This window comes from Onychostruthus taczanowskii, unplaced genomic scaffold (genome assembly GCF_017590055.1).
Source record: "Onychostruthus taczanowskii isolate IOZ18803 unplaced genomic scaffold, ASM1759005v1 scaffold30, whole genome shotgun sequence".
NCBI classification, from domain to species: Eukaryota; Metazoa; Chordata; class Aves; order Passeriformes; family Passeridae; genus Onychostruthus; species Onychostruthus taczanowskii.
The window spans coordinates 2,330,832-2,397,243 of NW_024500350.1; the positions used below are offsets into that span (position 1 = coordinate 2,330,832).

At 46.4% G+C, this 66,412-nt stretch overlaps 6 protein-coding genes across 8 annotated transcripts; 3 read left to right on the top strand and 3 right to left on the bottom strand.

Annotated features, from left to right (window-relative positions):
* Positions 1-1,631: 1,631 nt before the first annotated feature.
* SUMO2 (small ubiquitin like modifier 2) lies at positions 1,632-8,513 on the top strand. The gene is made up of 4 exons (XM_041409214.1): positions 1,632-1,840; positions 3,131-3,262; positions 6,227-6,298; positions 7,821-8,513. Exons 1-4 carry the CDS (start codon positions 1,820-1,822, stop codon positions 7,881-7,883), a joined length of 288 nt encoding a protein of 95 aa, XP_041265148.1. The 5' UTR covers positions 1,632-1,819; the 3' UTR covers positions 7,884-8,513.
* Positions 8,514-15,485: 6,972 nt separating this feature from the next.
* Positions 15,486-26,186, top strand: JPT1 (Jupiter microtubule associated homolog 1). 2 transcript variants are annotated; one of them, XM_041409168.1, is made up of 5 exons: positions 15,486-15,637; positions 18,198-18,340; positions 18,975-19,072; positions 20,957-20,984; positions 25,220-26,186. In XM_041409168.1, exons 1-5 carry the CDS (start codon positions 15,582-15,584, stop codon positions 25,366-25,368), a joined length of 474 nt encoding a protein of 157 aa, XP_041265102.1. In that variant the 5' UTR covers positions 15,486-15,581; the 3' UTR covers positions 25,369-26,186. The 2 variants fall into 2 exon arrangements, with proteins under 2 accessions (XP_041265102.1, XP_041265103.1); XM_041409169.1 differs by lacking the exon at positions 15,486-15,637 and adding an exon at positions 18,040-18,061.
* A 604-nt stretch (positions 26,187-26,790) lies between these two features.
* NT5C (5', 3'-nucleotidase, cytosolic) lies at positions 26,791-33,722 on the top strand. Its single transcript, XM_041409167.1, has 5 exons — positions 26,791-27,254; positions 32,153-32,253; positions 32,338-32,398; positions 33,162-33,276; positions 33,358-33,722. Exons 1-5 carry the CDS (start codon positions 27,036-27,038, stop codon positions 33,498-33,500), a joined length of 639 nt encoding a protein of 212 aa, XP_041265101.1. The 5' UTR covers positions 26,791-27,035; the 3' UTR covers positions 33,501-33,722.
* A 769-nt stretch (positions 33,723-34,491) lies between these two features.
* Positions 34,492-36,292, bottom strand: ARMC7 (armadillo repeat containing 7). Of its 2 annotated transcripts, none has more exons than XM_041409188.1 (3): positions 36,115-36,292; positions 35,874-36,017; positions 34,492-35,014 (listed from the first exon to the last, which is right to left on the bottom strand). In XM_041409188.1, the coding sequence occupies exons 2-3, from the start codon at positions 35,914-35,916 to the stop codon at positions 34,677-34,679; spliced, it is 381 nt and encodes a 126-aa protein (XP_041265122.1). In that variant the 5' UTR covers positions 35,917-36,017; positions 36,115-36,292; the 3' UTR covers positions 34,492-34,676. The 2 variants fall into 2 exon arrangements, with proteins under 2 accessions (XP_041265122.1, XP_041265121.1); XM_041409187.1 differs by having other exon boundaries at positions 36,099-36,292.
* A 5,010-nt stretch (positions 36,293-41,302) lies between these two features.
* On the bottom strand, positions 41,303-48,510 carry SLC16A5 (solute carrier family 16 member 5). Its single transcript, XM_041409318.1, has 4 exons — positions 48,291-48,510; positions 45,004-45,147; positions 43,146-44,012; positions 41,303-41,544 (listed from the first exon to the last, which is right to left on the bottom strand). The coding sequence occupies exons 1-4, from the start codon at positions 48,508-48,510 to the stop codon at positions 41,303-41,305; spliced, it is 1,473 nt and encodes a 490-aa protein (XP_041265252.1).
* Positions 48,511-57,190: 8,680 nt separating this feature from the next.
* On the bottom strand, positions 57,191-66,408 carry KCTD2 (potassium channel tetramerization domain containing 2; the record flags this gene model as incomplete). The annotated part of the gene is made up of 6 exons (XM_041409374.1): positions 57,191-60,518; positions 61,215-61,340; positions 63,047-63,142; positions 63,785-63,876; positions 64,853-64,961; positions 66,220-66,408. Coding segments are annotated over 6 exons (642 nt in total), but the record flags the coding sequence as incomplete, so codon positions are not given.
* Positions 66,409-66,412: the final 4 nt, after the last annotated feature.

Here is a 66,412-nt window from a genome sequence, read left to right on the forward strand (position 1 = left end):
GGTGCTTCACCTCCCAGTACCTTAAACAAATAGAAAAATAATAGCATGAGTAATTAAACACAGAGAATACAGGCAGGATCAACTGATTATATTTTGATGATAAATCAAGTAAATTGACACAGGTAGGAGTGGAAAGCAGAGCTCAAAGGATGATCTGTTTGTATTGCAGTCAATTTGAAACAGCATCTGTTGCCTTCTTGGGTCAAACTCAACATGTCTGTGTCTGGGATTTTTTCAGAACTGACTCACTAAGACTCTTCAGGAGGAGTAAAATACTAAAACTAAAAGGTTCTATGAAATTTCAGGCTAAAGTTTGGACTACAAGGGATTGTAGAAGACCATTGTTCACGTTTTGTGGAAGCTCAGGTGGCTGCCTGGGACATCCTCCTGCCTCATGGCTGTGCCATTTTCTCAACTGGGGACTTGGATAAAGGTTTGGCTTCAGCGTCCTCTCCCCAGTGGGTGTTACTCTTCTGCAATTTCCAGAAAATGGCAGGAAAAATCCAATCTGTGCTCAGAAGGAGAGAGCTGGAATGTTAGGTAACATGACAAAGGCACAGCAGGAGGACCACAACTGAGTGCAAAGCAAGTCTGCAGCTCTGCCTGTAAGTGAAGTTTCTCTTCAATCAATATTTCACTATGTGAGCAGTTTATTCTGGACAAGGAGCATCTCTGAAATGGTGCAGAAAGTTTTGTCCTGCCAGGAGCAGGGGGTATGTGACCACACGGCCACCTTGGTGTCACGACTCAGAATGCTCCCACACGGAGCAACACCAGTGTGGAGTGCTGGAAAATCCATCCCTGGAGGATCAACAGGGATCATTTTTGTGGTGTTTCTTTTCCATCTACATGATGTAGAGAAGCATTTGACAAATGATGGTGGCAAGTGTAATGCTGATGATAAAAGGCACAGGAACCGTTTTGTGCGAACCTGTGAAATCTCTGGAGTTCTTGAGAGTTTCCTCCTCCCTTCCATTGGAATGAACTTTAAGAAATCACATCATTGCTGGCTCTGATTTATGTAGAGTAATTGTTGGGGTGCTGCAGGTGCTCAGTTCCTTCTCAGACATGGCATCTCCCCCAGGATAACCCCTCCTCACGGGGACACCCAGGGTTTTGGGGGTCTGCCACGCCATCACTGTTCTCTGCAACACAGTGAGGGGCACAAGCAGGAGGGAGACATTTGATAAGGCAGAGACAAGGGAGATCACAGAACCACAGCATCAACGAGGTCGGAAAAGGCCTCACAAATCAGCGAGTTCAACCCCAACACCACCTTGCGAACCAGACCATGGCACCGAGTGCCACATCTTCCCCTAAACGCCTCCGGGAACAGGGACTCACAACCTCGCTGGCCTGCCCGTTCGACACGGAAGGTGCATGTGCAAAGAACAGCGCGTGAGGCACTGAAGGGGCACTGAGGGGCCGTGGAAGGTGGCCCAGCGGCTTTGAGGAGATTTGAGGAGATTTAAGATGTGAGTGGGCCAAGGATGCTGGGGGTGGCTAAGGGAAGTTCTGTTCGGGAAGGGCGCGGCGCGGGGCCCGGAGCGAGGAGCGGCGCGGGGCGCTGAGGGTGGCCGGGCGGCCATTTTGCGAAGGACAATGCCCGCCGCGCGGGGCGGGGCAGGGGCGCGGAGAGCGCGGCGGGTGCGCGCACGCACAGCCGCGGGGCCGCGCCTTGCCCCGTGCGTGCGCGCTCCCGGCCCCCCCCGCCTTCCCCTCTCTCTGTGTCCCTCTCTCTCCCTCTCTCCGCCGCGCTCGGCCGGCTCTGCCCCCCCTTTGTGCGCGCTCCGAGCCGCCCCCGCATCGCCGACTCGCCATGGCCGACGAGAAGCCCAAGGTGAGGCCGGCGCGCTCCGCAGCTCCCGCCGCCGCGCTCGGCCCCTCAGGCGGCGGCCCCGGCCCGCAGCCCCCGCGCCGCCTTTGCGCGCCATTTTCCTGCGCGGGTGGGGGGGGCCGAGGCCGCGGCTCCCGGGGCGGGCGGGGGATCCCCGGGGAGAGGGGGAGCGAGCCCGGGCCGCCTTCCCGCCCTCCGCGGGGAGAGAGGCAGGTCTGGAGGCGGTTGCTGCTGCCTTCCTCCTCCTCCTCCTCCTCCTCCTCCTCCGCGGCCGCAGCATCCCCGCCGGCTACCTCGGCAGCCGCTGCCCTCACGGTCCCCGCACGGCTCCGGCCCCTTTGTGCCGCCTCTGGCCCCGCTCGGGGCCGGGGGGGCCGCGGGGGCTCCGCTCCGCACGGCAGGAATTAACAGAGGCCACCGCCGGGGGGGTTGGCTTTTTTTTTTTTTTTTTTCCTCCCCCACACTATTTTCAAACCGAGTTGGAAGCGGCGGAGGGCGCGGGGCCGCGCGCGGGCTGACACATGGCGGGACCCGGCTCCCAGAAAAGAGGGAAAACAAAGCTGGAATTGGGGGTGCCGGACAGCCCCGATCCCCGTCCCTGTGCCTGAGGCCCGGCCACAACACGAGGGACGGAGCTGGAAGTTGATCCTCCGCAGTTTTCCGCTCCGGGAGGGTCGGGCTGCTTGATGTGGAGTTTTTTTAAACATTTTCTGAAGGAGAAGAGCTGGGCTGTTTCAGGTTTTATCGCCGTTTGAAACACAGGCCTTTAAAGTATCTGGAAAGTTTTTTTTAATAACGACATCAAACGGTAGGAAAAAGTTTGAGGTGCAATGAGAAAGAGCCTTGCTGCTGGTTGGGAGCACAGTTATAACACAAATCAGCTATAACAGATCATAGTATAACATAGGTAACTTAATTCCATTCAGTGGCAACACTGGTGTTGCATATTGTTGTGCTTTTGATAGAAATAACTTCCTTTTTTTTTTTTTTTTTTTTTTTTTCTGTGTTGAATGCCTGGCCTGGTAATTCTTCATTGCTAAATTTCCAGTCTGCAGAATGACAGTTAATATCAGATTTTTTTTATTGTATGTGGCTTTTCTTCCTTTAAATTTTCAACTGAAAAGTGCTGACCTTTATTCCCTAATTCAAGGTTTCAAGTCAGCAAACAGCTTTAATATCTTTATTTCCTCCTTTTCAATAACCTGTTGCACTTTGGTGAAATGTTAACTTCTTGTTTCATACCTTTTTTAAAAAGTGTTGGTTACTTTTTTTTTTCTTTTATTTCCTCCACAGGAAGGAGTGAAGACTGAAAACAATGACCACATTAATCTGAAGGTGGCAGGGCAAGATGGGTCTGTGGTGCAGTTTAAGATTAAGAGGCACACACCACTTAGTAAACTAATGAAAGCCTATTGTGAACGACAGGTATGATCTCAGGACAACGGTGTCTGGGGGAGAGCTGCTCTCCACAGGGATAGAGGAAAACAGTTGAAGTCTTAAAACTTCAGTAAATTCACAAAATGATAGAGATGGAACAGAAACTAACTGTGCTGTGTATTGTCCTTTTGGTCTGTTACTCGGTGGACTGGAGAGGGTTGTGGCAGGAAATGGGTAAATAAAGTTGTTGTCATCTATGAAATCTGCATTTATAGGTGGAGGCCTCTGGGAGGTAACTGCTGCTCTAATGCTTAGAAATATTCGTGTGGAAAGGGTGGGTTTGGAATGAACTTAGGGGAGAGAGAGTTAAATGCTAATCAGGGATTTTTATAGCTCTGAGTGACTTCTTGGACTGGTCACTGGCTCCTGATTTTTTAGCTGAATTGTACTGCGATGAGAAGATACCTTGAGAAGGAGCTTGTACATTTAAAGATGAGCTTTGTTTTTTCTCTTGTGTCCTGGTTGACAAATGAATATTCTGAGGGACACACACCCCATGTGTTTGCTGATGTGGTGGCAGCTGCAGCCAGTCTGTGAGGATGCAAGCAGCTATTGCAAGTTTTAAAAACACCTGTTTGAGTAGAGCCATGGAACTCCTCCTTTTGAAGCTCCTGATTAGGGAAATTTTGGTATCCACAATATTTAGTGACTGCCTTCAAAAAATTCTATCTCTACAGAAGTGTTCAGAATTTGTGAATTTTTAATTTTTTTAAACATAAATACTCAAGGATACTATTGCATACAATAAAGTCAGTGTAAGATATTGCTGCAGCTATTTCATCACCAGGAAAAACCCTGTGATTCACATAAGAGAGTGGTAAAACCTCTCGTTTGCCCTGTGCCACAACAGAATGAGAGTAAAGACAGGAAAAATTAGCTCTTGCTGAACATGTGAATGTGTTCTTGTATGAGTGTTCTGTGGAGAAATTAGTGAATGTTGGAAGCTGTGAGTTTGTTTTTCCTACCTCAGTCATACAAACTCTTGCTCTATTTTTCAAATCACTGTGTTGCTTTTTCCAGTCATAGAGTGCAGTTCTATCTGTCTGTCAGGGAATTTGAGGATTGGTTATTTGTCTATAAATCCTGGCATAAAAATATTTTAAAGTATCGTTCATTTTTAGTTACTTTGAAGCAAGCAAAAGTAATCCAAATTGTCTTAGATTGTCAAAATGTTTACTCTGCTTAAAGAAAAACAAAACCAAAGCCAGCAAAAAAACAAAACAAAACAAACCCAGGTATCAGCTGGAGGAAAAACATCAGTAAATCTTGAGAATGGGAGACATTTTTTGGGATCTTAGTTTTAAGCTACTAAGTGTCCAAAGAATACTTTCCTGGATATGGATTTGTCTTTAGGTGCTTGCATCTGAAATTTTGCTGAATGTTTATGAACAAAAATCATTTGTTCTACGTGTCTCTAGAAGTTAGATTTTATTCATGTATTTATTTACCTAGCTAGGTGCACCCTAACATAAATCCCTAATTTTGGAGAGGTGACAGAGAACTTAGCAGCTATAAAGGATGATAATCATATGTTGTGTGTAGTAGATCTAAAATGGAAATAACTAAATTTGAGTGACCTGTTGAGAAAATCAAAACTATTTGTGATTAAGTGGTGAAAAAATCATCCATGAGCCATACTTGATGTTTTGTGGACGCTAAGCTCACCAAAGGACAGTTTTTCAGTATGTTTTCAGCTAACATTTATTTAGCTCATAAAGTTGTCATGAACCTGGACAAAAACAACACTCTGGGAATGGGAAATGCATGTTTCAAGAAACAGTGTCAGAGACAAGGCTCAGACCAAGTGTTGCTGTGCAGAAAGGTGTTGCTGCCATGAGACTGAGCCACACACTTCCTTAGACCAGAGCATGTTCTGAGAGAACACTGCAGTGTCTTGAGGCTGGAGAAGGCTTTTTTTTGTGAACCATAAAGTTAATAAAAAAAGTTTACTCACATTTATTAAAATATTTTTCCTGACAAATCTACTCCTCAGAAATAATTACTACATTGTTTTCTGTTGTGTGTGACATCTGCTCTTGCCAGGCTGAATGAAGGCTTCTCTTCTAACTCAGAGATGCCAAAGCACGACCCTGCAATCCATTGGATTGGCTTCAAAACCAGATTGGGCTCTTGGATAGTTAGATACTCTGGAGAGAAGGGTTAGAATTGGAAAGGAAGTTTGTATCCCCAAATGTCACTGACAAAATACCTGTAAAATACTTTGGAAAACTCACTGGTGATTTTGGATCTGATGTTATCAGAAGGATAGGTTGGTTACAAGTTACATTTTTCAGTCTGTTGGCTCAGGTGAGGATGAGAGGATATTCTTCTAGGGTTGGCAGAGGTCAGTAAAATGAGTGTTGTGTGGTAGAAATGCTTATCCAAAATACTGGCTAATTTCTGGAAGTAGAAAATTCCTTTATTTTTTCCATCTGTGCATGGAAAAAATTGATACATTGATTTCTTTAGAATAGGAATTGGAGATCAAAAAGTTCCCATTTTTTACTCTTAGCTGCTGCAGACTAATTTTGTTGTTGCATTTGTGGAAGAAATACTTGAGAATACCTTTGTTTGTGGGGAAGATGAAAAGGGAATGTTGAGTGTCATTGTTGGACATTTATTACCTAGAGTGTTGCACCTAGTTTTTAAGTGAATTACTCAAAAGCACAATAAACCTGCCTGCCTTTGGGGTGTAGCAGAAGTGGCTTTAGTTTAACTTAGTCAGTGGGGGCACTGTTGCTTCTCTTGAGTTGTTGGACACAATGCAGTGTTTAATACAAAACAGATTGCAGGGATTTGGAGTGAAATGCCTAAAAGTCAGGCCATGAGGGAAGGATGGAATCTCTGGTGGCTTTTAATGATGATGCTGCAATTCAGTGACAAGTTCAAGGGTAAACTACTGAGTACTTTACACCAGGTTTATTTCCCTTTGTGTTGTTTCTCTTTGTCCAGGGGTTGTCAATGAGGCAAATCAGATTCCGGTTCGATGGGCAGCCAATTAATGAAACAGACACACCTGCACAGGTAAACAGCACAAGCAAGACTAAAGAACTATTTGAAATTTGCTGCAGGAGTTGATGCTTCTGTTTCCTATCAAATACTTACATAATTGTATATATTACTGATAGAACTGGGTCTTTTCTACCATTATTTTGGTGTAACTACTTTAGGATGATTAGAAATGGAATCCAAGACATTTGGTGTTTTGAACAATAAATCTGTGTCACTGTTATAATAAAACAAAAAAAATTAAGTACAGTGTACAGATGGTGAGTCCTGTAAAACTTTCACTTTATTGATTCATGGCTCTGAGATAAGGATGGTAAGCTAAGAATTGAGTTTTTCTTGAAGCAATGGCATTATTTTTTATATAAAAGCTTGCCAGGATGCTATCAGAGAGATCCTGTTTGCAAGCTTGCATTTGTAATACAAAAGTAATTTCTGTTGTTTGTGATCTGAAGCTGTTTCAGTAGCATGGAATTAATGAATATGGTGAAATTTGGGTTGTCTGTAAGTATTTGAATGAAGGCATTCCAAGAACAGAATGGTTCCCTGTGGCCCTGGAGCATTTTTCTGTCCTGCTCCACGGAGCTGTGTTTAATCAGCCTGACCAAGTGATAGTTTTATCTGCTGTTCAGAACCACTTGTAATGAAATAACAGACTTTAGTTTTCAGTTCTGAATTTTCCAAGCTGTTGCTTCAAAGATTGTGCCTCTTGTGGCCCCAATCTATGGAACTTTTTAATTTACAATACTGATAATTGAGGCAACAGGATGATTTTTTCTTTTCTATCCATGTTTTGCTGAAGCTTAGACCAGTCTGTTTATAGCTGTGGTAGATAGCATAGACTAGTTTGCTTTCCTAAGCAGCAGTTGAGTCTGTTTAGAAATATAACTTGAATTAGTTACAGCAGCCCTTCAGTTTTGGTACAGATTCTGTCAGGAGGTGCCATTAATATCCCAGGAATATCAACTGTAAAACTTAGGGTGAAAAAAGAGAATTATGTTAATGAAGTATTGCTGTTCTTCACTGTCAATTGTTACATGGTTACATGCCAAGTGGTTTTAATTTTTTTGTGCTTGCTGATCCTTGGTTTTACTGCCTGGTTGGGCAGAGGCTTTAATTCCAGTCTGCTTCCCCACTGCTGTAGCCATTTTAGCAACAGCAGCCAACTGGAATTGTGGCAATGTTTTAAGGTAAACTGAGGGAGTAAATAGGAGAACAAAGGTGCAATGGCAAAGCAGGCAACAGAAATCAAATATTACCAATCTGTTTCTTGGGAGTCACGCAGTGTACCCTGAAGTTAGTACTAGAATTCATTCTAGGTCAACAGTTATCAATTGGCATTTTTTTTTCCTGTGCAATTTGCTTTTGAGTTTAGTGAGTTTTGTCAAATGTATAAAAGGGTGGTGGTGAAGGGGAGTGGGGCTTCTCTGGTTAAGTTGCATAAAAAGTAAACATAAAGTCAGGAACTGTAAGAAAACCCAGGCTGCTGTGGAGATGTGAGAAGAGTTGAAAGCCCTTTTTTCTTTTTTTTCTGCTGTAGTTGGAAATGGAGGATGAAGATACAATTGATGTGTTCCAGCAGCAAACAGGAGGAGTTTACTAAAACAAACACACAAAAAAGAACCTGCTACTTTCCTCTCCAGAACTGTGCTCCCACAGGCAACACTTCACAATTAGAAAAATGAGACTTGGTTCAGCCACATCCTGACTACTGCAGTATAGTTTTCTCTCTTCTCTCTGATTTTTTTTTCTTATTCCTTTTATTGTACATAAAGTAACTGGTGATGTGCACAAGCATAATGCATATTTTTTTTTTTAACTAAATGGCCAATGGTATGTTTTGATCAACATTTAATGGAGATGGGGTGGGAAAACAAACTGGTTCTGTGAAAATGCCCCTCTCTCCATTAGTGGCATGCTCCTTCTACTTTTACAGAATCACAGAATAAGCCGAGTTATCTTTATATTCCAGTAAGTTATTTTGCTCTCACTGTTCAAAAACAAAAACCTTGCATACCTTGTTTGATTGGATAATTTCAATGTTTTTCTTTTATCATTGTAAAACCAAGGGCAATTTTATAACTTTTTTGTACGTAGCTGTTACATGTAGAGCAATCTCTGTCTAAGTAGGGGTAAATTACTCTTTAAAAAAAAAAGGAAAAAAAAAGTCCTAGATAGTTTTCCCTTCAAGTAAAACGTCTTGTTGTTTAAATAAACTTCTTGTTTAAAATAACCAGTTTTCTTTCTTTTTCTGTGGAGTAATAGTACTCAGCACCTGTATTTCTTTCTCTGCAGCACTTTATGCTTCTCAAATCTCAGCTTTCTCTGTGGTAAGTAAGCATAATCCCCCCTATCTAGGCAGGAGACTGTTAAAAAAGGAAAGGCTTCCTTGAGGTCTGTCAGTCAGCAGTTGAACTGGAAATAGAAGTCAGTTTTCTCTTTATTTGATTTATTTTTATTTTTTTGTGAATGTTCTGCTAAGCCAAAACTGTTTGATTAGTCAAACTGCAAAATACTGAACTACTTGGTAATGCCTTTGGGTTGAGCTCTTCTTGTCAGTCTTTAATAGAAGCATCAATATTGTTGTTGCAGTAGTTTATTCAAGACTCTGTATTTGAATGCTTATTGATGTAAACATCAAGTTAAAGAGAGCAAATAATTTCATTAACCGTTCAGTTTACCGTGGTATCAAATGGGAGCTGCTTGGAAATGTAAAGCAAAAATAAAAAATTGAGTTCTGTTTTTGGGTGTATTTAGCTATGGTGATGGAGATTCCAAGCTCTGCTTTACCCCACTCTGCTGTTCTGCTTGGAAGAGGGAAAGAGGCTGGAGGTACTGAAGGGAGGTACAGTGATGGTGGTGTTTTTCACAAGTCTTTTCTACAATTCTTGAGCTCTTGGGGAACTTTTGGGGGAAGTTTTGAGGTTGGAGTGAAATCCATGGGCGTTCATGGAAGATTATATACCTGTCAAACCCACAGCAGTCTCTGATGTCCTAGGAATGTTCCAATATTTTATAGTAAGTTCATGCTTTTTTAGGTATAAATTTCTTTGAAGAGGCCACTATTTGGTAGTGTTTTTTGTAACAGTTAATTCAAGGAGTGATTGTTACATGTGGGACCTGTGCCTGCTTGAGCTGAAAGTTTTGTGGCAGAATGATGGGTGTGTGCATTTAGCTGATGAGTTGTGATCTATTTGTCTTCTGTCAGAAGTAACACACTTGATGCTCCATTAGTTTCATCTAGTGAAGATACAGGGAAAATTAACATCTGTTTTTGCAGTTGCACTTGAGTCTGTAGCTGAAGAATGTAATCTACTGTGTACCTGTGTTTTAATTCAAGGAAATGCTGTTGCCAAGCAGATTACTTCTCATTGTGGGATGTATCTTGTAGACTTCTGTGGTGTTTTGCAGGATTGAAATTCCTTCTTGTGAACAAATGTTTACATATTCAAGTCTAAAAGGTCTAGAAAAATCTACTTTGAAGAAGAGAGTGATGGGGGAATATATTTCAACATCTTTCCTAGGTTTCATGTGGAATACATTGCTCTTTGGCTTTAGAATCTCTGGCTTTTAAGCTGGCTGAACTTCTGATATTGGTGTATAAAATACTTTCAACTTGATGTCATGCCAAGACTTTTCCCAGGAGAAAGCTGTCTTTATCTTGTTTGGCCAAAAAAGGTGTTTGGACTTGCTTTAGTTTCTGAAGAAAGGGTGAGGTCTCCTTAAATACTATTTTTTTTCAGCTCAACTTAATATTGTGAAGCTCAAAGCTCCCTGTTGTATCTTGCCTTGTACTTTTTATTTCCTGAGGCAACAGACGTCAAGTGACAGATACTGAAGAGCTTTTAAAAACAATGTCTTCATTTCCTGAATTAGTTGAGTGTTACTTCATCTGTCATGAACTTATATGCAGCATTCACCTACATTCCTCCACTTTTCATCTTTTTGCTGTTAACCTGGGCTTGCTTATGTTCCTGAAATGATTCTCTGACAATGCTGAATGGTGTTATGTTAGGTGGTGACTCCAGCCAAAAAAAGTGTTAAATTGTCTTTTCTGATACAGTTTCTTGTTTTTTTAATCTAATCACAAAAACAACTTCAGTGACTTAGTTCCTCAAGAGCCTCAAATGTTGAATTTCCATTAGTGCAGCAAACGTGGGGTGATTTCTGGTTCTGATATATAACACGTTGGTGTAACAGTAATGCAGAAATACAGTCCTTTTTAAAAAAAGAAAATTAGCAGTCTTTCTGCGTGATCTTGCAAATACTCTCTTTATGTCAGAACTTGTTTTTGTCTGTACTGCTCCTCTGGTGCTACAGATTCACCTGTGGATTCCTGACTGCTGGAATCCTCTGTGGTTTTACTGTGGCTACCTCTTTTAGGGAAGCTGCTGCTGGGGGTGGTGATTTGGAAGTGCTGTGGAGTACAGGGATATGGACAATTTGAATCAACTTATTTGGGGTACACTTTGCTGCTGGGTTTGGTTTGTGGCAGTTCCTGGGTTTACACTTGTAGCCACGTGGGCTTCTGGAAGTCCAGTTGTTGGAGGATAAAGGAAAAGTGGGCAAAGAGGTTTTGTCAGGCTAGTTGGGAGGTAAGGTCTTCATGTTTTATTAAACAGCTGGGGTCTTTCAAGAGCCTGGGAAAATTACATTATTACTCACAATTTTCAAATAATGTGTTCTAAAGTGATTGCCATGCAATTTAGTTAATATTTCTCCCATGGTTTTTAAATGAAAAAGAATGGAGTAAGTTATAATTGGATGCAGTCCCCTGGTGAGTTCTGGTGGATGGCTGGACCCCTTCAGCCTGTGCTGAGGTTTTAGTCTTTCAAATGAGTCGTGAACATGACCAGTTATTTAAAAATAGGTAACCAAAATTCTGTCAGGTACCTTAAGTAAGGCATTTTTATTCATGTGCAGGGGAGATAATGTCAGATGGAAATCAGCTGGTTTGGGTGGTTGACACCTGCAAATCAATGGCTTTGTTTATCTGCACAGTGGGGATCACAGCCACCCCAGGGGGCTCCTGTGGGGGTCAGGTGCTGATTCAGAAGGATGAGGAGTGCAGGGCTGCTCTGACACGGAATCTTCCGAGCTGCCAGGCCTGTAAAGAAATACTCCAAATGGTAACATGAGAGAGATTCTTGTGCTGGCACATGGAGGTGTTTTTAACAAAGAAAAATCCCTGAAGTAACACGAAGATAATTGCTGCTTCAAGATAACTGCGATATCAGAACAGTGACAGCATCTTTGCAAGGGTTAAGGTCAAAGCAAGTTGGTTTTCCAGCAGGAATTTTCCTTTCTAGTACCTTCACTTCATTACTTCCGAGTCAGTGTAACCTAAGTGCTGTCATTTGCCTGGTGGATGCTGGTTCTATTGTGTCTCTTGCTGCAACATTAATGAAAAGGCATAATGTGACTGGCTGAAAGAGACTTCCTAGGCTTCAGCCAGCTGGAAGTAACTGAATTTCTAAGGAACAGCAATTTGTTTCCAAAGCTAAAGATGAAAAGATGCCTCCTTGGTCATCATGTGAACAATAAATCCAAGTATTTTTCTTAGAATTTTAGGTAGTGGCCTCTTTTCAGTACATATGTGTCAGCTGCTGTGATGGACTCTTGTGGAGTGTTAATCTAAAAGCATTTACATAACTTGGATTATTATTAATTATATTAACAGCATAATTAAGGCATTTAATTCTCTGGTTTATTGAGGTTTGTTCATTCTGCCTGTGATGAGTTTCCAGACAATGTGTTCTGATAGGGAATAATCAATCCTTTAGTTTGTCTTGCTTTTTCAGGATGTAGTGGCAGAAGGAATTGGTGGTCCAGCACTTGTGGGTGACTAGGATGTAGGAGTGTGAGGATAAATAGAAGATGGAATTTTAATCCCTATTCTCAGTTTTGTTTGACCTCCAAGATGTTTAATTCCAGGGGTTTCCTGGTGTCTTCCCTAGCAGCAGGGGAAGGTGATGTTACTGTAACATGGAGGTGTTGGGAGCCCCAACCAGGTGTTTATGGAATGCTTAAAGTCCCTTTAAGGGAAGAGTTTTCCCTTATCCTGGAAGGATTTCAGTTTACATGGGAGGGGTGGTGCTGTGGAAGGACTGGCTGGGTGTCAGCTGAGATCCAAGAAGGGAGGGCCAGCAGGTGCTGGAGAAGGACAAGGGATGTGTGTGAGTCACTGGAGCTGCAGTGGGAATGGGGACTGTGGGGAAGAGCTGTAGGTTTAAATAATCCCTGTGTGAGGATGACTTTGGAGTACTGGGGAAAGGCTAAGCCCAACTAGTAGAGTTTCTCCCTTGGAAAGGAATATTCTTCAGGGAAACATGGATGCAAAAGATACCATTTGTGGTGAATTTTGTGCTGGTTTTGGTGGCTTAGATCTCCCCCTTTCAGCACCCAGTACATGGATCCCATCAAGCACATCTGATTCCCTGCAAGGGCTCTTGAAGGATCACTTAAATAAGAAAACTTCACTGTTTAAGAAAACTGAAACAAAACAAGACTGGGACACTGACTTCCCCTTCCAGCAACCCTGCCTTTTCCCAGTAAGGAGGAACACTTTGGAGTGCACGACCAGGCTTGGTGGTGTTGGATGTCCAGACAAGAACAGCAGCAGGAACTGGCCACTCTGCTTTTTGTGTTGTTCAGAGCTACATCTCCACAGCTTTGAGAGGAGTCTGGGCACTCTGGTGCAATTCCCCATCCCAAACACTGACAGGCTGTTGGGAACTTTTCCTGAAGATGTAGAGAGGTACCAGAGCAACTTTCACAACTCTTGCAAACAACAGCATCAGCTCTGTGGGACAAACCATTGGATCTGTAGGATCCATGTTCCACTGAACCTCCATGCATCACTCCAGATGCAAAAATCTGACAGGGGACAATCCAGCTGTGGCAAGGATTCTTTATTAGCTGGCACTTCAGCTGGGAATGAAATGGGGCAAGAGAAAACTGAGTCAAACCCTCTTTTTTGTGCCTGGAACAAAGAAGGGATGCTCTCTGTGACAGCCATACGTAGCAGAGACTGGCATGAAGAAACCCTTGGTCACAGAAGGATGACCAAGCTGAGGCTTTTCTCAGACCACTGGTATCTCCCCTTGCCTAACCCTTGCATTTCCTGGAGTCTTGTTCAGACTTCCAGAATGCACAATACATTGTGCATTCCTTGCTGGTGGAATTTCAACAACAGGTGGAATTGTTTGGTGTCTGAGTGCTCCAGACAGCTGCTGAGAATTGTTCTGGTCAACTGTCATCATCCTGTGATGGACTGTAAGCTCAGTTTCTGTAGCCATCTTCATAAACTATCCATCTTGTAAGGGATGAATAATCAGAAAAGCAGCTTTTATTTCAGGTCACCCTGCAGGCAGGCCTGTGAGAGATCAGTGGGGCCCCTTGGAAACACTTAAGGTTTAGAATTCTAAAGCTCTGTGTGAAAACCTCTGTCATAGGGAACGGGTTTTTCCTCATCTTGTCTTTAAAAAGTGGCTCTGTGTGTGTGTCTCAGGGGTATAAATTAAAGAGTAAAATCCTGTGGGTTTGAATAAGAAGCATTTAGATGACAAAATACTTCTGCAAGTTCCTGAGAGAGCAGATGTTTACCTGTGTGCAGGTAGGTATCATTTGATTTCTTAATGCCCAAGCCTAAGGGATAATAGAATTAAAACAACATGTGTCATGTTGCTTAAAATTTCCCTTTAATCTATCTCTAAAAAAAAAATGTGATGCAACAGAGAATTCCCTGGGGATCTAATCTATCTCTAGAGCTTAAAAAAAAACAAAAAAAAACCAAAAAAACAAAAAACCAAACCAAAACAGGATTTTTTAAATGGATCCTAGATTAGAAAAGTAATGCATTGGTCCTGTTTGTGTATAAAAAAACAAAAAACCAAACCAAAACAGGATTTTTTTAATGGATCCTAGATTAGAAAAAAATAATGCATTGGTCCTGTTTGTGTACATTTAACAGTTCTTATCTTTCATGATCTGTGCTAATATTAAGGCTGGTGATTAATTCAGATGCTGGACAACTCATGTTGTGCTATAGAGGGATGTAACAGAATCCTTGTGTTCTCCATACCAAAAAACCACTTTTCTCCAGAAAGTGTTTTGTGGGTATTAAGGGCTGTTATTAGTGGAAACTGGGAGGGGTAGCTGGAAAAGATGGATTTTCTTTCCCCTTTCTCCCTCCTTTATGCAAGTGCTCATTGAAATAACATTGCTGATGCATAGGTTTTGGAGTAAAAATTGTGACGTGTGTCTGTGGAAGTTTCAGGGAGCCCCCGGTCACCAAATCGGAGGTGGATGTGACACGGGTCAGCAGCCAACACGTGGTGAGTTAAAGTCTGTCCCGTGAGTTTTCTGCTGGGGTTGGAGGGAGGTGCACGATCCAAAACGTGCAGCCTCGTGCTTTTGGCCCTGTACTCCAGCTGCCCTAGCCATGCTGGAACTCAATTTCCATGGAATAATCCAAAATAGTACATTGAATTTTTTTTTTATTCTGCCATGATTGCTGAGGTGTTGGCGCTCCCCACCAGGCCTGTGGCCCTGCAGGCCCTTGGCTGTGGCCCAGCCCTGGTCGGATCCAACATCTAAAGCCACAGCAGCCTTGTGCCAACCCCTCCCGCACCGCCACGGCCTCGCTGCCGTTCACCCCCGCACCTTGGAGCTGCTCCATGACACCTCTGAGGCTCCGGCGGGGCTCGTACGGGCCGGCCACGGCAGTGTGTGTGAGGGAGCCGGGCCTTGCGCGGCCAAGGGGGTGCCGGGGTGGGTTTGGTGGCCGCTTTGGCGGTGTGTCCTGGGCGGTGTCTGTGGGGACAGGAGCCACGCGGAGGCCGCGGAAGCGGGGACTGGACAGCCCCTCCCGGGCCCGTCACAGGGGACTTTTGTCTGGCCTCAGGTGCGGCTGAGCCAATCGCGGCTCGCCGGCGGTGAGCGACAGCTCATCCGCCAATCAGCAATAACAGCTGCCACGGCCTCCAGCCAATCACCGCAGAGCAGACGTAGTGCTTCACCAATGGGCTCTTAGCGGTGAGGCAAGGCGCCTCAGAATAGACAGGGAGGCGGGGCAAGTGGGAGAATGGCAGGGCAGTGTCTAATAAGAACTCGCGACTACGTTTGAACCGCCCAATGAGCGGGCCGGAGGTGGGCAAGGCTTGCGGTGTGTATAAAAGCTGCGGCGGTGCGGGCGGCGGCCGCAGTTGTCACCGGTAGCGGCAGGGGCAATTGGTCGGAGCGGCTCTGTCCTCGGGACCGTCAGTGTACAGAGCCCTTCCCTTGGTCCGACCGCTCCGCCATGACCACCACGGCCACGTTCTCGGGCATGGACCCCAATGGCAGGAACAGCTCCAGGTCTGGGGGGTCTCGAGGGCCGCTGGGACCCAGAGGGCGGTGGGGCTGAGGGTCCCGGGGAGGGCATGTCCGGAGCGGCTCCGCAGCGGTGCTGGGGCGCGGTGCTGGGGCGGCGGCTCCGGCCGGGCCGGGGCTGTGGGGATGCGGTTCCTCCCGGGCGGGCTGGCCGGAGGCGGGGGCGGCCGCGCCCACCCGGCTGGGCTGTGGGGGCATCCCGGGGCCGCGCCGTGCCCGGGGGAGGGAGGTGCGGGAGCTGCCGAGACCCGCCCGGGCCGCTCGCCGCGGCTCCGCCGCCGAACAAAGAAGGGAGGCGACTCCCCGCCTCGGCGCGCAGGCACGGCGCGGGGGCGGGGGGCACCGCGCCCCTCCACCCGCCCGTCTTCCCCTCATCGCCGCGGCCCCCGCGCCCCTCGGCCCCGCGAAGCCGCCGCGGGCTGGGTGGGGCCGGGCGGGCTCCATTGTCTGCGCCGCCCGGCCCCCTGCCCGCCCTGCTCCCGGGGGGGCCCGCTCGGTCCCCGAGCTGCCGGGGCTCGGGGCCGGGGCCGCCCGCTCCCCGGGGCCGCGGCCCCGCTCCCGGGGGCGAGCCGGGGCTAGAAGGGGCGGGGGCGAAGCGGAGCCCGTCTGCGAACAAAGAAAACTTGGCAGGTTGGTGTGGAGGAGATGCGCAGCGCCGGGTCGGGCACCCGCGGTCTCGGCAGTCACAGCTGGAGAGGATCGTGTCGTTTTCCGCGCTGTCGTGGCTTTTTTCTGTAAGGTTTTGGCCTGACAAAGCGGATGCTTCCTGTTCCTTTTTGGTGCTTTATAAAGCGAAAAAAAAAAATCTCTACAAAGCTCGTTTGCAAACCTTTTGCCAGAGCTCTTCCTGGAGCTGTGGGTGGATTTTCGGTGGACATCACTGGGTATCAGGTGGAATTTTAACAGCGTTTCTTCATTGCTTGAAGTGTTAAACATGGGTTTCATAAAGCAGGTTACAGCATTTTGAGGCTGTGAGAAGCTTATAATAAAATCTGTCAGCCTTTACCTGAGGTTGGTAAAAGGGAATATTATTTTTTAACAGTTTGAGTGATGGATATCTTTTCTCCCTTCAGTTGCCTATTCTGTTAATGTCATTAAGTCTGTCAGTGGAAACTGTTGTGCCCTTAAGAGAGTACTGGTTTCACTGCTGTGGAAAAAAAGAGGGGATCTAAGGTTTGGGAACAAGCCCTGCTTTCAACACACTGTTCTTCAGATTAGTGACTGCAACAGCTAGAACTACGAAAATAAACCTTCTATATGTTTCCTCAGGGAAAAAAAAAAGATAAAGGAGTAATTCAAGACCATTACACCACCTCTTGAGTCAGAAAGGAGACAAAACAAGTCACAATAAAACACTCTCCAGTCTGCTGGGATCCTCCCATTAGCAGCTGAGCATTAGTAGTTCTTAAAAAAAGAATTTTGTTAGGAAAGGTGTTTTTCTGGTTATGTAACAGTAAATATCCATGTCACACCCCTTTAGGAATCTCCCTTGCCTTTGGGGTGTTTGAGCTCTGTAGGCTGGAGAAGCGTTTTTGTGTTGCAGCTGGGATGTAGCAGGCACAAATTCTCCCAAGATGTGAGTTGTACAATTGGACATGCTCTTTGTGTTGAATTCCCAGGTTTGGAGCATTAACAAGCTGGGTACTGTTTCATGTTCTAACTTTATTAATTTATTTGTTAAGAAGCAGAAGTGTGCACCATCCTCAGTTTGTGCTGGTGTTCATTTTGGAGTCTTGGAGGGCTTGAAAGCCCAAGAAGCCCCAGGTTCTGTTTGTGTCCTCACATCTCTCTGGGAGTTTTGAAAGTTCTCACACACAGTTTTGTTCTCCTGGCTTTGTCTGGCTTCTCCAGCTACAAAAGATCTCCTGCTTGTGAAAATTAGATCAGGAGGAGTTTGTGTTTCAAGATTTATTTTGCTGCAGCTGTTCATTTTGGTTGGGTTCTGCAGGCTGGAAAGCAGACTGCAATCAAGCTCTTGAAGTACTGAGCAGGCTTCTTTTGTGTCTAAGAGCAGATTGTTAGATTTAGGTTATATATCTGGAGCTTTGTACACGTGTCTCTCCTAATAATAGTCAACTCCAAGCTGTTTAATTTCAACTTTTACTCCTAGACCAGCAGCATGCTGCAGACTTGAGGGTTTTTTTCCTGAGGAAACAAATCTAAATGAAGGCTGCAGCACCCAGCCATCAGTGGTGCAACCAGTCCTTTGGTTCAAGCTTCAGTCTTTGCTGTGCAGCCAGTTTGATGATTAAAAATGAACCTTCCCAGGGTACTCTTAAAAAAGCTGGAATTTGACCTGCCCACATAGTTATTTTTGTTTTTTATTTGGCTCAGAGTGGTGGGAGCAGCCACTGGTGCGATACTGGATGGAACAAGGGCGCAAGTAGAGCACGAGAGCATTTTATTTTTGTAAGTGCCACTGAAGAGCAGCAGAGATACAGTGCCAGGATGGAATTCTGGCAGGAGCTCACCTGGATGCTTGAAGTGATGTGCTGGGGCTGCAGCTGGGGGCTGGCACGGGGTGTGAAGCTGCCTCTCTCCACAGAGTGCTGCGTCCTCCCGGTGGCGGCTCCAACTTCTCCCTGGGCTTTGATGAGCCCAAAGAACAGCCTGTGAGGAGGAACAAAATGGCATCCAGCATCTTTGGAACTCCTGAGGAGAACCCACCTTCCTGGGCTAAAGCAGCAGGTGAGGCTGTAGTGCTTTGTTCCCACATCTGCTCACGGGCGTTGATTCTTTTTGTGGCTCAGCCTGATGCTTGCTGGTGGCTGGTGTGGAAACCAGAGTTCCCTTCCTACTTGGTACTTTGGGGTTATAAATGATGCAGACTATAAATTCTCTCCTTGCAGAGAATTGTTTATTTCTCGTTAATTTCTTTCAGAGGGGTTTGTTTTATGCAAGTGTTAGGCATGTTGCAAGCAGAGAATTGTATTTTGGATGCAGTTTCTCCAAGTTCAGTCACACAAGTGGACTTGTGCCTTACTGTTTGGAGTAGCACTGCTTGGTCTTGATTATTCAGAGGAAGTTTAGCCTCGTGTTCTCACAGCTGGATTTAAGTTTCACTTTCTGCAGAGCACTGCCTGCATGGGTGGCCTTGGGACCCCAAACTCCTTCTGTTTAAATGACACTCTCACTGCATAGGGTGCTGCTGGAAGACAATAATTTGTGAGGTATTATCTAAAGGACCAGGACTTTTTAGAATGGTAAAGCTCTAATTTCAAAGAAAAACCTCTCCCAAAGTACCCAAACCTGTGACTATTTAGGATGTGCTTTCACATTAAGTTTATCTTGCAACCTGATTAGACTCAATCTCTGGTTGTAGGGGCTAAGCCAGGTGAAACCAGAGACAGCTGTGAATCCTCTGGACCACAAAGAACAAACTCAACTGAGGCAAACTGTGGAGACTTCGTAGATCCCAAGGTCAGTACTTGGCTACAAAGAGCCTGATAATGGACAATTCACACTCTGTGTGGGATTGATTTATCAGGGATGTTGACACAGTGGGAAGCATTGTAGGATTTGGATCCTTTCTCTCAAATTTGTTTTTTCATGAAGGTTCTCTTTTCCATCTGACACTCTTCCAGTATGCTGAGAAAGGAATGGCTGCATTTTTCACAAGGACCACTTTGTAGAGCTCTTAACCCATCTGATTGCTGAGACAGTAATGAAGTGATGTGAAATCTCATTTCAGCTCTGTGTGTGACTGTGGGTTTAAACATCTCACAAACAACAGTTACTGCAGCAGACTCTGTGTGGGTCTGGCAACAAATTTGGGTTCACATCCCAGCAAATTCTTACCTCAGTAGTTTTAGTGCTTTTTTTGTTTTAATAGTACCATCAGGTGTGTTGTGTTCTATATAAACTCTTTACTTAGTAGCAATATGGAGCATAATTTATAGTGTTAATGGTGTTAAGTAAAATTTGCTAGATGTGTAATTACATTTAATGGGAAAAACAGGGTTCTTTTGAATCACAGTAAATTCAGTAAAAAACCAGTAATTTATCTGAACTTAGAGCCCTAGGAATGGAGGATAGCCTGTATTTGCATGAACAAAGAAAAAAGAAATCTCGTTTAAAACTTTCCAGCCTTAGGTTTTCTGAAAAGAACTGGGTAGATAATTGTTTGTCTTGAACGTTGTAGCAGACACCTTTTATCTTAGGTTTTATTTTGGTAATTGGCATCAGGCACCACAACCCATTTTTGTTATTAGTTGTATTAAGTCACAAAACTTTTCTTTGTTACAAAAAATGTCTTGTTTCAATTTAGCAAATATAAGTGAGTTTATTTTCTATGGTATATTTTCAGCTTTAAATTTAACTGTTTAGTCTAATTCTTTGTAAATTGTTTCAAACACTGTGGTTCTCAGCTTTGCAAACAGATTCCTCCCATGTGGAATACTTTACTTTTATGCAATAATTCAGGTGCAAACAGCCTGAGACTTAAGGTGATACATTTGTATCAGTTTCTGTGCTTTTTTTTTTTTTTTTTAATCCCAATTTCTGGAGTTTCACTGTGTAATTAGCAATGTTAAATCTATGAAAGTTGATAAACCTGATGCCATTGAAGAGCCTTGGCTGCCTCTGGGAGACTCCCTATCTTTGTGTCAAGCTGCAGCCTGCAAACAGATTCAGCATGTGAAGAATGTTAAACTGTTTATGTAGTGAAGGAAACTTTATCAGGGAAAAAAAAGCTGATCTGTGTTTCACAAATGAAGTTAAATACCCTGGAAAGAACAAATGCTCTTGGCCTTGGCAACAGATAAATGCAAAGAATTGCTCAGTAGAAAGCAGAGGATGCTCAACTCTTTCTTGTTGTTGTCAGTGTAATTTTTTTGCCCTTCCTGCTGGGCAGTGGGAATATTCTGGATCCTGCCAGTGCTGCTTGATGTGGGATGCTCTGTACAATAAAGTGTTCTTACCCACCTCTGTCCTTCACTGTGGGAATAACAAATGTGCCACATGTCATCAGGATTACTCCAATATCTGTTTCAACTTCTAGAAGTATGTTAGGCAAATAAAGAACTGGTTAAATTATAAGTCAGTCTGTAAGAAATGGTGTTTACAAACCCATGATTTCAAACTGCAGAATTATGAGTGCAGAGCCCTCTGTGCCCCTCTGGGTTCTGTCCCTCAGAGCCTGTTGCTGCTCCAAAAGTGCCTCTCTGAGCCTGTGGCTCAGAATGTGATGCCACACAGAGCAGTGTGCCCAGACACCACAGTCACACCACGAGGAGTATCCACTCCATGGAATAGGAAAATGCTTTATGAAACATGAGATGTAACGTGTTCCTCTCTCTTTTCTAGGGAGGAGATGTTGGTGGTGACATTTTTGGTGAGTAACTTCCTTGGACTCCTCCAGTAAAAGCCTGTTGCAGGTGGCTTTGCAGTAGAAGAGGATGTAGGATCTATAAATGTCATTTATTAGGAGAGAGGCAGCCTGGGGTTGTCCCTGGAACCCATCAAATCAACAAAGTGACCAACTGCTTTGCTGGGGCGTGGAGGGAAATGTGGAGTGCTGTTGCTCATCAGGGTAAAAAGGAGACCTGTCCTGTTGGTTTATTTTGCTAGCAGCTGTTGGTGTCAGGATTTGTCTAAGTACTGGAAGGTAAGGTGGAGACTCCTGCAAAGAATTCAGTGATTGAAAGGTTACACTGCTGTTAGAGTTACTTATAATTATAATTAAATTAAATATGCTTATAATTAAATAGGACACACATCAACATAATTGATTTTAGTTTAGCATTTTCCTTCTTTCCCATTGTCTTTTCACACAGCAAACTCCACATTTGCAGGAAGAATCAAACCCAGCTACTGCTTCTGCGAGTGTCTGTATTAACCAGCTCTTCCCTTCCTGTTGCTTTTTAAATGCTGATTTTTGCCAAGGAAGTTGATCTGCATACTGCAAATCTCCTGTAAACAGGCATTTCCCCTTGAAGTGCTTTTGCTAGCTTTGAGGCTGGAAATGCCTCCTTTGCAAGATTCACTTTAGGAATATCTGACTTCCTGATGACAGGAATTCATGTGTTGACTGCTGCTTTCCAAGTGCTGCTTTCAACACCTTAGAGTGGTGGGACATCCCTGAGGCCATTAGCACCTCCATGTCCTGAAAAGACACTTGCTGGGAGGGGGGAGAGCTTTTCCAGAACATTTCCACTACCTCTGAGTGGTGTCTGAGTAAAATAAGTGTTGCCTCTCTAGCAGGCTGCTTCTAATCCAACTGTACAGGCTCTAGGATTTCTTTCCCATGTCTCTCTGATCTTAATTAGCACTGTAGGCATCCAGTGTTTATGCCTTGAGTAGGAGGATGTGGTTTGCTAATAGAAGAGAACTGCTCTAAGGGCTCTGCTGCTTTTCCTGGTGCTTGTTTAAACCAGCTTCCCACAGGGCAGAGGAGATCCCACAAACAGCAGGGAGGTGAGAAGGGCTGAGATGCCAGGAAGCAGAAGTAGGGCTGCCTGGGATCAGGACAGCTGGCTGAAATTTGGTGTGCAAAGTGGTATTCCTGACTTTTTTAAAAAGTTCACATTTTCAAAGGTGTTGTATTAGTCTTTTGCTTTGTTTCTGGCAAGTGACAGTGAAGGAAGTTCTTATCAAGGGTCAGGTGAATCTATGTGGGAAGTGGTTAAAAAAACAAGTATTGTGGAAAGTAACTGGGATTGTTTCTTGTTGTGGCCATGACTGAAAATTAAATTTTTGAAGGTGGCCAAGATGAAATAAAAATGGCAGGCAGAGGTTTGAATGTTAAACTTTCACTGATGGTACTTAGGAAGGAGTAGAAATTAATGCCTCCTGGAAATGGTGTCTGTGGCAAATACCTGAACACCCTGATGGATTGTTAAATGAATTCCTACCACCACTGATTGCTTTGGGTATTGTAGTAGAGTGGAGCCCAGTCCCTCTGATCTGGCTGTCCCTCCTCCCCTGGATTTTCCTGCTGTGGGATGGCAGATTTAGGCTGCTGAACATCCCACTGGCATACCTGGGACTTTGTACTGGCCTTGTAGGGCTGTCTCTGGGTTAGGAAAGGAACAATGAACACCTGCAAGCAAAAGCTGTCTGCTGACAGGTTCACAGCACAGCCAGATTCTTAATAGGTTTCTGTCATTAAGAAATGTTTAGTCTTTTGAATGTGGAAATTATTTTCTGTATGTAACTGATTATAAAACTCCAAGTATGTGTCAGGTGGGATGTGTATGTTTATTAATCGAGCCTATCTAGGGTAAAAAACCTACTTATTTTGTAGAAGGGCTCTTGTTTCCTCTTTGGGAGCTGTAGTTCCTTTTGGGCATCAGAGTTCCCAGTGGGTTGCAGTGCACTCAGCAGGGAGCTGTTTCAGGAATTAGATCCTTTCTGAGAAGAGAGGAGCTTTAATATTTTATCTGATCCTGTTGGTTTTACCACTTCGCTCATCAGGTTGGCAAACTTACCTTGATTATGTGAGAAGTGCTAATGTATATCAGCTGCACAAGGAGCTACAGAAACTTCCCCCAAAGCCTCCTGTGCTGGTAATTCTTGTTTCTTTTGTGATTCAGGGGCAGTGTGAGCTGAATGACTGTGAGCAGCTAAGGAGAATCAGGCAGTGCCCGATGGGGTGTGAGCAGTGCAGGCTGTACGTGACCCTCAGGAAGGTGGAGCCTGGATCCTGCCCAGTGCTGGGACTGTCCCCAGGCAGGGACATTCAGCACTTGCTCAGTCAGCAGACTGGGACACACACCAGCTGCAGGAGCTTCAGGCTTAAAATGTGGTGTTAACCCAGCACAGCTGAAACAAACAGTTAGTGAGCACAGCAGAGGATCTCTAGTGGAGATTATTCCTGATTGCATGAGGACTGTGCTCAGATGCTGGAGTTCTTTGAGATTATTATAAGCATGGATATAGGGAGGTTCAGTGGGCACAAGTTGGGCTTTGGTGTTTCTGATAGAAAAATATAAACTGAGTTGACACAGGATGTGAGGAAAGCTGCTGCTGGGAGTAGGAAGAACAGGAGGCAAAGGGTAGGGCTTAGTAATTACCTTTCAGGTTGGAAAAATGAGCTATGGGAGATGTTAGGAGGTGGTTTTATTCAGTGCCTTTTTCTGTGACCTGGAAAAGGTAATGAACAGTGAAGTCTCCAGTTTTGTTGGTGATATTACCTCTTTCAAGTAGTCAAATTGTGCTGATGGTGGGAAAATCTCACTGCCAGAAGGACTCAGCTAAATGAGGCAGGATAATCCCTGTGTAAGCAAGTGTAATGAATCTGGGGGGGGGGAACCCCTAAAAACTAAACCATGGCAGCCTTGTATTCAGCTCTGTGCTGGGGATCAACCAGGATCTGCCTTGAGTCTTTCCCCTTGAAATTCTTTGAGGTGTTTGGAGGTGCCAGCAAAATACTGAATGTCTTCAGGGAGAGGATGGAAAATAACATACTGTTAACTGTAAACAATGGTAATACCCCTGTGTCTTGAATTGTCTACAGTCTTTGACACATAAAGAGCAGGGGGTTGTAGGGGAGGTCACAGGGAAGATGAAGGAGTGCAGTGGCTGCTGTGTAAGGGGAGATTGGAATAGTTGATGTCTTGAATTGTCTACAGTCTTTGACACATAAAGAGCAGGGGGTTGTAGGGGAGGTCACAGGGAAGGTGAAGGGGAAGATGAAGGAGTGCAGTGGCTGCTCTGTAAGGGGAGAAGGACATGCCTGTTCAGTTTGGAGAGAAGGCTGGGGGAGGAAAATTGATCAAGATCTACTAAATCGTGAAGCTTAAGCTGAATGTGCAGCAGTCCTTTGAATTCTCCCAACCCAGAATTAGTGAGAGGAAACAATGGGGTCTGTTGAAAACAGGTGAGGTTCATCTTTAGCACCAATGTCAGGGGCTGCTTGGTGCTGATTGGGGCCTTTGGCTCAGAACTGATCAGGCTAATCTGTAAAAATGTGAGATGCTAGTGTACTTGTTGTACTCAGTTGTCAACAATGCAAATACTTTAATTGTTTGCTCCAGTATCTAAAGTGCTTCCTGTGAAGAATTCCTTCTGTGCCCTGTCTTCACTTGTGGTTTGCTCAGAAGGATTTAAAATAAACTACCATGTGCTCTCCAGGGAGTGTACAATCAGACCTCCCCATGCATGGCTGTTCCCTGCTGTGTCCTGTGTGAAGCCTCAGAAGTGTGTCAGATCCTTTTCCCTCCAGTTAGGAAATTGGGGATGCAGTTTGAGCTCTTGCTGGTGCTGCTGTGGCTTCCAGCACCTGCTCAGACCTGAGTGACAACACCACAGTCACAACACTGACAGATTATATGCAGAAGACTTAAGCCTTAAGCTGCTTGTCATTTAAAAAAATGAATTGCTGGTGTCCCCTAATAGCAGCTGGCTGAATGTGGCTCTTGCTGAAGGCCTGAGACTGAGCTGTAAGGCCTCAGATTTGATCTGAGAAACACTTCTGAGGGCTGAGTCTGCCCTGCCAGCGGGTGACAGCATTGGAGTGTGTCTGTGCCCCTGGACAAAACTGACAGGAGCCGAGCTTCCGTCTGAGCTAGCCAAACATCTGGCTCTCATCATCCACATCAAACACTTTAAAAGCTTCTTTTCTTCTAGAAAACACTGAGGCTGATGTAGAAGCTGCCCCAGGTCAGAGTGAAGAAAAGTCCCTGCCTGCTGCACCTGTTCCTAGCCCAGTAGCACCAGCACCTGCACCCTCCAGGAGAAATCCACCCGGTGGCAAGTCCAGCCTAGTGCTCGGTTAAACCTTTCCCTTCCTGACTGTTTTGAACTCGTGTCTGTTTTCTTTCCCCCATGCTTGTGAACTGCACAACTTGAGCCTGACTGTACATCTCAAATTTCTTTCATTAAAAAGAAGCACTTTATGTACTCCATCTTTTTTTTTTTGAAATTAAGGGTTTTTTTCCACTTCTGTCCTTTGTTTCCCCCAGATCTACTGGAAGTGACATGAGTGTTTTCTAGTGATAGACTTGAGGGAAAGCTTTATGAAGTATTGTAATGTAATTCAAAGGAGAGTAGCTTGGTTCTAAGTGTGCTTAGAGGGTTTTTGTACTGAGGTTTTTTTTTTTAGAACCCCTTAGCTTTACAAGGGTCTAGAATTCTGGTTAACCAGGCCAGCAAACAATCAGCAAGAGCAGTCCCTTCCTCCACATGTGGGGTTTAGGTATCTAAAAGGCTTCATTGACTGCATGTGGTAAATGCCTTTAGCCCTGCTGTGCCATATAAATCATTAAGTGGTTAATGTACACCATGCTGCCTTTAAAAACAAAACAAATCTTGATACTGGACTACTATGACACAGGGTCTGTGCCAAATAGAGGGCTGATGACCAGAGCCACCTGGCCTAGTGCTGGGAAGGGGCTGATTCAGACTTTATTCAGTAAAGGTGGAGTGGATCATATAAATAAGAATTACAGGGCATTTTTTTTTACAACTGACTCAATGCTGTGCATGATCATGCTGGTGCTTGACCATGAGGTGAAAATCTCATCCTTTAAAGTGTGTGTTGTAATTTCACAAAGCTGGATTGTTGCTTAAAAGTAAATAATATAGAAATTTTGAAGCAGTGTTTCCTGTGTGGGTTTTATTTCACGGGTTTGGTTTTGCTTTGTTCTCAGTTGTCCTTGTGTCATCCAACCTTCCCTGCTCTAACCAGAGGAGAGTTCTTACACCTGGCTTGAGGTCACCACCATGTGCTGGCTTCCCCTGAAGAATTTGATTTATCTCTTCATTTTTGGCTTCTAGATCAGAGATCTGTGGGATATGGCTTGATATCTATTATGGTTTATCCAAAACACTGGTTTTTTTTCTCAAGAAAACTGAGACAAGTTTATTTTCTTCATTAACAAGAAAAAAAACCAGAGGACCCTAAAAACTGAGAGGGTGGAATTGAAATCAAGCCATGAAGGGCTCTGCTGCCCAAAAAACCACAGCAGAGCATCTCTATGGAGCTGCTGTGTCTGCTGGTGCATTTTCCACCCTTCTCCAGGAAGAACCGGTGCCTGAAAGCACCCTGGCTTTCCAAATCGCTGCCGCAGAAGCCCTGCCCTGGGGTGCTGACCCCACCGAACCGGCTTTGCTCTGACGTGCTCCTCTGCCCTCCCTCCGGGATGTTCCCTGCGGCTGATGTGCACCGTGCCCTGCACGGACAGCGTGGGGAATAACCATGAATTAATATTTCCTTGGCAAGCCCAGGGGAGCTCGTTAATGCTCCTTGGTGGCTGCCGAGGCTCCAGTGTGCTGCTTTCTCCTCGGGCAGCCGCGTCCCGGTCGCTGCGGGGTCCCCAGGGGTGGCATTTTTGGGCTTTTCCTCCGTCGCTGCTGGAGCCCAGCCCTGTTCCCACGCGGGGCCGCCCTCCAGGCGTTCCGCCCCGCCCCTTCATGCATATTCATATGATTCATATGCATATGCATGAGCGCTCTGCCGGAGCCGGGCTCCGTGCTCGGCATGGGCAGCGCGGCCGCGCCGCTGCGGGTGCTGCTGGACATGGACGGCGTCCTGGCCGACTTCGAGGGCGCGGTGCTGCGGGAATTCCGCCGCCGCTTCCCGGCGGAGCCGCGCGTGGAGCTGGCGGAGCGCAGGGGCTTCTCGGTGCGGGAGCAGTACCGCAGCCTGCGGGAGGAGCTGGCGGTGAGTGCGGCTGCGGGGCCAGCACGGCCTCCCCACCCCTCTGGAATCCTCTCCCTGCCCGCCGGGCTGTGCCAAGCTCAGCCTGGGACCCGAGTTTTTAAAAAAAAAAAACTCTTAAATTACCTGCGGGGGTTTTTTTTGTCCGTGTATACCTAGGTGGGATTGGTTTAAGCAATACCTGAGCAATAAGTCATGTTTGTTTCTGGAAGATAATAACCGAATTCATGGCTACTCACTATATTTACGGGTTCCTAGTTCCAGGAACTTTTGACCATCAGTAGTCATCGATCAGAGCTCTGGCAGTTTGCAGCCTGTGGAAATGCTGACTGGATTCATACTCCTGTTTATCAGCCAGTGGCAGGAGCCTGTACTTCTGTGTAGGACAGGAGGGAAATGAAATTGTCATTTCTTAGCAGTAAAAAGCCCCAGGCTCAGTACATGTTCTTAAAATGAGCAATAAACTTCTAGGGAGAGTGTTCAGCACAGCTTGGATCAGCATCTGTTCCATTTCCTTACAGAGTCCTTGGCTGTCCTGTGGTGACCAGAAGGAAGGGTGAAGTCTGGATTTACAGTATTTCTAATTTTGTCTTGCAGACCTCTCTGTTACTCATTCAGCCATTAGCAAACATTAAAAATGGCAGCAGTTTGCATGGATGGAGGGTGTTCCAACAGCTTTCTCCTGCTGTTCCTGATCTCTTACCTGCCATGCACTCGGCTTGTCAGGGCATGCAGAGGGACTGTGGATACAGGATTTCATTCTGTACAAACTCAGACAGAACATATGTAGTTCTTGTCCTGCTGTGGGGCCGTGTGAGCACGTGCAGAGCACTCAGGGAGCTTTGAGTAAGTTATTGCTCTGCTGCAAAACAAGAACAGGAACATGAGCAGGTAAAGAAGAAGATGGTTCAGTGAATGGTTTCACGGCAGAATTCCCACACACATCTGTCTGTAAAGGGCTGGCTATCCTGGAAGAAGTCACTGATTATCAGTACACAAATTAAGGCTGCATGAAACACAAAATTATAAATACTGTGAATCCAGACTTCACCCTTCCTTCTGGTCACCATGGGACAGTTGAGTTCCGTACAGGACTCTGTAAGGAAACTGCTGACCCAGGCTGTGCTGAACACTTTCCCTGAGAAGTTCATTGCTCATTTCAAGACCCTGTACTGGGCCTGGGAGTTTTTACTGCTAAGAAATAACAATTCACATTCATTTCACTCCTGTTCCATAGTGAGGTAAAGCCTCCTGCTTCAGAGTAAGGGGCAGGAGTGCTGGCTCCAGTCAGCATTTCCACAGGCTACAAACTGCTGGAGTTCAGATCGATTTACTGATGGTCAAAAGTTCCTGGAAGCAGAAACCTGTCAGTAGACATCAATTTGGCTATTACATTGCATAAACAAAAATGATTTTTTGTTTGAATGAGTATTCCTTAAACGAATCCCGTGGGGGGGAAAAAAAATGTTGCAGGTAATTCAAGGGGTCATGACTTCTTATTTTTTTCTTTTTTGGAAGAGCTACAATCTGATCTATGAGAAAATTGCCCTTTGTTCTATTTCTGGAATCCTCATTCCCTAATTTGGTTCATGCTCATCCTGTTCTTCCCCAGACCTTGGGTGTGGCAATGAAATAACCAGATAACTGGTTTGGATCCCAGCACACCAACAGTGGCAGAAAGCTCTTATCTTGCTGTTCTAGCATGACTTCTTAAGGAAATAAGCTTTGTGGAGCTGTGCTGTGTGTCTGTCTCCTTCAGTAATCTCTGGAGCTTTGGGCTGGTTTAGGTATCTTTGGCAGAACAATAAAGTTATAGTTTTAAAGATATGAGGCTCCTTTGGGTTTTACATAAATTCCATCCATTCCTTTAAAAACAGAGTCCTTGTTTGTTCTGCTATGGCACTCTACAGAGTGTCTGTGGGACAGGAGAATCCCTGTGGAAAGTCTCTCCTTGGCTCCAGCTGCAGGGAAAGCTTTGGCAGGAGCCAGCAGCCCACACAGGGCAGTTTGTGTGTCCATGCAGGGAAACGGAGCCTGCAGGTTGTCAGTGCTGGAAGAAGGGGCTCAGCTGGACACCAGGGGCTCAGCTGGACACCAGAGGGTCAGCTGGACACCAAGGGATCAGCTGGACACCAGGGGGCAGCTGGACACCAGGGGGTCAGTGGGACACCAGAGGGTCAGCTGGACACCAGGCTCTTTGTGGCAGATCAGGTGTCTGTCTATGAATTTCAGGGTGTGAGATATTCTCGTGGCAGGCCCTGGGAAGTGCTGTGATGATGATTTATGCATCACCTCTTCCTGAGTGGTGTTCATGCTTAGTTGGTGCTGAGCAGCTGCCCCTTGAAACTTGAGCTGTTGCTTTGGTTTTGTTTCTGTTTTGATTTTGCAAGTTGATCATTAATTTCACATTGTAAATCCATTTTATTTAGAAGGGCTTCTAATCTATTTTATTTTGTTGAAGATTTTTTTCACTGCACTTGCCTACCTGCCCTCCTGTGTGTGTGGCCATTTTGTTGGTGGGGATTTATCTCCGTGTTTCCTGGCCCCAGGCAGTTTCAAGAAAAGGATTCAACATCCCCACCAGTGGTAAAATTTTTTTAAATTATTTTGAAGTCCTGCAAATGGGACAGCATAGGGACAGATGTAGTCCCTCCAGTTCTGTATCCAAATTGTTATCTTACTAACGGAAGTTAAAAGGAAACGTTCAGCATTGGTGGCATGAACATGAGGAAAGAAAATGGTTTTACTTTCTTTTTCTAGTCAGTTTTTTTTATGAGAGGAAATGGCTTCTGGTTCCAAGAGTCATCAAATCAAATTTCTTTCTCCAACTTTCTCCAAAGTCAGACTTTTTTGTGATGTGGTGGAAACTTGCCAGTTTCTGTTGTCTTGCTGAAGGATAAAAGAGCTTTCAGACATGAGCCCTAAGTGTGTAATTCAGTCTCCTTGGGAAGAGCTCCAGGGAATTGTTGCTGGGATCAGGGAGGCTTTGCATGGAAAGAGAGATCTGGGCAGATCTGATTGCCATGTCTGAACGTAGACAGGCTGCTTAACCTCTTCTGATCTGCGTGTGAAATCAGGCAGTGCTTCCAACTTTCCTGCTGTTGATTTGTGAGTATTTGTAGGTGGTGATAACTGAGTGAGCTTCAGCATCTGGGAGTCTGGTTTAATGCTGACTCTTCCTCACTGCTGCTTAATTGAAATGGGTTTTTGTTGATGTTCCACGGATGCAGAGCAAGGAGACCTTCAGCTGGGGTCTAAAGAGCTGGACACTTCTGAGCAAAGGCTGCAGCCTGCCTTTGAAGAATACTAAACAAGAATTTAGTTTTCCAAACTGTTCAGTGGCATGGGAATGTATGCTTTAATGCTTGTGGAATAATGCTGCTTTGACACCTCTGAAGTTCACGATGTGACCCCAAGGAAGTTAAGATTTGTGTGTCTCAGGGTAAAGAGATATTGGAAGCTTAACCTCTCTGTCTGAAGGTGAAACTTAGGTCTGGAAGGGGCCTCAGCCCTCGGTACTGCTGTGGGTCCTTTGCCAGGATGAGATGTGGGATAAGGAAGGGGAGAACCCATCAGCTGTGACCTGCTGTGAAACACTCATTTAACACAGGCCACTGAATAGTAACCAGGGAGCAATTCTTAAAATTAACTAACCAGAGCTGGATTCAAACCAGTAAATTTCCTAATAATAAAAGACGTGAAAATGTCTTACCTGTAAATTAAGAAGAAAAAGGACTGGAAGGACAGTCTTACCTGGAAATTGCCCTGGAGATACTGCTCTTCCTTTCAGAGATTAAAGATACCACTGTACTCTATCATATTAAATACCTTTTTGTCCCATTTTTGGTTACATTAGCCTGGGAGAACATTGCTCCTCCAGAAATCTTGTTTCTTTCTATTTACACTCACTTAAAAATGATTCTACCTTTCGAGCTAACCTCCTTCACCCCTCGTTTATCATGGATTTCCTCTCTGGTTCCTGTGGTATCCCACCTGCCTGTATGGAAGGCGGGTTTGCACCGAGAGCAGGTGCAGACACAAAAGGGACAAAGCCCTTAATCACAGAGCTCGGCCCAGTGCTGAGCCAGGTGAGGGGGGCAGTGTCCCACAGCACCCTCAAACCCAGCCCAGATGGAGCTCATGGGCTGCACAGGTCACCTCTCACAGAGGCAGAAGTTCTTGGGGAAGCACAGGGATCGCCTCTGAACTTCCTGCTGAAGTCTCAGACTCTTTGGAGCAGACTCATGGCCTCAGGGGAGCAGCTCTATCCAGGCTGGAGCCAAGGCCACCTGCTCCTTCAACAGTATTTGATGTGGGTGGTTGAAAATCGAAAAGCCACGAAGACATGGAGCTTTCCCAGCACTCTCACCTTCATCCTTCCCTCCTGCTGGAGGGATTCCCCCCAGGTGTGGCTGTGCTGCCTGGCCATTGGCACGGCCACCTCTGTACCCTGTTTGCTCTGAAGGAACAGGAGGCTGATGGCCAGTGCCTGTGTCTGCCCACCCATCTCGGTGAATTCCTGAGCCCTCAGCTAATCTCAGCCAAATGTGACAGAGGAGGAGAAGCCTCCAGTTTGTTCCTTTGGTTTTCACCAGCTGGAAAGACAGCTGCTGGGAAGGGGTGGGGTGGGAGCTCTGCCTCCCTCAGCCCCCCCAGAGACTCCAGTGGCTTGGGGCTGGTTGTGGGAGCAAAGCCAGGCCAGGGGCAGCTCTGCCTCCTCATGAGCCACCAGAAAGTGACTTCTCCTTCTTGTGTGCCCAAGCTGGACCTTTTCCAGAACCCAAAGGTGAGATATTGTATAATCCACTCCTGGGGGGAAGCACCAGGCTGTTACACAGGGGGTGACTGGAGAGTGCTGTGACAGAGCACAGCCGCTGCTCATCGTCCTCTTTCTCCTGCAGGCCAAGGTAGCCAGTGTCTATGAGTCACCTGGCTTCTTCCTAGACTTGGATCCAATTCCAGGAGCCCTGGAAGCTGCGCAGGAGATGCTCCACATGCAGGAGTAAGGACACTTTGCACCCTGCAGCCCTTCTCCAGGATCTAACACACTTTCCCCTGACAAAGGCTGTTTCCTGTTTATTTTCAGTACTGAAGTCTTCATTTGCACCAGCCCTCTCCGGAAGTACGAGCACTGCATCGTGGAAAAGGTGGGAGAGAATAGGTTTTATTGGGTTTAATGCTGCTTTTGCAAGGCCTTGCTGTTTCATACTACCCAAGCTGGAGCAACTCCTTTCTAGAGACAGTAGCTGCTCCAGCTGCCAGGCTTCCCCCAGTCTCTGTCTGAGGGATAGGTTCTCACACACAGAGCAGTAACTCAGGACAGGGAATCTCCAAGTGCCACATGTTGCCAGAATTGCTGTGGAGCACGTGAGCCCTGGGCTCTTGGAGCTGGGCTGGGACCAGCTGTGTCAGCAGGTGACAACAAAGGAACTGTTGTAGTGTGACCCACAGGGATGGGATATTCCCAGGGGATTCTACTCTGGAGAACCACCAACCAACAAAACCTACTTCAGTGTAAATCTGGAGCCTGAGATGTCCCAGAAGAGGTCAGTGCTGTGTTGAGGGGGTTGTAGTGTTGGAATAAGTCCTTTGTGCCTGTGGCACAAGAATGGAAGGGGGGACTTTGGTCACTGGAATGACTTAGATGGGTACAGCCCACATGCTCTGGGCAAGCAGCCAGTGCTTCTCACAAACTCAACAGTTGGGCACAGCCAGGGCAGTGCTGAGTGAAGGCTGTCACACAAACAGGTTTAATCAGCACCCTGGGCCACAGCCAGTCTCCATGTGGGGATTCCTAGACACAGATAAGGTTTACAGGGGGAAGAAATTGCTCTATTAGGGCTGGTCTGACAGGAGTGATGTGCACACTGAGAGCACAGCGGGATTTTCTCCCGTTCCTTGTCTCTGCAGTATCAGTGGGTAGAGAAACACTTGGGACCCGAGTTCGTGGAGCGGATTATTCTGACCCGAGACAAGACCGTGGTGGCTGCTGACCTGCTGTTCGATGACAAGGACACCATCCAAGGTTTGAACAGCACTTCCATGCTTGGCTGCTGGCTGGGGAGCCACCCCCCCGCTGATCCCAGCTTTTCCCCCTTTCCCACAGGCGCGGAGCCGAACCCGAGCTGGGAGCACATCCTGTTCACCTGCTGCCACAACAGGCACGTCCAGCTGCCGGCCCCGCGCCGGCGCCTGCGCTCCTGGGCCGACGACTGGAAGGCCATCCTGGACAGCAAGCGCAGGCAGTAGTCCAGGAAGGGCATGCTGTGCTCTTCCCGCTGCCAGGAAACAACCAGCCTACCCCTGCCATGCCCAGGAGGCACTGTCACTGCAGGGATCATGCAAGACATGAGCTGCTCCTGTCAGACACGGTGCTCTGGGTTTCTGGAAGATTGCTCTGCACTGTTAATCTGTGTAGTGTTTTGGATGTTTGCTGTTGGAGAAGAGAAACTATAAACTACAAGCAGCTGTGGTTGGATTTTTGTGTGTGTTTATCGTCACTCCTGTTTGGTTTGTGCTGTCTGGGGGCAGAGGAGGGAGAGAAAAAGAGGAAGAAGGCTTTCAAACATGAGCAGATCCAGTGTGGGTGTCTGTCAGGAAGCACTGGGCTCAACAGTAAAACCTTTTAAATTTTATGCATTTAGCCACCCTGGTTATTGGGTTTTCTCTTGCCTCATGGCTGATAATGAAGAGAGACTAGGCTGACTTCGATTTCTTGGCCCGTGTGCTTCTCACACAGAACTGATTACACAGCATTTAAGTTAATGTTTTATTAACAGAAGCTTTTACAAGACAGCTGTTCTCGTGAGCCAGACTACCATGAGCCCCCCTCTTTTTTTTTTTTTTTAAATTACTTCACCTTTCTCACCAGTGGTAATAAAAGACAAACTTACCACTTCATTTACAGGGCAGCTACAACCTGCCCTATGTAGTGATTCCAGAGCTGGCTACCTGTGCCATGATTAGAGGATGGCATAACTAGTGCCACAGGGCTGGAGACTGTGAACTGCCAGGGCAGGGAAACTCCTTTCTCTGCAGGAGGAATACATTTCTGTGACTTGAGCTGACACTTAGTGTCACTTGTCACCCACACTGAAGGGGAGAGGTGTAGCACAACCAGCCAGGAACCGGACTGGATACAATTCTGCCCAACAACCTGAGCAGAACACCCCTCATTGCTGGGAAGGGTTGTTTGTGCAAGCTGGGTGCCGAGCTGCACTTGGCAAAGAACTTTCCACTGTGCAGCCATGACCTGCTTTATTTTAAATATTTGCAGGCTTAGCTGTGTGCTTGGCCCAGCTGCCGTGTTAGTGCCGTTCCATCGTGTTTGTTAACTAAACACCGGCAGCGGTGGGACCAACTCAGGTCTCTACTGCTGCTCTTGGCCTGCTGAGCAGAAAGTGACAACAGCAGGAGGCTCCCCTCTCAGTCCTTGGGCAGAGGAATGCCCACTGCCGTGTGCTTGCTGAGGTTCCTGGCCTCCTCCACCTGCGCAGGGCTGCAGTAATCCTGCAGGAAGATGGATGCCAGGTTACTGAGGCGCGCGTTGGCCGAGAGCGAGAAGCGGAGCATGCACTCCACCACGGGCAGCGCCGTGGTCTGCGCGCGCGACCGCGGAGTCGTCAGGAACATCAGCGTGGTCACAGCCGACACCACGGTCTCCTCGTTGGAGCTGGACAGGCAGTTGATGATGGGCTCCACCCCGTTGGCCTCCAGGATGTACTCTTTGTTGGTTTTATCCAAGCACAGGTTGCAAAGACCACCTGGAAGGGCAAGAGGAAAGCGTCTGAGGTGATGCAGGTTCACCGCTCATCCCGTTTCTAACATCCACATCTTCTGCATGGATGGAAAATTCCTAACGATTCCCTAGGCCACGCGTTTTTGATTGTTTCCAATGGTTTTCCACCAGCACACTCCTCCTGTGTGTCATTAGAGGGCACTGTTACTGCTGCACATAACCGCTTCCACAGAAGGATTCCAGGAATGCCCACTCGTCCCTAATGGAAGACACAACCCAGCAGTTTATTGCAGGTGCTATAGAAAGCCAGAGAATGGAGGTAACAGAGTTAGTAGCCAAGAAGCACAGAATGTTTGAAACTTGAAGCTTTGAAATGCAGCCATAAACCTTAAAAATCAAATCCATTCAGTATCACCTCACAGAACCACTCACAGCATCTGGCCCTTTAGCTTACGTTCAGACCATGAAAAATCATGGTAAGGCACTTAAAAGATTTATTAAAATTGCCAAGTAAGTATTATAGAAGATCAGTTGCCAAAAGCAGAATGGTTACATGGATCTGGCACAATGTACCTGGCAAAATCTACATATTAATGACTGCTTCTTTACAGGAGAGATTTCAGTAAAAAATTAATCAGGCAGTGTTTAGGAAAAAAACCCTCTAAATCCTTTTCAGATAGCGTCTTCATTAAGCTCTGTAAGGACATGGAACACAAGCCTGCCTCTGACTTCTCTCCCATTCTGCACTAAAGGAGGCTTTATCAGCACAGCGTGAGTTAGTTTTTGGAGCCCTGTGTGCATTTGGGGCGGGTTAAGGACCAAAGCGAGCGAGGCCCGGTGTCCCCTGCCCAGCCGACAGCTGAGGGTGCCCGCGGCAGGATTACCCATGGCAAACTCCACCAGGCTCTCGTTGTCCTCGGTAAGCATGTCGAGGAACAGGTCCAGCACCTGGAGCTGCCGGAGATACTCGTAGTTGCTGGGATCGTAGGCGAAGTTGGCCAGGTTCGCCAGCACCTGCTCCTTGGCCTCTGCAAGGGAAAAGGGAAAAGGTCGGGGGTGTGAGGAAACGCTCGACACGGAGAGGGCGAGCGAGCAGCGGCGTTTGTTACCTGTGCTGTCCGTCACCTGGAACTCGGTGACGAGCGCCTGCAGGTACTCCAGCCGACCCAGTTCCATCGAGGGACACCGCGCCAGGCTGCCTGTTCCCCCGGCAGCGTCGGCTCAGGGACCGGGAGCACCGAGCAAGGGAGAGGAACTGGCCGCCGCCATTTTGTGGGCGGGACAGGGCGGCGCCATCTCCCCTCAGGAGGCGCGGGAGCGGCCGCCATTTTGTGGGCGGGGGGCAGGTGTGTTCCTCTCAGGCGGGGAGGTGGTGGCTGCTCCGTGTCTCTCGCTCTTTATAAACACATTATGTATAATTATATATTCTATATATAAAATAAATGAGCCTATGTCGATAGATTTGACTGTCTCATTATATGGCAGAGCTTTGCTGTTTAAACGCTTGGTTTTGCAAAGCAGCTAACCTTTCCCCACTGATTACTTACTCAAATGATTTTCACCTCTGTGTATGTTCTGCTGTTCCATCACAATGCTGTTGTCCTTGTGGTAGTGCTGCTCCTGATCAGTTCCAGTTTAAATAACGGGATTGCAATTCATGAAGCTGAGGGAGAAAAGGAAAAAACGGGGCACAATACTTGTGCAGTGAGGGAAATTATCTGGGGAAAAAAAATGAAACAAGGCCAGGGAGTCGACTAAAAGATCAGCAGGTGATTCCATCTTGGTTGTACAATGGTTTGGGCACAGAGCAGAGCAATTCCCTTGTCTTGAAGTAACATAGCTCAGTGAAACCACCACAATTTTACGTGCGGCAAGAGGGTTCAGTTATGGTGCATGTTCTGTAAATATATAAGGTAAAGGTTAATAAAGATCATAAACTGTGGGAGTGGACTCTGCAGAAATTTGTACTGCTTTTATTGAGGCAATTACATGCATGGCTGTTCTTCTGTGGATAAGGCAAGGAACAGGCCGTGAGAATATGTTGTCTTTTGTGTTATCTCAAATACAATTGATTTTCATATCAAGCAAATTAGTCATGGACTGATCCACATGGCACCAGTGACAAGAGTGGGCTGATAACCCACACAGCTGAGGGCACTGAAATACCTGCCCATGACTACATTAAATGGAAGGATGAGCAAAGAAGCTTCACTGAATGCAGCAATGATAAATATTTTAACATTGTAATGGTGTGGGAAGACACAAAACATGAAAGGGAAGATATTTATTTCTACCTGGTATAAAAGTTTAAGACAGGCAAAGTGCTAACAACTTCAGCTCTTAGCATGATTATCAACTGAAGTCGTTATGTGAATGTCTAAATATATACATGTATTCTTATCTGCATATTTGAGTATATCTATCTGAAAATGATCAGCAAAGGTGCTACAAACTGTGTCAAATATTAGAATGTTTTGCTACTGTAGTAAGAAATCTTTTCTAATGCGTGCCTTTGTAAGTGGTGAGTGTTGTTATACTTTAAATCCTCATCTGTCATTAAATAGAAGGTGAATGAGTAATGTGGGAAAGCAGGAACAGAGAAAGCAAACACAGGGAGCTAGTCCAGACAAACAGAGCGCTGCTGGGATTGACTAAGAGGGGGAAGCTGTGTTTAAAAAGGAAAAATGTGATTACTTCTGTTTGTAAGAACTGCATTTACCCACCCAATATTGGCTGTATAGTTTAATGGTCTGAGTGCTCCAAGCGCTTGCTGTTTGCCAGAGCAGTTCCCAGAGCAGGGGCTGGTCTAGCCAGGGTAGTCACAGCTCCAGGGACTATTCTGGTGACTTCCATAGCACACCGGGCCAAAATTGAGGAAATTTTAATTTCTAGTAGTTGTTTCTTTTCTTATAGCTACTAGCTATGTCTGCAAACAGCAAGCCAAGCTCTTAAATTAAGTAATTTTTGCACTTCAGAGGTATTTTAGAGTGTGTAAGGTTGCTGTAACCTTTATTTGGGCTTCATTGCTATTAAATAGAAATAATTAATATTAAAGTTTCCCAGGTATTACCCTGGCAGAGAATCTTAGGCTTTTAAGGATCATGATCTTGCAATACTTCAGTGTGAATTTCTCAGTGTGAATGTTTCATTTCAGTGAGGAAAGGTGCTTCTAGCCAAAATGCTTATTTTGCAATGGTCAGAATATCTTCAATGATAAAGGGGGCAGGGGAGGGGCAAGAGGGGACAGGGTGAGCAGGGAACATTTAATTCTGGTCAACTTCTGTGGCTCTGCTATTTCTCAGAGATTTGTAACCTGGCTGAGTTGTTAGTGTTTGTCCCAAATGAAAGCCAGGGTTGTTTTACTATCTGCAGGTGTTAAAGAAATGCTTCAGTGAGGGTATGGTTGCCTTGTGTGAAAGGCTGACCTTAAACTAATGGGGCAACTTTTATCAATTTCCTTTCCTTCTGGTCCCCAAGATTCCTAAGGACTGAGTGTTGCTGCACCTGTAGGATCCCTCTGAGGGGGAATATTTATTGTTCTGTGGTGTGCTCAGGTCTCTCCTTTTATCCTTTGCTAAGCTCCTGCTCAAGGCAGCTTGGAGTTCAGGTTGGAAACGCACATGGGAGAGGAGACTCGTGGAAAGGAGAGGAGGGGGGTTGTTTTCTGTGTTATGGGAACTAAGACATCGTATTTACCTGTGGAAACACAGCATAAAATGTTACTTCTTGTCTGCTGAGGATTTGCTTCAAACCTGTGGGTTGTGGATTACCTTTCAAGGGTCTGTGGAAAGTAACCAGGGGAGACAACCCTGTTTTCAGGCTTGAGTTCTATTTGAAAGGTTTCAGTCAGCAACTTGAGAAATATTAAAATAACAGGTTTGTGAACTTGTTGTTTTTCTTCCCAGAAACCTCTCTCTGCACCTGGGATCCAAATGACCCCAGTGATAATTCTGGGAGTATCAAAAAACACCTCTGAAAAGCACTCTCCTTGCCTTCCATCGTAAATTATCTTGCAATCAAGAAATGATCAAAACAGGTATCTTTGCCTTGGTGTAGGAGGAGCTGATCTCTGTGTCAGCTTCAGTTAGTGAAGAATTTTTGGGTTTGCCCTGTACATTTCCTTTTGTATGAAGCAACCAAGGCAAAAGCATTACAGGTGGATCAATTTGCTGCATGCAGGAGGTGCCTTCCATTGCTCCTTCACCTAACCTTTGTTTCCTGTGAGAAATTTTGGTGGATTGTAGCTTACACCATATCTTGCCTGTTTTGCCCAGGACATTTGTAGCAGTGGGAGGATCTGGGGCCATATTACCTAATTTCTGTAAGAAAACAGAAAGGGAATGTAGAAAGGTGAACAGAATTTAAAATTTAAGAATTACACACAAAGAAAATGGCAACCTGTTCAGCTGCTTGGCTGTTTATTTGCAATGGCTAGGAGAAATTTGGGACTTAATCCCTTTTTATTGCTTTTTTGTGAGAAAGCCTCTTCATTTTCCTAGGAGTGTACAGAAGTCTCTTTTGGTAAGCTGAGAAGCACCAGTCCCTGTTTACTTCGTAGTAATGGACCATGTAAGCATTACATAAGTTAATAAACACGTGTGATGAGAGATCAGATATGTCTATTTCCCCCTAACCAGCTTATTTAAGTATAGGTTTGATCAGGAAATGCAAATCCTCCTGGGTCTGTAATCCCAGGACAGTATTGGAGAAGATGCTGAGCTGTGGGAGCAGGAGCCCTTCAGAAGGGCTGATGCCCCTTCTGTGTAAAAGCCACCTGCAAAGCCATTGTGGTCTCTGAAGACCTTGGAGTCAGTTTTCCAGTGGTTTCATCCAGAGTGGGTTTTTTTAAATTGCTTTGTTAGTTTTGCCTGGGGAGCTCTGATGAAAGCTGTGGGTTTGTCACTAGGAAGGTGATAGGTCAGTTCTCCAGATAAGCACTGCAGCTGAGTTTGATACAGCAGTTCTTAGACAGGCACTGCAGTTCCATTGAAAGCTGTTACTTCTCCCGTTTCACTCCCGTTTTGTGCTTCCATCTTTTTGATTGTTCTGATGTGTTGGGTCATCTTTATCTGCGTGCTTCGTGAGCTGTTATCCGCATCTGTCGGATCAGGGATGACACAGAATATGAACAGTTTGCATCTTAAGCTGATGCTGAGGCTGCTGCAGCCCTTGTCTGAGCAGTGACAAGCCTAAATCCCGGGAATGTGGCAGAGAAAGCCACTTACAGTCGAGGCTGTAAGGATAGAAAGTCAGCAACAGTGGCTTTTCTCAGTATGCTTTCCCCACAGATTTCTTTTTAAGTTCTGCTTGTGCGTATAAGAAATATAAGTAATGTTTGTACAAAGTTCTCTATAATGAGAATGCTGTTGTAATTAGGCTCAAAAGTCTAAGACTAAAGAGCTGAACTGATCTCCACAAAGAGGAACTACAGTTGCTTTGTATTTTGCCCTATAAAAGGATGCATATCCTTTTTCTTAGATCTGATATCACCCTCCCTGCCCCAAATGGGTTCCAGTTAATGCTGAAGTGTGTTTACATGAGCTATGAATCCTCTTTTATGATATATTAAACTGCACTTCAGACCTCAGTGGTTATACAAAGCAGGCACTCCAAGGCATGGTGGATTGGTTTTTGGGTTTTTTTTTTGAGGCTCTGGAGTTGAATTTTGAGGCTTTGAAATTGTCCTTGGCATGAAGAACTCCTGTGTATGCTTCGTAGGAGAAAGTAGTTGATCTTACTGGAGATTTGTCTGAATTCTACAACCCAGGCATCTGCTTTTGTATAATATGTAGAGATGTGGAAAATAATAACACACTTCCTGTGGAAAGTGTTTGACTTACCACCCCCAACATGGGAAGCAAATAGGAAGCCTGTGCACCAAAATTTCATATTCAGATGAGGCAACAATATTTCTTTGTGAAAAACTACCCATTAATATGTGTTATCCAGCACTTCCAACTGGAATGTGCTTGTGAAATTCCAGTGACTTCTTAAAGGTTGTGACTTAACCCAACTGAACTATCCCAGCTTTTGTCTCCTGGCGCTGGGTCCCATGGCTGTTACCCCATAGTTTGCTTTAGGAGAGCTCAGATCTCTTTGTGCTTCGTCTCCTTGGCTGGAGCTGGGCTCTGGGCTGGGCCCATGGTGTGGATCACTGTCTTGGAGTCTGACAAGGCCCTATGGAGTGCAAGTGCAAAAGGAAGATGACAGTAGTGGAAAGCAGACTGTTCTTTTCTGATCTGCCATCAGTGTTGGGCCATGTGTTGCTTTGTACAGACCACAGTGCTTTGCACTTTTCCCCCTGTCTTTATTTTCATATGGTCGTGATGTACTGAACTGCTGGAGGGGATTGACTTACAGCCTTTGGTTCTGTTGACATTTCACTGTATTGATGTCTGGAGGGATTGTCCAAATGTGCTTTGGAAGCCTCTCTCAATTTGTTTTTTTTTTCCAGAGCACAGAAGCTGAGCCCTATAAATAATGCAGCTGATATCAGGAAGAAGCTGGAGTTGTAGAAGACGTAGTGGAAATCACTGGTTATGTCTACCAGGAGACCTGAAATAGAAGTCATAGCTTAGCCAAAGAGAAGAGGCACACTGAAGTCATTCATTTACATGAAAATTAAATCTGAATCATTCAGCAAACTGCCATATACAAAAGACAAGCATTCTCTGATGAGTTAAGTTCTCTCCTCTTCTCTGGATTCTAATGGTTGTTTAGATTTTTATTTGTAGTCACAAGTCAGCTGATACTTCTGTAGAAAGTATTTCTCAATACACACAGAAATCAGGAAAGAAAGGAAATTGTATTTTTTCCCCAACCTGCTGCTTTATTTCATTTGCTCAGCAGAGGACCCTTGTGCTACTGCCACTTAGTGGCTTTTGGAATGAGTGACCCTGTTACATCCTGGGGCAGAAAATAGAACAACTAGATAGAGAAATAGCTCAGAAATTTACATAGTAAGGTCTCCAAACTGAATATTTGTCTCTAATCCTGTTTAATGAAGGATAAGGAAATTCACAGCACAGCAAGATTATGACTAACATTAAGTGACCTCAATATAAACCATTTAGAAATGTGAGCTATCAAGGGAGTAATTTAACACTAATATTAGAGATGGAAAAGTGATACTTAGGCCAAATATATGGTGTCTTCCATGGGCTGCTTATCAATGTGGAAATACTAGAATAATGTTTATTTGCTTGTATTTTTCAGTCAAGATTGGTGATGTTTCTTTCCATGGTGTACTTTTCTGTAGCAGATTTTAGGACTACAAAGAGAAATGGAGATGCTTTTCTGTGCTTTTTTTTTTTTTTTTTGACCAATTGCTGCTCCTGTCAGAGATCACCAAGAAGGGACCTTTTTTGCTCTTTGAGAAAAGTGACTGACACGCTAATGCCAGGGAGTACCATGAAATACACTGCATGTTACCATCACATTATTGAACCAGACATAATTTTCCTGCTGAGTAGCCACAATTCATTGTCTGGAGAAGAGAACTAAAGCCTGAACTGAGGCTGCCATGCTCTGGTTGACATTTGTTGGTCTTTTGAATTTACTGCAGGAGCAGGTGTGTCTTGGACAGGTCACTTAGTGGCATTTAGAGTGAACTGTGAATAATTTATTGGACTGAGAGTCATAACTAGCTCCTTTCTTGTCTCCAGAGAAAAATTAATATGCTCCAGAACTTGGAGAGAAGACTGAACAGAAGCTTTTACTATGGGGCTTTTGAATTATGTAGGACCGGTAATAATTGTGAACACAAATAATTAATTTAATGGGATGTTCACAATTTCTTGAGACTTCTTGGATAAAACAATGCAAACTGGTAAAAAGATGAAAAAGTTCATAGTTATTCCTGTTGGTTTCTTGCCACTGGAAAAAAGCTGTCATAGCTCCCATATGTACCAGATCACATACCAAGTGAGTATTTTTTTCAATGTGATTTTAATGCAGCTGTAGAAATTACTTTCCAGCTGTCAGAAGAGGCTGACGATTCTTTTCCAACCCTACCTTTTCTACTGCTCCCTTTGCATAACTCACCTGCACCACGGGTCTGGAAACTCCCTAATTCCTCTTCTTGATGCTCCCAAACACTTGCCACCAGTTTCCAAACCACCACCTTTCCCCTAGCCAGGTTTCATGGCCTCTCTCACCTGTGAGCGGGGGCCCGATGAGGAGGGTGATGCTCTCTAGGATGGTGAAGAGCCCTAGAGCACTGGAGAACCTGTCCATGTCTACCACATCCATCAGCACCTGGAAGGTGAGCGCCCCGACGCCACTCATGGCTATGCTGAGGATGACGCAGTAGAGGATGAGCACACTGAACTCAGCTGAAACGACACAGATGAAATTGCTGAGCCCGCAGAGGAGCACGGCCAGGCTGAACAGATAGATGCGTCTTCCTGTGAAGACTCTGTGTCCTGAGAGCAGCCCTGTGAGAGGGCGGATGAAGATGTTGATGAACCCGATAATGGAGATGAGGAGGGCTGCCTTGCGTTCCTCCACCCCGTTGTGGATGGCATATGGTACCAGGTAGACGTGGGGTAAGGCAAACCCCATCATCATCCAGGTTACTCCGATAGTGTAAATCTGGTAACCTTTGTTTTGACAGAAGATGTCAAAAGCCAGGTACTTCTGCAGCATCTGGAAGCATTTTGTCCTTTGGGTGTGCTGCTGGAGTGTGGGGTGGTGAGGAGATGCTCCATTGGACAGCTGTGCCTCTTCTGCTCTGCTCCCTGGCTCCTCTTCGGGCTTGGCAGACTGTGGAAGTGACCCTGATGCCAGTTGAATGGGTCTCATGATGGCTCCACAAACACAGCCGTTCAGTAGTATTCCTCCAAAGATGAGGAAGGTGTTTCTCCAGCCCATCTCATCCAGCAGGTATTGAGACAGCAGCGGCCACAGCGTGAAACCGAGGGAGACACCGGTGGAGGCCACGGCGTTGGCCAGCGTTCGCCACCGCACAAAGTAGTAGCCCAGCACAGTCACTCCGGCCTGGAAGCTGAAACATGATCCCAGACCTAAAGATGAGAATAAATGATCCTTCTTTGTTGTCTTAAAGGGTGAAAAGAGCCCAAATTCAGGGTGTACCCACAGATGATTTCATGTACTGTTGAAGCATTTTCTGACCTGCCAGGCCACACAGCCCCCAGGGATTGATTAATACTCAGAAACCCCACACCAGGGATGAAGAAGGATGTCATGTGTAAATTAAACAATTTTTGTTCTTGGGTATAGTAAATATACTGGTCTAAACTGACGTTTTTCTGGGGCACACTGCAATTCCTAAAGCAGCTATGGAATTGTTCATTAAAAGCTTGGGTTTTATACCACATGCAATGAGCAGTGCTGCTTTCCTGATGCTTTTATCAGGGCTCAAGGAGTTGCTTGTTTTTCTCTCTATGCAGTGGCCATTGCTTAACTTGCAAGATCCAGCAGGAATGGTTTCAGAGTAAAGAATTAATTTCTCTGTGTTATTAAAAACCAAGAGTTGAACGTCAGTTACATAGGAGAAATATTTGGAAAGGAAAAGTTCCCATCTGTTACTTCTGTTCAAAACCAACAGGGTCTTTTGTTGGAAAAAGATGTCTCCATTCTCCCCCAGTTTGGGAGTGGTGAAATACAAGCTCAGGGAACCTGAGAACGACATTATCCCAACACATTATGTTCCAAGATTGGAAAAACAACAAAAACCCTCCCTTCTTGAAAGACAAAAGGCTGAGAACCTACTAAAAAAGACAGACATCCTTTTTCTCCATTTTATCCTCTGGAGACCTGTAGCTTTTTCCAGAGAGAAGCACTTCCCAGCAAGCCTGAGTGGGTGAGGTGTGTGCTAAAGGGGTGTGAGGGCCAAGTCTAGTGGCTGTAGGATTTCTGCTATGCTGGGAAGCTGTTGAGTTCTCCTATTTCTATATCCTACAGATGAGTGGAAAAATGAGACCACTTAGTCAGGGCTCTCCCATTTCCCATCTCCAGCACAGCAGCTGAGTTTCCCTGCTCTCTAGTACGTACCAGTGATGAGGCCAGCTGTGAGGTACAGCTGGCTGATGGACTTGCAGAAGGAGCTGGACACCATTCCCAGCCCGCTGAGCAGCCCACCAAGCATCACCACAAACCTGCAGCCAAACCGCTTCACCAGGATGCTGCAGAGGGGCCCTGGAAGTAGAGAAGAAAAGGGGAAGCAGTTAGGGAGGAAGGAAGTATTTTGTACCTGCTGCATTGCTGCAGTTATCAAATGGTGTAGTCTAGAGACCCTGAAGGTTTTCCTGGCAGCTTAATGTAGTGGGGGAGACAGGAAGAGAAAATGTATTCTGTGATCCTCCCAAGTGCTTGGCCAGCTTGTTGGCTGAGATGAAGTCTGTGATCTGCTGGGATTTTGACCATCAAGTAGGATGTGATGGATTTGCATTAAAACCCTTGGAAATGGACTTCTGGTGAATTCTATGAGATTATGATAAATTGTTTGTTAATGACATTTAACATCCTTCATTTTGGGGCAGGGAAAGATTAGTTCACACCTGCAGCCCACCAATGGGAAGATGCTTCTCTCTGCATGCTCTGGGAGAAGATCTGAAGGTAGAGTTTCTTTTCCTGTTCCCTTGAGGATCCTCAAGGTTTTCCAGGTTTTATTAACTCTTTTCCCAATTCTGAACACTTAAGGTTATGGAAGCAAATACAAAATTACTGTAAGCTGCAGAATTAGGAGTCAGTCAGTGTAGGGAATATAACCTGTGGCATATCTGTGACCTAAATCAACATCTGGTTTGAAATAAAATCCACACAGTCAAGTGAACAGTGGAACATTATTAAAATTAGGAGTGCAGCTGTCTGTATTTTGATCTGCTTGGGAGATTTTCACCTCAGACTTTGCTGGCCTTTGAAAAAGTGTCCAGCAAATGTGACTGGATTATTTTTCCTCCTGCTGAAGACATTAGTGGTACTGCTGTTTAACTAGCCCAAGAAGGCTTAAATTGAACACTATAAAATAATGTGATTTGCTCTAAAAACCATAAGGGTTTGTCATGATTAGTTCCTGGTTAGTTGCTGTCTGGGTTTCAAATGTTATTTCTCACTTGCCTGGGGCTCTTGTGCTTTCTTTTGCAAGAATAATATCAACAAAAGTGCTGCATTTGTATGAGTTAGTGCAGAGTGTTCCGTGTGCACGGATATCTAGGAGCAGGAGCCTGTAAAGGCCTGAAATCCCCTTTTGGACACAGATGTAGCACCCTAGGTCTCTCAAATTATAACAAAATAATCATTAATGGCTTTTACCTAGGAACATAGCACCGATAATGGGGTATGTTTGGCTGAGTTATGAGCTATTGTTTGCCCTGTGCCCTTCCCCATTTCCTTCCATAGCTCTCCTGCATGGAACCTTTTCCCAGTACTGGCTGCTCTGAGAACAGGCTGCTCTGCCTGTTTCCCTTCCTCTTCCAATTTTTGCAACAAATAATTTTTTTTCTCCTTCAGTTCCTCTGAATTAAAAAGAATAAAGGTGAAGAAAAGAGAGTGGCACCTTTAAGAGATACTGGTGACAGCAGCATACAATTTTGGGAAAGATTTAAGTTCTGAAATGTAACAGGAGAACCTGAATCAAGTAAAGCCTGGCCCCCTGCAAAGGAGGTCAGAAGTTGCAGGAAAAGCCATATGTGCTTGGCCTGAGGGAAGCTTTGATCTGTGTTTATTTTGGTTTTTTTTTTTTTTTTTCCTTCTGGTTTATGTTACTGCTGCCTCCTGCTACTTGGGAAAAGAGTAAGCCCTCCTGTGCTCTAACACCCTGCAATAGGAGATATAACTGGCAAGCAAAATACAACTCTCTGGCTGTGCCCTGACAAATTCTATTGTGGATATCAACACAAGGCTATTCTTTCCTTATCTAATTTGTAACTTTTGGATCTATGTATTGACTGTCTTTGCATTACCTTTTACAGTGGTACTAGCCTCCTACACAACCATTACTTCATTAAAAATTACAGGATAATTGACATTCTTGTGGATACTGTCAGAGTTGTCCTTCCTGGACACGCTGGGACCAAGCTGCTTCTGAGACCATTTCCCAGAGCCAGCAGGTCCCAGTTGGTCCCACTAATCACAGAAGGAGCACAGGGGCTGGAAAGCAGGATGGGGAATGCCCAACAGCTTCCAAATTCCAAGCCCTGAGGATACTGCTTTATTTTTGCTGACTCTCAGTGGAGATTGCTCCCCTTGTCCCTTCCCTCGACATCTCTTTCCATCTGCGCCGTGGACCCAGCTGTTTCTGCTGAAGTGCAAACCCTCAATTCCATGCTGCCAGCCATATCCTGCAAGGTACAGACTGAACCTGCCATAGCCTTCACATCAGTGTGACTCAGGGCTCGGGGGTTGTTTCTTTGCTTTATGATGTAGTATCAACTTTCACCAGCATTGGTAGGGAGCAGGAGTGAACTGAGGGAGAAGCTTAGATGCATGGACAACACTGGGAACTTTCCTTCTGTTGCCTGGTAGGGTTTGGGTTGTCGGTTTAGCAAATAAGCACAGGATTTGTATGTGTCACAAAGCACAGACCACTCATTGGGAAGTCCTTGAGCTGCTGGGGATTTGGTTTTCTCTCTGCAGAAAGAGAATCCACACATCTGTGTGTGGAATGTGGGACCACTGCCCTGTGCTGTTCCCATATATTTCTGAGGGAAAAACCAGTGATTCACTCCACCATCCACAGAGCACAATGCTCCTTCCAGCCCTGCAGCCACAGGGTGCTGTCTGACCCACATTCTGCACTGATCCAGCCCTGCTCACATCCACCCTGATGTCTGTGTAGGTGTGCACTCCGTGCCACCGCCCAAGGAGCTGCTTTTAAGGCTTTGCCTCAGCTGGCAGCACCAAGGAAATCAGCTTTTGGCATCTCTTCAGCCACAAAGAACAGAGCAGTCATGTGGCACTTGGAAGGAGATGTGCTCTCGTGGACAAGATGAACCAAGAAAGCACCAGAGCTCCAGCACTATGTGCTGGCTTATTCAAAGAGCTTCTGTGAGAAATAACTATGTTCTTGCTGATCTGTAAAAACTGAGCTGAGAAAGGGATTTGCCTTCTTTGACCAAGGGTCTTGGCTGACTCTGAGAGTGACAAAAGGGAGCATGGAATCTGTGGACATTTAGCTTTGGACTGTGGGATCCAAGTGGCTTAGAAATGCTGTGTACTGCCAAACAGCCAGTCCCTTCCACCACCCGCCTCAATGAAAGGCTGAAAGTATCCTCATTACATCCCCCCACCAGCAGCACGAGGGCAGGAGATGGAGGAGGCCATTCCCTGCCATCACTCACCCCCTCCGTGCAGCACGGCCACCATGATGGACGGGAACCATGATGTCTCGCTGTTGCTGGCCTGGAACTCGTGCTGGAGGTCCGTGAAGAAGACACCAATGCAGCAGGGGAAGCCCAGCGTCAGCCCCTGCAGCACCACTGCAGCCAGCAGGACCATCCATGCCCATCCCTGGTCCTGGTGCTTGGCAGGGCCGCGTCCTGCTGCTTCTCCTTGGGACATGATAGCTCCGTTCTCCTCTAAGCCAGTCTGCTGGGGAAGGGAGTGCAGCTACCATGCAACCCTCAGCCCAGTGAACAGGCCTTCAGGGAAGAGCTGATGGGGTTCCTGAGGCTCAGAGCACCGGTGAGTCCCACACCTTTCCCAGCTGACACTCTTGACTTCTTGCTCTGCATTTCTCCCAGCACCTCCCTTCCTTCTCACTACAGGATCCTGGCACCAGATTGTTTAAGAAACCACTGCCTTCTCCTTTTATATTTCACAAGACTGTGACCACAGCCAGGTAGAGGACAGGACCACACCTCCTCTGAGGTATGAATTGGCTTTACCTAGTTCCACCCTTATTTTCCCTTTCACCTGCTTTCATCATCTGGAGTCCCCTTGCTGGCAATTGCTAAGGTCACTCAGTCCCTGTGCTGAGGAGGAAAAACTGCAAATGCCAAGTAAAATAGAAACCTATAAATGTTGTGTGTCACAGCAGAGCTCAGTGTGAACCCTTCAGGAAAACTACACCTATGTACAAAGTACTGGTGGTGAAAAAACATTTTAAAAGCCATTAATTAATTAGAATTCAGTGATGGCAGACAGGCTTTTGCTTTACCTCTCTAGATCTAGAGCTGCTTCTGAGAGATCCCAGTTTGGATTTCTCTGAGACTGACAGAAAGGTATAGCAGTAGCATTCTGCATCCTCTCCACATGAATAAACATGCATAAAATAGTAATCTCTGGCAGCTGGATGAGCTCAGAAAAAGTTCCCACAAGGTCGCTGCACATCGCAATATTTACTTAGCACTCAAATAACGTTTTTTCCCCTAAAACAACTGCTGCATTGAGGTTTTGCGTGCAGCTTTAGAAATGAATAATAGTTTGATTTTTCTCGCTATTTCAAATATCCCATTGTGGCAGAAAGTTAGTTCCGTACCTCAGGCTGAGACCAGAATTTGTCAAACGAAGGGCGGTGCCGCGTGGCTGCGGCTCATCCCCTGCGTGCGCAGCCCGGCCAGCTCATGGCCCACCGTCGGACCCTTCTGCTTCAGTAGCGACTGCAGGCTTTGATGAAGTCTTTTGCAATATTAACCTAGGCATGATTTCTGTAAACAGGGCTCTTATGCTGGCTGGCTCACAGCCAGAAAATGAAAAAAAAAAAAAAAAAGGCTGGGAGCAGAGGGGGCCCGTGGGAAGGGGCTCTGAGATGCAAATCACGGTGGTGGTGCTCAGCACACTTTAATCCTTTGTCCAGTTTAGCTGGGTGCAGATAATGCAACTAATTCAAGTGCTTGTCTCTGTGGTGTGAATTAGCTGGATGACAGCCTAAAACCTCTCCCCGGCAACAGCAAACCTGCAAAAAAAGGCAGAAGCACAGCTCTTCTCTGTTCCCAGCTGCCCTGTCCAACTTTTGATTTTGTCCAGCAGATTCCTGGCTCCCCTCACATCTCCCTGGGTGCCTGCTTACGGGGGAGGACTCTGCAGTGGGGCTGCAGACCCGTGGCTTTCGTCCACCTCCTGCCCCAGGCTGCAGGACACCTTTTCCCCTGGGCAGTCCGACCTGCACAGCTGCTGCAAGAACCCTGGGCATGTGCTGCAGGTGCCACACGACCTCCTCACTGCCTCCTTTACAAAGGTAAAGGAACAAGATTTTTCCAGCCCTGCCTTAGCCGGCTGTGCCACACCGACTGTGCCTCCTCGCTGCCTCCTTTACAAAGGTAAAGGAACAAGATTTTTCCAGCCCTGGCTTAGCCGGCTGTGCCACACCGGCTGTGCCACACGGAGCAACAGCAGCGCAAGCCCCGGATTAACCCTTCCAAGGTATCGAGATAGGATGGACGGTGTCAAAGCGGAGGGCTGGTGTGTGCTGTCCTGCTCCTTTGGGCTTGATGCTCTCAGGCAAACTGCTCCTGGTGTCGAGCAGCGAACGTGACAGCACTGGGACACCTGCGAAACAGGCAGATTTTCACACACTTGAGATCATCCCATTTTAGTAGGGTTGGGAATAGGATTGGAGTTCACAGCAATAGCCACACCTGGGTGCCTATTGCAAACAGTGCGCTTTTGTTGGGAGCAGGTGAAGAGTGCAAAGGTGCTTCTCTCTACCAGCCTGTGGAGCACCTGAGGACACGAGTGCCCTGGATAGGACACAGGGAACAACTGCCTGTTCCGTTCTTTCTCTCCAGCTGCTCTCTGGCAGTCACTGTCTGCCCTGATAAGATAATCCTCTCCTGTTTGTGTCTGAATGTTGTTTCTTCTTCCAGTGATCCCCAAGACATCAGCATCCAAACCCTGGAATTCCCTAGCTGTTGTGGAGCTGCCCTGGTAGCTGTTGTTTATGCAGCAGACCAGGAGTGGTCACACAGTGACTCTCCCTTCTTCTTCTGTGCCTCAGTTTCTCTCAGCTCTGATGAGGGACAAACAGCTGCTGGCATGAGGGCTCCTGGCTGCTCCCTGCAAGAACAGCTAGTCCTTTATGCCAAGAGACACAACAGCCTGAGGCATTTATGTAGCTCACCTCAAAGCAAGAGGTTTATATTTGACAACCTCAGGTTTATCTTATGCAAGTAATGATAGTTATGTCTTTGGTAAGAGCTTGTAGCTGGGCACCTCTGCAGGGAGATGAGCAGCCCACTTCTTCTCTGGAGTCACTGAGGAGGGAGATCTAGCCACAGGGTCCAGGAGGAAAGTCAGGAGTGTGGCTGGGGGGACACAGAACTACTACCCAAAGCTTGGAGGGGTGTTCAGAGACTGGACAATGCCTGCAGCTTGACAGCAGGAATGGGAATGGAGAAGAAGGTCTCTTGCACCTTCCTGTCAGCGAGCTCAGCCCTGGAATGCACTGGACACATATTTTATGAATGTGTAAAATAAGCTGCATGTACAGAAGCAAGATGTTTACTGTAAACTGAGTGGGGTGATAAACTGCTTTTTGGGGTCGCTCAGTGTCTGTTGAGGGTAGGAAAGCCAAGCACTTGTCTTGGTAAATTCCTTTATAAGTGACTTTTTAAGTACCTTTTCATCCTGAGACCATGGCTTGCTTTGCCATCCTCTTCCATGTAGCTTATATCCCAGTTGACTTTTCCAAGGTCATCTAGTGAGGTGACAGCAGAGAATCCAGATTTAGCTCTGATTAAACATCAGCCCAATATGGGCTGCCTGGCCCAGTGCTACGGGCTTGTCTCTGCTGGATGTCACTTGTCAGCAGTTGGTGCAGCCCTCAGGGGACAGGCTGTGCCTGGGGCACGGTGGCGGTGCCTGCAAGTCCCCTGCTCTCTCCCTGTCCTTACCAGCATGTTACAGCTTAGTAAACCAGCCCTGAGCTCAGGAGCCTCAGCAGCAGCTTTGGGGCTTAAAAACTGGGTTTAGTGATGGCCTTGGCAGTGCTGGGTTAACGGTTGGACTCAATAATCTTAAAGGTATTTTCCAACCTTTGGTTGGAAATGGTTCTGTGATTCTCTGTGGCCAGATACGAAAGCGCAAACGCCTCAGAGCTTGCACATCACACTTGAGAAAGACCAGTTGAATTTGTTCCAGAGATCCAGATTAGCACATCCTCTGGCAGATTAATTCTTGCAGAGGAGGTGTGGGGGGTTGTTTGGTTTTGGGTTTTGTTTTTTGTCTAAAGCAGGGAAATGAAGTGACATTTCAGCAATGGGATTGCAGAGTGCTTTGTGGCAGGGAGCTGTTCCTGCCCCAGGTTCAGTCACAAATTAAACTCTTGCTCTGATCCATCCCTGGAACGTAGACAGACCCAACAGAAACTGAGGTCTCAGAGCACCTGAAAACAGGTGCTCTGAGGCTGGGACAGGATCTGAACAACCCTGGCAAAACCCCTTCAGACCAGCTCTGCTAGTACTGAGAAAATGGTGCTGTGCCAAGGATGGAGGAAATGCTGGTTTATCCTGACTTTCCCAAGCATCACTCCCACATCCTCCCCCTGCAAAAGGGATCAGGGTCCTGCCTGCACTAACTGGTCTTAATTAGCCCAACCAACCTCCTCCTACACCCCCTCCATCCTGTTTGTTCCCCACCTGCATTTAAGTCCAGATCCTTTCATGAATCACTTTTTCCTCAGTTTCACTGCTGCTTTCTGCTCTCCTGGGCTGACTTGGGGTCTGCCTGGCTGCTTTGTGCTCATTAATCACTGAAAATGTCGGTGTAAGACCAGGTGAGAAATCACCCTTTTGGGACTAGGTTTAATGGCCACTAGCCAGTGCTGGGATAACATGACTTAGCCTGGAGATGGGAAATGAGAGCTGAGGAGGCAGCTGGCACCAGGGCATGCACTGACAGCTCCCATTGGCCTGCAGGAATTCAGCAAGTTGTGGCTTGTCCCTGCTCTTAATCCCCGTGGTGGATCTCTGGCTGGTGGGTGACTGCAGATGGTTTGTGTGCATGCTGGCCCTTGCCCTCCTGACTGCCACCATCCCCTCTGGTCCCCGGTGTGCCAGAGCCTGTGCTTCGTGTACGAAGTGTGGTGCCAAGAAGGACAGCATTCCCTGAGGCAATGGGGATCTGGAGATGAGTCTGAGGAAGACATTGTACAAACTCATGGTGAAGGTGGCTTTGGGAGTGGCTCTAGCTCATGCTGTGTGACACCCTGACCTGCCACGCTGCCCTGGCCTGCCCTGGGAGCGGACAGAGAGAGGGACCAGTGGTGGCATGGAGTATCTGAACAGATGGAGGTCTTTGCTAGGAACCTGGCTGAGGTTACTGAGGATATCTGGAAGCTGTGAGGGCTTCCAGCAATTGCCTGCATTTGGGAAGATGGAGGGAGCATGTTCCTGGGTAAACGAGGCTTTTCAAGAAATGAAGTTACCTTGTAATTAGCTGCAGCAAAACTCCTGCAGTAGGTGAGGATGTGGCAGAGGAAGGGAGAAATGGGATGTGGTGCAGCTGTGGGTAATCTAGCCCTGCTGCAGGGCATCTCTTTCATAGATTGATATTTTGATCCTGAGCAGTGGCTGAAAGTTCTCTCTAACAAGCTTTTAATTATTATTTGAATTGGCTTTTATTAATAAGGAATAAGGGACTCATTTGGAGTAGGATCAAAAGGAGTGTTTCCTTGTGTCTGACTGCTGGATCGGTGGAGGAGGTTGTGGGAGGTTGAAGGTGTTCACTAGAAATTTTGGAGCATGGTTTTTAGGAAGCCAGCTGGTTTTTGGGCTCCAGCGATTCAGCTTTGGCTCTTTAGCTCTGGGCAGATGCTCTGCCATCCCAGCCAGGTCCTGCCCAGGTTTCCTGTCCAGGGAAGATGTCCTGCTCTGAGGAAAATACATGATGCTTAGAGGCCATAACAGGGTAGAAGAGAAGATACAGCAACTTAGTGCTGACACTGAGGCTCTTAGTGCTCATAGCCAGAGGGATCACAAGGTTTAGTTTTGTGATTTCTGGAAAAAGAAAGGCAGGAACTCTTTATCCCAGTGGGAAGTGGAGGTCCCTGTGTGCCTTAGGGTCATATTTTCAGAGGGCATGGAAATGGCAAAATGTGGCCTTGAGCCTTTGTTTCACAGGCAAATCCCTGTTGGTTTGGCAAATATGTCCCTCTTCTTTCTTTTTACATGTTTCTTTGTATTAAAATTTTAGATAAAACCACACTGGAACATTAGGTTGAGGATGATCATTTATTGGTGTTTTCTATCCGTTTAGCGTAGAATCTGCCCACTTTTCTAAGACATCTTGAACTCTGTGCCAAGGTGAAAGGCCTGTCTCCTTGCTTGGTTGCCCAAATGGTTTTCCTCATTTTTAGATGATGTCATTTGAATTCATCAAGATCACTGGTGCATGTTTTCCTGGCTGTCGTAATGGACCTAGCATGCTGCCTAGAATGGCCCTGAGCTCAAGGATATTCTTGGTGACACAGAGAGCAGTGGAGTTCTCAGCTCACTGGTAAAACCTGAGGACTCTGTGCACTTCACACTGCTGATAGACTCCCATCTGCTGGAATCTGGGAAACACCTAGGAGGGATGGAGGCCTCTAACAGGAAATATTACCAGAAGGTCAAAAAGGCTTAGCTTTTGAGATAAGCCTTTACTCATCTGTTACACCACAATCTGAAGGTAATTACTAGGGCATTGCAACTCTTTTTTAACTGTGGTTTGGAGTAACCAATGTGTTTCTCCAGCCTGGAAAGCAAGAGGGTATGTGGCAGTTATTTACCCATGTGAAACTTGGGTTAAACCGTCAAGAACTGCCTCAAAGCCAGATCTAGGTGGAAGGACATGGCCAAGGTCCTTGTTTCCCAAACAAGTTAGTAAGGTGAGATGAAAATATCTGCAGGCTTCCTGTCTACAGACAGATCTGGCTCGATTGCTTTGTTCCGGGTGAGGGTGGCGGGTGAGTGAGGAATTGACCTTCGTCTGTGTGTGAGCCTGAGGCAGAGCAGAAAAGCATGTGAAGGGGGTGTGCAAGATGCACGAATGGCTGTGGCAGGACCTCTGCATCGCTGCATTTCACCCTCCCACGTGTGCAGAGGGGAAATGCAGCCTCAGTTTCTACTGCATTTTGCTGGAGCCCCAGGTGAAGCAGTTGGGTGCTGATAGGTGCCTGATGCTGCTAAAACCGTTTCCTATCTTTAATCTCAATTACTATTTCCTCTTTGTCCACGTACAGAAAAACCAATTAATTAATTGTGTTCCAGGCAAAACTGTCAGGGGCAAGGTGAGCTGCCAACTGGGGTGACTAATGGGGGTGTTGTGGGGAGGTGAGCACCAGCCCCAGGGAGCCTGGTGGGCCCTGGACACAGCCTAGGGGACAAGAGGGGGCCTGAGCCTCTCTTTTCAGAGGAGGATGTAAAATTGCTCCTTTTATGTGCTTTCCAATGCAGAAAAGTCTGACGAGGGGATTTTCAAGTCCCTCTGCCATAGCTTAGTGCATGCACTACCTATTGACTTTACTCTGGCTATCAGAAAATGTGATGTTTCATCACTCATCTTTCCCCCTGGCACCTGGCAAAGCCACCTGGAGAATTTTTTCCCCCTAGCTGTCTCTGGAGGTAGGAGGGACCAAATCCTCCTATGGGCAGCTACGAAATCCCTTGGGTGTTTTTGTGGTGCCATTCACCTCCTGCCTTGGTGGTGGCACAGCCCTGTGGACAGAGCCCCTCGCTCACACTTGTCCCTGGGGATGTGCCTTCACTGGGTATCCCACATCTTCTTGGGGCAACAGCACTGGGAGGCAGTCTGGAGTGCTGTGACCAGCCCAGACAAGAGCCAGGGCCCATAATCCTCTGCTGAGGTCAGTTCTGCTGCAAACCATCCCCCTTTCCCTTCTGCTGCTGCAGCAGCTCTAGAGCAGCCTGGGTTTGGCAACAGGGAGAGCTGAACTTTCCTGGCAGCAGCAGGACCAGCACATCAAGAGCTGATGTACAGGGTTGGTTTTTATTTTGGGTAAGTTAACAGACACTGCCAATCCTGCACAACCTCTCATCTCTTGATAATGCTGAGGCATCACCTGTTTCCTGCAGCAAATAAAGAAATTAATTTTTAAAGGAGTTAATGGTGTCACAGCCTTGGATGGGAAAGTGAGGGGTGGTGCAAAGACCTGGCAGCTCCAGCTTGCAGTTCCTGTAGGAACCACTGAGGAATGCTTCTGTCTCCCGTGTGGTGGCATGGCATTGTGTTAGAGGAGCCACCTGCCTGGCAGACCTGCAGCTGGTTAAAGGTCCTGTAAAGTCTTTTCCAGCTTATGTGACCTTGTCAGACAGCCCTAAGGTGTAAGCAGAGTAGTTTTGGCATTATGTAAATGCTGGCTGTAACCTCAATTTCTGCTGACAAGCCCTCCCTGATGAACAAATATGTGTGTGGTGTCAGCAGTGCCAGCCCTGCAGTTTCCACCTCTGCTAGCACATGGAGTGTGGCTTTGCTTTGGGCAAATTCACTGGCAGTGCAGACCTGCAGCCAGGTCTGGGATAGAGAAATGGGTCAAGAGGTTTGAAAATACTGTCTTAAATCAACTGATGCTGGCTGGTAACTTGGCTTAGCTATGGTTTCTGGTGAGCTCCCTGTGTGGGGAGACTTTGATCTTCTTCCACTGTGCTGGTGTTAAACCCTGGTTTGGGGCTGTGGCAGTGAGGATGGAGACTGCAGCCTTCAGAGTACCCACAGGAGGCAACAGCCACTTGTAATCAAGAGTAGGATTAACTCAGCCTAAGACTTCCCATTCTTCACTTGTGTCCTTGCTCTTCCTTTTTGATTGTGTTGGGCCTGACTTGCCAATGCCATCCAACTCTGGCACACCAAAGCTGAAAGTCAGACTCTTCCTCCATGTGCTCCAGTGTCGAGTAGGGGTTTAGCAAATGACAGCTGACAAGAAAAGAAATCCTCTCCCTGTTTTAGCTACTCACATTTAGAGGTTGTATTAATGTTCTACTTGCTTGTGGTTATCAGTGGAAATGGTTAGGATAAACGTGGAATTTGAAGTTATTTTATAGACAAAAACAACAGAAACAAGTTTCAGTTGTACCTTTATCCCTGAAAGGAACCTAGGAGGACTCCAGATTCTCCTTTTGGCAAATGATTGTTAGAAGTGAACTGAAGCCAGAAGCAAGTGCCCAATCTGCACATTTCTTCCCCCATAATGCAGTATCTGTGTGGTGCAGGCAAAGCAGCAGGCTGCAGGCTGCCCTTCAAACTTTTCAAACCCATTTCAGCATCTTTATTGGAGAAAAAAAAATAAAAATCACAGCATCTCAACTGTTATTCAAACACATTTAATAAACAAAGAGAAACAGTAGCAAAGGGCACTGACACGTGACAAACTGTACAAAACCTCCGGGTAGGAGCCCACGGCCCGGCTACTCCGGCCCCTGCCCCGCAGCCAACCAGGCCCCCTTCGCCTCAGCCCACTCAGTCACCCCTGAGAAAAATCAGTTTTTAAAAATGTGCAGAAACCAAGACACTTCAAGAGGTTATTTCCAGTCTTGCCATAATGGAACAATTTAGGCCACTGGGAAAGTTTTAAAAAAACCTAAAGTGTCATACGCTCCGTTCCCAGGATTAATGCTTTAAAGTGAACCCTCCCAAGAGGCAGAAGCACTCTTGGACAGCCAGTAGATCTACCCCTGCTCTCCTACTCTACTCACCACAACATGCTACACTTTTTTAGAGTGAACGGGACAAATTTCATCCTAATTCAACACTAATTTTGATATAGTTGTGACTGAGTGAAAGGCAATGGAAGGAAAAGCCCTGTTTGAGCACAGAAGGGATGCAACTGGTGCATAATGCTGAGACCTGCCCTGTCTCAGGGTAAAGGTGACTTAGCAGTCAGGGAAGGAGAAATCCTTCACTGGGAATGTACCTGCTCTGGATGGACCTCATGCCTGGTCCTAAATATCACCCAAAAACTTGAGCATCCAGTACCTATGATTGGTTTTCTACCATAAATTTGTTCTGCTGAAATTCAATGGACCCTGTGATGGAACCCAAAGAATCCATGGTCCCCTGGCACCTTCTGCCAAAAGCAGCATGAAAGGGAAAATCAAGATGCAACTCTGATCTTTCTTGTGCTCATCATTTAAGCAGCTGTGCCATTCACCTGCTAATGGTCACTTTTTAGGCTGTCTGTGGCTCGGAGGGCAGAGCCATGGCATCACTGCATCAGGCAACCCTCCAGGGGCTTCACCACGTGTGACACAAAGAAGCCAGGGAAGTGTTTGTTATTCTTGTCTACTTGAGCTGTACTGGACAGAAAGTCTCCCTCTACAACAAGTGTTGCTTTGAGCTCCATGGTTTAACAAGGTACTCAGCTGGCATCAATGTGGCAAACACAGCCTGATGTGTTCCTCTTGACCAGTTCCCAAGAACTCCCTCCTCTGAGGAAGGGGAATAAGACAAATGAGTGTTAAAGGGCTTTTCAGGCTGCTAACTTGCATACATGTGCTTGATTTCTTAGCTATGAGCACAGACAGTGGCTGAGGCTACAGCATAGGGACAGAGGAGGGAGATCTGTACACATCACAGTGTTGTTCAGGCCCAGCCAAGGTGTGTAGTCTGATCACATCAACACCAGCTCACCATGTTATAAACAGGGCAGATGGAGGGAAGCAGAGCTGGGTTTTTCAGTGTGATGGAAAGCCAGCTGTGATTCAACAGCCTGTCACTGACACAATGTGAATTCAAAGACATTTGGCACAGTCTCTGTTACCAGGACTAATCTAGCACAGACAATTAAGCAGTCTGTCTTGAGAATGAGGCAAGGGCTCCACCAGAGGAGGTACACTGGCAAAGCAGGATGGAGGACAGGCAAGAGGACATGCAGAAGAGGCAGAGCACAGCGGTGCCACTCTGTCTTTGCTGCACATCTTGGTCACTGAACTGTTGTTGGACTGTTGGTAGGACCCTCTCAGCAACAAGTGGTTAAGATGGAAAACCTGCCTAATTCTGTGTCAAAACTTTCAGGAGAACACGGGTAGCTGAAGCCCTCCAGAAAGGAGCCAACCCCTCGGTCCAGGTGAGGAATTTTCTGGTAGCTTATTGAGAAACGCCTGCTCTGAGCTTGTCAATGTCTTAATTCAGCATCTCCAAAGCTTTGCTGTAATGTCAGTTTGGGAGCTGACTGAAAATGACCCAAGTGCCAGGACACTCAGGCTACAAAGAACGAAGCCAGGATGGAAGGGGAAAAACATGCAGCAAATTCCTATGAAATTCCATGTACCAGACTAGGAGGGACATGCCCTTGGTTAGGGGTGGCACAGAGTAACAGAGGGGAACCAGTGACTGCAGTTTGGCTAAGATTAGAATTCGAGAGGCACAAACAAACATTTTGCACATCCATCCAAGGCATTCCAAAAAAAAAAAAAAAGAAAAAAAAAAAAGAAAGAAAAGTCACAAAAGTTGACACATCACTTTGGACAAGAAACATTACAATAGTTTGGCAACTTTTCACCAAACCCCCCCACCCCAGCTCTGTGATGTCCCTCTGTAATTTGAGGTGATCTCTTAAAGGTGGGGACATGAGGGGGCTGCAGGTAAATCACTGTGTGTAAATAAGGGATCTCCTCTGCAAAGATCTCGTGGGGTCAGACAAACCTACCTGCTTGGTACAGTACAAAAGAAATTCTGCCTGAAGCCTTCCCAGGTGAGAGGGAAGGAGACAGAGCCCACACTGCTGGAGACAAGCAAGGCAAAGCTGAACTTGGCAGCAGCAAGTCCCTAAACCTTGTGACTTTGCACCAGGCTAAGATATGGCCGTGGCAGGGTACTGGGGGGAAGATGTCACCACTCTTCCTCTGTGGAAAAGTGTAAAGGATGGGATTATCACTCTATCACTATTTTGGGTGAACACAGGCCTCTTTTTTTATGCATACAAAGTAATGGGCTGTGGAAAATACCAGGAGCCCATGTGGAATAGTGTTACCATTGAGACCTGTGTCAGATGGACACACAACTCCCCTCACCTCAGATCTAAACTCAAATTCTTAGGAATTGAACAAGGAACAGATACAAAGCAAGGATAGAAAAGTTTGTGTGGGATTTTTAGGAGTGGTTGTTTTGTTCCTCCTTTTAAAGCCCTGTTCTTCAGATTTGGGGGAGAAGGGGGGAGCACTGCAAGGTCCCTGCACTTTCCTGGTGGCAGACCTGGGTGCAAGCAATGGCACAGCTCAAATATGGACCTTCCCACCCACAGCAGCCTGTGGAAGGTGGGATTGATTACAAGGGCCTGAGGACCTGAGCAACCTTCACAAAGGCTCCGACTGGGAATCCGGCCCAGCCATTGTTGGAAAAATTCAATACAGCGCTGGCCAAGTAAATAAAACAAATACTTGTGGAAAGGACTGTCCAACTGGAAGAGTCTTTTCCTTTCTTGGTTTCCAGGGTAAGAGAAAAGCCTTTGGTTATGACCAGAATTATTTGCCATTGGCAGGACAGGCTTGGCTTTGCTTTGCATTAGCTTGGTTACTGTACAAGGGCTGGGCTGCTCTGTGGAGAGATGCTCTGCCCAGCTGGACTGCCCTGTGACATCTGGGAGTTTAATGGAGTGGACACTTGAATTACATCCGGGATCCTCGCTCCTGAAGAATCTGAAACAGAAGAGACCTTCTATGAAAACCTCAGACAAGTTTAAATGCAGAAGTTCCTGTTCAGAGTCCTTGCTTTTTGCAGAGAAAGGAAACACGGACTAATATGAGAGCAGCTTGCAGGCTTTTATGCCACCACAACAATTGATGGGCTGGTTAAGGGTAAGTGAGCCCCTTCTCTAGAAATCCTGCTCAGCTGCTTGCCAGGAGGTATAAAGATGTTCCCTTTTGTTTTTATTCTGGGAAAAAAAAAAAAAAAAGTGGATTCATTGAATAGTTTGGTTTGGAAGGGACCTTAAAGCTTATCCTGTTCTCTGCCATGGGCAAGGACACCTTCCACTAGACCAGGCTGCTCAGAGCCCCATCCAACCTGGCCTTGGAACACTTCCAGGGATGGGGAGGGTTGAAGGAGCACAAAAATCTTGTTTCTGCCTGCAACATCCTTCAACCACAAAGCCTAACCTCAAAGATCCTTGCTACTCTGTTCCCCCTCTTCAAGTTATTCTTTCCTTCAACTATTTTGATTTGAAGTGCACAAAGAGCTTAGCTCTTGTCCTTCAGTAAATCATGAAATCTTCCAAGAAGGGATAGAGAAGGCAATGGGAAAGCTGATCCACAGAACTATTGCTGCAGCCTGGTGCAGGAGAGATTTTTCTTTCTAGAGAAATTGAAATAGATACATCTGAGCAGGTGCCTTACCTTGGCCTTCTCACTTGGCTCCTTGACAATGCCATTGGTGGAATTGTTGAGCTCCCTGGACACAACACAGAGGAATTCTGCCTGGTCTTCGTTTCCATAGTTATAGGAAGATCCAATGCTGATCAGCTGTGCAACAGGAGACAGCCAAGGTAACTATCAGTAAGTCTGGATTTTATTCCTACAGTTGCTGTGAGACAGGACTGTCCCAGGTCTGTTCTGGATGAAGTGTCCCCTGCAGCCTCCTGTGTGTAAGGCAGGGACACATCTGAGCTCCACAGCCCTCTAGTGGCACCTGGAGCCCCGGGAAGGAATTCCAGCTTGAAACTAACGCTGAACACAGCAGAACATTGCCCAGTTTCTGAGGGTAGAAAAAGGGAAAACAGATTGTGCAATACATAATATCCAGTTCACTCAGACGTGGGCAGGCATTGCAAACTGCCTGGTCCTTGCTGAACTCAGCTCTCAACTGCCTTGTGACTGATGTGGAAATGGGAATTCTTTACCCCAGGCAGATGTTGGATTAACTGGGGACATGTGGTAAACAGACACTGTCCTTTAGGTGGATGCTGCCAAAATGGAGTCTGGTATCTGTGTAAATGGGATTATATTCTATTGCTGTTGTGTTGAGGGGGTCTGGACTCAATCCAAGAAATCCCATCTGTCTCATTCATCATTATTACATTAAAAGGACATCCTGGAGTACAGAGCTAATTTGTCATTTACAACTCAGTTCTGCTTTCCAGAAAATAAATCCAAGTCATCTGAAGAAAGCATTGACTCTTACCAATTTCAATGTGCAGCATGCAGCTTAACTTCCATGTCCAAATAGATTTTGGAAGAACCAGCTCCACATTTACAGATAATAGATTTGAAAAGGAAGATTAGGAAAGATCCAAGGATGCAGGTTCCCATGAAAGGCACTGTCTGTAGCCTCAAGGTTTTGGGGGTGTAGATATGGATGTGTGAAAGGGAGATTCTGTAAACTGTTGGACAGCAAAACCTGGGTGTTGGAGAACTGCATCTTCATGGAGCAATGAGTGGTTCTTGGTCACAAGATTTCACTATTTCCTTATTGGGCAGGTTTTTGGCTGTCTCTCCACTCTGAGATAGTTTTCAGGCATTACAGAACAGATCCATAGGAACAACTGATGGGAAGTGCTGTTCCTAATCCTCTGCCTCACTACAGGTCAGCACAATTCCCACAGCATCCACTTGTACTGAAGCTGGACTAAATGGGAAGACACTGCTGTAATCCACAGACCCTATTCTGTAGTTTCTTAATATAACATAACACACAGGCCAGCTGGCTCCAGTTCTCCCTCCTCAGAAATAAGAGAACTGTGTTTGATTCCAGAAACCAAAGGTGGAGCTAATGCCATGTGCAACTGCAGTGACACCCAGCCCTGGAACCAGCTGCACTGCAAAGACATCTGCAGAAAGTTCCTGTGTCACTCAGAGCCTCTTTAGCAAATGCAGGAGTCGTGGCTTTGAGGTTCCAAGAACTTTGTACTGTGTTTTTTCATGGCTCTGGTCATTTTCCTGGATGTAACTGTTATGCTGTGGCCTGGTGTATGTGGTGAAATGCAGGAGAAGGGAAGAACTGCTCTGGGATTTGACAAGGAGACAAGAAGCTGTGAGAGAAAATGAAATCTCTCTGGCAGCTTGAGTGACTTCTGCTCTCCCCTGTCAGCAACTGGATACAAGTGGATTGCTGCTCAGGTCAGGCTGCTTATTCAGAAGAGCAGAGCAGTGTGAAAAGCAACTCAACAGGCAACTCTACTTATTCCACATCCAGTTTTCAAAGGAATTCTGCCATTCTTTGGTAATGGTACCTGTTCAAACTTCCATCCGTCGGACATGGTGGACACCATCTGTGTGAGCTCTTCCTCTTGGCACTGCAGCACTCTGTACACGTGCTTCACGGGCCCCTGGAGCACAGACAACAATGCCTGTAGTTTAGTAATTGCTTTATTAGTATCATGCTAGAAAATTAATAAGCTGCTCCTGCTCTCATCTTAGGAAGTCAGAGCCCCAAGGGCTTTCTAAGAGTGTTTTTATCCCACTGATTCCAAAACACAACCATATGCCTGGCACTAGTCTCTTAAAAGCTTTCTAGATGGCTAAGCTACAGTGAAAGCAAAACTTCTTTAGCTTTCAAAGCCATTTGCTGCTTTTTGAAAACATTTCTGAAATTGAATCTACTGGATGTGCTGATATCAGCTGTGCTTCAATGGGAAACATGTCACAGAGAGACAAAGGGAAGAAATGGTTTAGAGAAGGAAGAGTTTGAGCTGTTCTTTGCCAAAGCACTATGTTTTGCTTTATAACCACCCATTTGTGCTCGTGGCCCCTCTCCTGTAAGTGTCCTTTGCCTTTCAGTGCTGAGATGACTCAGTGGTCTGTGCTCTGTAAAGCCACACTGAGGACTCTTTGCTAGCCATGCCCTGCATCCACCCAGCAGCATTTATTCCCCTGTTACTGCTGAACCAAAGAAGTGCTGCTGCAAGGGCCTGCAGCCATGCTTGTCCTCCTGAGCCACAGAAGGGACTCCCCAAGCCAGAGGTGATTACTTGAGAGGTTCTGTTCTCGTTGTCCCGTATCCGCTCCTTCACCAGCCGCACGAGGGACGCGATGTTGTAAAACTCAGCCTCTTCCAGCACCCCTGCAGAGGAACCCAAAGCACACATCCTGTCACTTTGCACAGCGTGGAAGGAAGATGATTCTGTCACAAGGATGCAAACCTGCTGCTGACTCCAAATCTAGCCCAGATGTCAGAATCCCAAATGTGCCACCCACCTCCTGCTCTCAGGCTAGGAGAAAATGCCTGACTAGCTGCCACCTCCTTTTGTGACTTAAGAGGATCTTTATGAAAGATTATTCCTGTGGTGGATGCTTTGTGGGGGGCTCCCAGGATGAGTGGAGAGATGTGAATCTTGACTCCATGTTTCACAAAGCTGGTTTATTATATTATGATATATATTATATTAAAATGATATATTAAAACTATACTAAAAGAATAGAGAGAAAAGGATTCATCAGAAGGCAAGAAAGAACAAGAATGGAATGCAGTAACAAAGGCTTGTGACTGCTCAGAGCCTCGACACAGGTGGCTGTGATTGGTCATCAAGTGAGAACAATCCACATGGACCAATCTGAGATGCACCCGTTGGTGAACAATGCCCAAATTACATTCTACAGCCATCAGATAGTTAATCGTTTACATTTCTTTTCTGAGGCTTCTCAGCTAGGAGAAAAATCCTAGCAAAAGATTTGTCATAAAATATCATGGTAACATATTCCCCTTTCCCTGGGATGATCAGAAATCTCATGGTACAATGTCTGTTTCTTCATCCAGCCCCATCAAGGGAAAGCCCCCAGAGCTGTTTGTTTGGGGAGAACCAGGTCTGTGAGGGGCAGAGGGGCTGGAGCAGACCCTGGCTCAGAGGAGTGACAGGGTGTGCTGTGAGCTGCAGCCTCTGCTCTTGGAAAGGCACACAGCTGATGGCTGAATCCCTGCTAATCACAATTAACAGCACTGACAGCACTCCTGGGAAACCTGCTCACTCTCACACCAGTTTATGGTGAGGGCCCCTGGCTATGCTGCCAAACTGCACTTCCAGCCTGTCCTGCTGTTTTACCTTCCTCTGCGAGCTCCTTGTTGATGATGAGCTTCCCGTGCCGGAGGTAGTTCAGGATGGGGCCAAAGTAGGTGGGGTCTCTGTCGATGAGATAGGCTCCAGTCTCATCCTGAGGGCAAAACAGGCACGGCTCAGTGGGGCCAGGAAAACAGGATTTCAATCTGGCACAATACATGGAACAGTTTCTCTTGGAGCAGCTGGATTCACTTGCCTGTGGGAGGTGTTCAAATGTGCTACATTTAAACCGTTTTTCTTTTTCAGTATCTGCTCTAGGAACACTGCAGATGCCTTACATGAAGCACCCACACACACAGCTTATGGACCTGGAGAAAACAGCTGGGATTAGGAGGGCTTTTCCACTGCAGTAAGAACCAAAACTTGGCACTGGTGTTCTGGCTCAGCCTGTTCTCCAGACTAGTTTATTTAGGAGGCTCTGGAGGAAAATGGGATCTCCAGTTCTAGCTGAGGGCACCTGACAGCCAAAACAGTTCATTTTTTCCCCCTTTTTCCCTGCAAACACACACTGCAATGCTCCAGGCATGTGTCCAGCAATACAACAACTAGTGGCATTAAATAACCAACAACTGACAGTGGCATTAAATAACCAACAACAGCATCTCTTGAGCAGCTCTGAAGCACTGATAAGCCCTCTTCAGAACTCTCACATCCCTCTCAAGGACTTTAAAGCATTGTTTCTCCTGCCAATCCTCTCTCAAGCAATAAGACACTGTGCAAACCTACTCTGAAATCTCTGCTCACTGATATTTTGATCATAACCAGGATTTATCTTTGATTAGACTCTGAATGGAGCAGCAACAGACTCCACCAATTCTGGCTGGCCCACTCACAACACATTTACAACACCTCGTGCCCCTAATCCTGTGGAAAATCTGCAATTGCAAGAATAATTGTTTGAAAAATCCTTACAACAAACTGCAGTGACTTCAAAACTGTCCAGCCACACAAGGAATGTGCACCACGATCTTTTATGAGAGTGAAGTGAAATACATTAAAAACCAACCAACAGCAAACGTGCTCAGGGTGAGAAACGGTAACATTCCTGTTTCTAGGAGTTTCCTTCCCTGCCGTAACGCCCGGGGGAACGCGGGCTGCTCGTGAGCGGAGCACGGCGGGTGGAGGGAGCAGAACCGGGCTCAGAACCGGCGGTGTCACAGGCGCCAGGGCACAGCCGGGTCCCTCCCTGGCCGTGGGACACGAGGGACAAGCCGGTGCCGTGCACAGCCGGGCCCGGGGCCGCACGGGAGCCGCGGGCACAGCGGCGGCCGGGGGTGTCCCCCGCCCGTGGGACGGCTCCGGGCACCGCGGTGACACCGGCGCAGCGAGGGGCTGTCCCGCCGCGGCCTCACCTTGTCGGAGCCGAGCTCGGGCCCGTCCTGGCAGCACAGACGGCACAGGAAGGACTTGGGCTCCCGGCACAGCGTCTGCCGGGTGCTCACGAAGTACGTGCCGCCCACGTTCAGCCGCACCCACTTGGAGGCGGCGGCGGCGGCGGGAGGGGACAGCGCCCCGGCGGACCCCGCCGCCGCTCCGGCCGCGCGG

Coding starts and splice junctions, on each gene's coding strand:
- SLC16A5 (XM_041409318.1), bottom strand. CDS start 48,510: ATGTCCCAAGGAGAAGCAGCAGGACGCGGCCCTGCCAAGCACCAGGAC. Junction 45,148..48,290: donor GGCCGTGCTGCACGGAGGGG/GTGAGTGATGGC, acceptor CTCTACTTCCAG/GGCCCCTCTGCAGCATCCTG. Junction 41,545..43,145: donor CATCGGGCCCCCGCTCACAG/GTGAGAGAGGCC, acceptor CTTCTATTTCAG/GTCTCCTGGTAGACATAACC.
- NT5C (XM_041409167.1), top strand. CDS start 27,036: ATGAGCGCTCTGCCGGAGCCGGGCTCCGTGCTCGGCATGGGCAGCGCG. Junction 32,254..32,337: donor GAGATGCTCCACATGCAGGA/GTAAGGACACTT, acceptor GTTTATTTTCAG/TACTGAAGTCTTCATTTGCA. Junction 33,277..33,357: donor TGACAAGGACACCATCCAAG/GTTTGAACAGCA, acceptor CCTTTCCCACAG/GCGCGGAGCCGAACCCGAGC.
- ARMC7 (XM_041409187.1), bottom strand. CDS start 36,165: ATGGAACTGGGTCGGCTGGAGTACCTGCAGGCGCTCGTCACCGAGTTC. Junction 36,018..36,098: donor CCAGGTGACGGACAGCACAG/GTAACAAACGCC, acceptor TTTCCCTTGCAG/AGGCCAAGGAGCAGGTGCTG. Junction 35,015..35,873: donor CCTGGTGGAGTTTGCCATGG/GTAATCCTGCCG, acceptor TTGCCCTTCCAG/GTGGTCTTTGCAACCTGTGC.
- JPT1 (XM_041409168.1), top strand. CDS start 15,582: ATGACCACCACGGCCACGTTCTCGGGCATGGACCCCAATGGCAGGAAC. Junction 19,073..20,956: donor GAGACTTCGTAGATCCCAAG/GTCAGTACTTGG, acceptor TCTCTTTTCTAG/GGAGGAGATGTTGGTGGTGA. Junction 20,985..25,219: donor TGTTGGTGGTGACATTTTTG/GTGAGTAACTTC, acceptor CTTTTCTTCTAG/AAAACACTGAGGCTGATGTA.
- SUMO2 (XM_041409214.1), top strand. CDS start 1,820: ATGGCCGACGAGAAGCCCAAG. Junction 1,841..3,130: donor TGGCCGACGAGAAGCCCAAG/GTGAGGCCGGCG, acceptor TTTCCTCCACAG/GAAGGAGTGAAGACTGAAAA. Junction 6,299..7,820: donor AAACAGACACACCTGCACAG/GTAAACAGCACA, acceptor TTTCTGCTGTAG/TTGGAAATGGAGGATGAAGA.